At 37.4% G+C, this 72,089-nt stretch overlaps 3 protein-coding genes and 2 long non-coding RNA genes across 5 annotated transcripts in view; 3 read left to right on the top strand and 2 right to left on the bottom strand.

The window, feature by feature from the left end:
• Window positions 1–10,535, top strand: part of ldb3b (LIM domain binding 3b) — a 21,629-nt gene extending 11,094 nt beyond the window's left edge. Inside the window, exons 5-8 of the mRNA XM_059324038.1 lie at window positions 2,652–2,849; window positions 6,792–6,961; window positions 7,054–7,090; window positions 9,865–10,535. Of these exons, the coding sequence (XP_059180021.1) occupies window positions 2,652–2,849; window positions 6,792–6,961; window positions 7,054–7,090; window positions 9,865–9,961 (502 nt within the window). The 3' untranslated portion in view covers window positions 9,962–10,535. The remainder of the gene's footprint in view (window positions 1–2,651; window positions 2,850–6,791; window positions 6,962–7,053; window positions 7,091–9,864) is intronic.
• A 20,091-nt stretch (window positions 10,536–30,626) lies between these two features.
• Window positions 30,627–43,743, top strand: sncgb (synuclein, gamma b (breast cancer-specific protein 1)). Its single transcript, XM_059324048.1, has 5 exons — window positions 30,627–31,052; window positions 34,852–34,893; window positions 36,672–36,799; window positions 39,758–39,799; window positions 41,575–43,743. The coding sequence occupies exons 1-5, from the start codon at window positions 30,932–30,934 to the stop codon at window positions 41,581–41,583; spliced, it is 342 nt and encodes a 113-aa protein (XP_059180031.1). The 5' UTR covers window positions 30,627–30,931; the 3' UTR covers window positions 41,584–43,743.
• LOC131958970 (uncharacterized) lies at window positions 32,624–38,057 on the bottom strand. Its single transcript, XR_009389367.1, has 3 exons — window positions 36,655–38,057; window positions 34,306–34,336; window positions 32,624–33,665 (listed from the first exon to the last, which is right to left on the bottom strand). It is a non-coding gene; the product is annotated as an uncharacterized LOC131958970 (long non-coding RNA).
• A 2,122-nt stretch (window positions 43,744–45,865) lies between the features above and the next one.
• On the bottom strand, window positions 45,866–67,575 carry glud1b (glutamate dehydrogenase 1b). The gene is made up of 13 exons (XM_059324047.1): window positions 67,030–67,575; window positions 63,205–63,285; window positions 62,292–62,347; window positions 61,502–61,565; window positions 59,667–59,761; window positions 57,837–58,016; window positions 54,742–54,879; window positions 53,360–53,497; window positions 53,187–53,267; window positions 52,192–52,315; window positions 48,809–48,900; window positions 47,675–47,737; window positions 45,866–46,902 (listed from the first exon to the last, which is right to left on the bottom strand). The coding sequence occupies exons 1-13, from the start codon at window positions 67,424–67,426 to the stop codon at window positions 46,783–46,785; spliced, it is 1,629 nt and encodes a 542-aa protein (XP_059180030.1). The 5' UTR covers window positions 67,427–67,575; the 3' UTR covers window positions 45,866–46,782.
• Window positions 48,915–52,557, top strand: LOC131958971 (uncharacterized). The gene is made up of 3 exons (XR_009389368.1): window positions 48,915–49,223; window positions 49,715–49,790; window positions 49,891–52,557. It is a non-coding gene; the product is annotated as an uncharacterized LOC131958971 (long non-coding RNA).
• Window positions 67,576–72,089: the final 4,514 nt, after the last annotated feature.

Here is a 72,089-nt window from a genome sequence, read left to right as displayed (position 1 = left end):
AACATGTTATTAATAACAGCATCCAGTTCCCTGAAGTGGAAAGTATAAAAGTAGATCTACTCAAAAACTGAACTTCAACACACTTTGAAGTTACTTTACTTGAGTTAGACTTTCTACTTTTGCTTTCACTGCTGCTTCCTTCCCACTTTACTTATTTTACAGCTGTAGTAATTTACAGATAAATAATTTAGCGAAACGTTCATGAAGAGTTTGTAAATAATGCAATGTCCAGCTCAGCTAAATGATACTTTAACTTACTTCGACATATTTTAAAAACAAAACAAAATGAGAACTTAATTTAAAAAAAAAAGTTTCAAATGTATTGTTGAACATATTCTCTACTAAGATATCTATAGGTGCAATGGTATGCCAGAAAAAAACATAGTATGCATAGTATGCTAAATGTAGTAGTATCTCCTGCTGCATCTGGTCACGTTTTGCAGTGAGCCACAATCCTCTGAGCAGCAAAAACCACAGGGTCAGAATTCAAGGCGTCATGTTATGATGAAGTAGTATGTCTAAATGTAAGGGCAGCTGCAGTACGTACTAAAAGTAAATGATTTGTAATGCAGCATGTGTTTTCACCTCTGCTGGTCCTCTGTAGCTTTACTATAGAAATGCATTCTATAAATGCACGTGCTTTGGTGTTTTTGTGCCCGTTATACATCTGTGTTTGGCTGCAGTGTCGGTGAATCATCATCTGCAGTGTGTGCAATCCTCCTTGTCAGTTGAAATATGCAGATAATGATCAGTTTGGTTGTGCTACAAAAGCATGTTTGGGTTGTTTTTGGACGTGGGCCTGTTCCATAAGGCAAATTTACCACTTAAACCAGGCTTATTTCGGTTAGTCTGACTCATTTTCAGATGATTTACATAAAGCAAATTCAACATAAGTTCTCTAAGCAGCTGAGCTTGACTTTAAGCAGAATTTGCAAATAAGCCTGGCTTATTTAGTAAACTAGCTGTAGAACAGGGCTCTGGTGTGTCAGCTTTGTTTTCTTTTTTTTTTCAGAGTCAAAATTTGTATTTTGTCATTAGTGACACACGGTGGTTGTTTATCTGCAAGTTGTGATGAATGTTTCTGTCCCAGTTCCTCACTGCACACTGTATGTAGTAAGTAATATCCTGATTCAGATTAAACTCATTTTAGGTTGTACAAGACAAGACTGCAATTTTGCAATTTATGATACTCCTAATTAAACTTAAAGCCACCATGTGAGAATTTTTCATATGTGAAAGCATAACTTTTCCATTTTCCATAACTTACATTTTGGTTTGTAGAAATATAAGAAAATCCACATGGAAGCTGCTGCAGACCATTCAAGTTAAAATCTTTCCATCCACTAGGGTGTGCAAAGAAACAGAAAGCAAAATGATTTTGTAAATTAGTTTTACTGGATGTAATTCACTATTCTCTTTATGGATTGCACTATGTGACAACAAATGCTTAAAATCAAGCAAATCAATGTGCTTTTGTGATTTTTATTTAGTAGGCAAGATTATTTCTGTTGCTTGTATTAGTTTTTTTAACCCCCTTTAACCCAAGAATTCATTTTATGGATGTACTTTTTTTTCTTCTTCCATTTAAACCATTTTAAAGAAGCCTCTTATGAAGAATATAATATACTCTTTACACTGAGCCCAAGCCCTTCCAAATCATGTGTATTATACTTTAAAATTATTTACAGGTGCATCTCAATAAATTAGAATATTATGGAGAAGTCAATTTCCAGTAGTTCAAGTCAAATAGCCCCAACCAAGTATGAGTGGACATACTTTTCAGAGGCCAACATTTCCATATTAAACATACTTTTTAAAATTGTTTTTTTTTTAATATTAAAACATTTTTGAGACACTGAATTTTAGGTCTTTATTAAATGTAAGCCATAATCATTATAATTAAAAGAAATTAATTAAATTAAGACATGAAATATTTCATTCTGTGTGTAATGGATCTATATCATGTTTTATTTCCATTTTTTGAAATTAATCACTGATATTCACATTTTTTGAGATGCATCTGTATTTAATTGAATATATATAGGCTACTAAACAAAATATAGTCTTGGTCAAAAAATTTACTTTCATAGCTCAAAAATTCAAAAAAAAGTTTTTTCTCTGTAAAATCTGCTTTCACCCTCTTCCAGCCTTGATAATCACCATGTGTGATCAGGGAGGAAGTGGGTAAATACTGAAATCATCATATGACTCCTATTTTATCCCTGATTGGTGGAATTGGTGGTGTTACAACTCTTCCCCCTACACAAAGTATCTATTTTCCCACAAAATAATGTTGCAGTGATACAGTTCAGAGGCAGCTGGGATATGTAGTTTTGGTCTACATTCAGTCAGGAAACTTAAAAGGCTTAAATGTTGATGTAGCATGGAACTGGGACACAGCTACAGTAAAGAGTGGTGTGTGCTTGGTTTGTGTACTTCAGTGTACATACATGAGGTCTATTCTGAAGTTAATAAAGTGGTAAACAGCCCCACCTGTCTGTCGGCTCTATAACTACACGCCTTTCCTCTCAAATTCCCTCCTCCTCTTCCTCCTCCTCCTCCTCCTCCTCTGTCTGTTAACCTCTCATGTTCACCTCTGCACCTGAAACCTCCCCCTCCTCCTCCTCCTCACTGACCTCTGACCCCCCCAGTGTGGAGTACACTCCCAGCTTCAACCCCATTGCCCTGAAAGACTCTGCCCTGTCCACCCACAAGCCCATCGAGGTGAGGGGCCCGGGTGGAAAGGCCACCATCGTTCACGCCCAGTACAACACACCAATCAGCATGTACTCACAGGACGCCATCATGGACGCCATCGCAGGGCAGTCGCAGGCCAAGGGACACGACAGGTGAGCTCACACTGATCCCCTCTCCACTCACACACTGCACTTCTTACCATCCAACGCCTTGAGAATTTAAAGGATCAGTTCATCCAAATTACAAAAAAACATTCTTTCTCACTTGCTGCTAGTTGTATCCAGTCATGCAGAAAGTTGCAATGAAAGTAAAAGGAGTTTTATTTTTTCGTTACAAATTAAAAAAACAGAAATGGTGTCCTGAAGAATCTATAAAACAGGCATTTATATTTAAAACTACTTTCAATCAAAGATATAATCTCTATAAAATTCCTATTAAAATTCCTAATTCCTATAAAAATCCTTTATAGTATGTTTTCAGGGTGTTTTGGGCCTTTAATAGACTCAGGCAAAGTAACAAATGCATAGATAATAATAATAATAACAATTAAAAAGATAAAATGATAAAAAAAAAAAATATTATTTGCAAACAAACAAATAATACATTTAGGTCTCTATGGGCCTTTTCTCAGATAGATAGAATAAAAAGCACAATGGAAAAATATCCATAACCTGCAAACTGCACTTCAAACTGCCCCACGCCTTGAGAATTTAAAGGATCAGTTCATACAAATCACACAAAAAACAGAATCTATAAAACAGACAATTTTATTGAAAACCTCTTTCATTCAAAGATATAGTCCATATGAAAATGTTTACTCCTTTATAGAGCCGCAAAGTGGAAGTCAAAGTGTTTTTTTTTTTTCTTATGTGTTTGGGGTATTTTTATTTGCGTTTCCCTCAAAAAAATGAATGCTGGTCCTCATGTAAAGTATGTTCCCTTAATAGACTCAGGCATAATAGCAAATAAATAAATAAATATTATTACACTAGCCTAGGTTTGTTTTATGGCACATAAACACAAGTTTCTTAAGCTTTAACCTTACATAATGTTTGATGACATGTAGTCCTAAAACGCTTTAATCACATTTTAATTATGGTGTGCTGCTGCGTTTGTGACATTCAAATAACTTCCATTCACTATAGGCCTTTTCTCAGATAAAATAAATGGAAAAATATCCATAACCTATTCCTGGCGCATATAATTGAACTTTTTATGTTTTTTCTCTCACAGCAGTGAAGCATACAGCTTAGAGCAAATCGATTAGAGCTTTTTGACTGCACATCATGAACAGAGAGACTTAAATATGTTGCACTTCAAAAGTTTCTAGGCAAAAAAACAACAGCAGTTAACAGAATATGGAAACCCTTGTGTCTAGTTCCCAAGATTTTTGCCATTCAGTATTTATAAATGACAGAAGTAACATTAAGATTTCCTTTATTATTCCCACAGTGAGAGGTATTAGAAAAAAGACAAGTAAAAAAATAAATAAACTATTAACAATTTACAATACAAACAAGTAGAAATATAAAAAGTATTAACAATTGAAACATAAATAAAATAAAAACGTTAGGAACATGATATACAATGTAGACAGAATGGTAATTGTCTTTTGTTAAAAATTAAGTGTAAATAATTCAAACTGATGGCCGTCACGTGAACTTGTACTATTCATAAATAATTTGTTTCTTCAATCAGTGAAAGAAAAGCTGGATATTTGTAGCAGAAAGTGAAAATGTTTTTCTCGTCTGGTTGAATCAGCCCTTTAAGACACTTTATCTGAAGCAGCTTTTGGAGCCTTTAAGCCCGTAGATGCTGCTGCAGCTCGGACGTCTACTCTACTGTATGCCCGGGCTTTTCCATGTTGTCTGTGTCACGTACTCCTCCGTGCTTTTCACCCACTTTCCTCTGCTCATTCCATCCACAACCAAAAAAAACCCCCAAAAATCCCTCCACCTGTGCTGCCCTCCACCCATCCCTCCCCATCCTTCCCTCTTGGTTGTGACCTCAGTGAGGAGGCCGGCTCCCCCTTGGCGTAAGTACAGCAGCGCTCCTTTTCTCTACCGCCTCTCCTCCTCCTTTGTCTTATGATTGAACAGCTTGTGCATTGCTCCCCATGTCTCATGAACTAATCCTTGGAATATTACAATATTAACATTATAAGGAGTAAAATCCTGAAGATATTTATAACTTCTACAGCATTTCTTTTTGTCAATTTCAATGTGTTTTTTCTGTGTTTCTGAGGTACATGGTGGTTAAACTCACTAACCAAGAGGTCATTTTATGTGTTTCTGGAAGTACTTAGAGGTACTTTGTTCAAAGTGTGAGAGTGTAAGTTGTGTTCAGGGTTTTCTTTTTGAAGTCGGGATCATCACAGCCTGGATGGAGACTGGTGGGATTTCACAGCATGGGAATGTTCCGAGTATTTAATCTCAATTTTTTTAAACAACTACTGCTCGATCAGCATTGACTTTCACTTTCCTAACACTGAATTAAATGCTAAAAAAATACTGCTGAGTCATGTTGCTGTGGAAACTCACTCAGCGTCAGTGTGGAACTATAAAACAACACAAATACAGTATAATAGCAGTATGTATAAAAAGAATAACTGTGTGTAAAGCCAGATCTTGCAATCATTGATCTTAATGTATCAAATGCCCATCATACAAATCAGCAATAAATCAATGCAGGATGTCTCATTCTCAGCAGTAACAAACGATGAAGTGACTTTATGTGATTTGTCATCAGTTAACAAATCCTATGCTAAATTAACTAGATTCAGGTTACATAAAAGTTTATTTCAGACTGACACACATGTCCCTGAATGCAGCACAGTACCTTTATAGAAATATTAAACTTTATTTTTTTCTCCAGTCCACTCCATTCGTCTCTAATTTGTCAACTGACACCTGTCGTTAATTTGGTCACATATCAATTAAAAGAGTAACTATGAATTAAGATTTCCTTGATTGATGTATTCAATTTGAACTAATCACATGAAGTCATATTGATAATTTCATCATTTGTTTATGGTGAGCGACAGGAATTCATGACACATCCTGCATTACTTCACACATTGAATCATCATTAGTTAAGTTCTGCATTAGTTAAATAATAGTGAACTATATGATTTATATGATAGAATTTCAAACATAATAGGAAACAAAACAGCATTTTTAACTTTTCGCGAGTACTAGTCATGTAACATTAAAGCCATTATGTTTATTGAAGATCTCAGTCTTTCAGAGCCAGAAAGGTCACTGTGAACAGCAAAGCACCACGAGCCTGCCCTCTGATTGAAGGGTTGAGTTTGTCTCATTTCTACCAGCAAAAACTATCAGTATAACTTGAATAACGCTATATTCCCAATCATAATCCATTTTGCCTTTTTTCCACACCTTGGAGACAAAGTTTTCTCGATTCAGCATATAGAAATTAAACAATCATACTTCTATTTTATTGTTTGTAGAGCAAAAAATTATTGATTAACCCTTTAAACTCTGCCCTACAGGCCAAGAGGACTCAACTGTTTTCTATTTTATCTTAATCTTGGGGCAATCTGTAGTTTTAAGCCTTTAAACAAGCAATTAAGAATAAAGGCTAAAAACGTTATCAATTTTCACAAAATTTTACAAGCGAGAGAACAATTTTTCAGCCACTATATGCAGACTCTTGTTGAAATGTCAGTAAATACACTATTATAATTACTACTAGTTTATTACTAAAATAGTATTATAACAACTGATCATTTCCAATGAACTGCGGCAGGTAACTAACATTATTTGGACCCCATTAGAGGAACAACAAATTGTGTGTTTCAGGCCTTTTTTTTACTACTTCAACATTTTTTTAAAGTTAAAACTGACAGAAAAAGTAACAATTTTACATCCATTACTTGGCTCTAAATGTAAGCTATTCACTCAAATTAAAACACAAACAATAATGCAAAAAAACAAAAACACACACCAAAAAAACTGTCGTGATATCAACACATCAGGGGCGTTTGGTGCATTATGATCATTGATTGCATTTGTGGGCTTGAAGTTCTCCACCCACCACACACTCTGAGCTCTGACAGCCTTCTCTCCCTGCAGTGGAGCTCTGCCCATCAAGGACCCTGTGGTGGACTGTGCGTCTCCGGTTTACCAGGCAGTGATCAGGCCAGGAGAGCCAAACCAGAACATGTCTGAATGGGCTCGTCGTGCCGCCAACCTGCAGTCCAAAAGCTTCAGGATGCTGGCCCATATCACTGGCACTGAATATCGTCAGTACAATGCATACCTTACACTTTGATAATTCTCTCTACGTCTTGGTTTCCCCTTACCAAATTTCTCCTGTTTGTTTCCACCCATGCAGTGCAAGACCCAGATGAGGAAGCCCTGCAGAAGTCGAGGTAAGAGCAACAGGCAGAAAGTTACTGGCAAGAAAAAATCTAAGCCTGTAAGACCACAATGTGTCATTTTTACATTTAATATGTTAACCCTCCTGTTATGTTGCAGGTCAAAATGACCCATTTAAAAAAAATCATTAAAAAACATTGTTTAAAGTATTTTTCATAAAAAGAAAAAAAATTAAAATGTAAAATAAAATTTTAATAAAAATAAACAACAGGTAAAACCATTGTATTTCATATGTAGGTCTTCCAATGTACATGAAAAAAGTTTTAACAAGCATTTTTTTTATTATGAATTATCCTCAATGAACCATGATTTGTGAGAGGTAAAGAACACCATTGCACCAAATATTAATTGAAATGGTTCGTAATGGAGTTATTAATAAAATATAAACAATTTTTATTGGGATTTTTTAGTTTCTGACACTTTTGGATAATTAAGCGTGCCCCGGGTCAAATTGACCTACAAGCATTATTGCTGGTCCTGAGAAACGAACATAACAGGAGGGTTAAATATATTTTTATACCTGGACCCCATTTTCCCATGTTTTTGTGTCTAAGTGACCACAATTTTTTAAATTGGTTCAGTACTGAGCGAGAGCGCTGCAGCTGGCAGCCGTGAAATTGGCTGCAAAGTAATCCTCATATCAGTCATGAATCAGTTGATAATTTGCACCTACTTCTGGCTAACTGAGTGATAGAGTGACTGAGGGGTTTTGCTGGTCAGCACAGTAACTTCAGATAATAACATTACCTCTGCTGTATCTGCAGCAGGTCTTTCCTCTCTAAGAGCAGCATCTTTCTTCAGGAAAAAGTGCTTTAGTGTTTGATTTCTTCTCTTAAAACTGCAGGCCAGATGGTCTGAAAGCTGCAGTGTTTGGACTGTATCCATTTGTAGCACAACTAGCCAAAACTTAAGATAAGATAAACCTTTATCAGCAGCAAGTGGATAGCAAAGAACAATAATAACACTAAAAACTTCAGTCTGTATTCAACAAACGAAGGCTCTGCAGAGTGCTGCTTGACATTCTGTTGGCACAATTTGGAAATACGTAAACTTGAACCATTCTTTTTATGTATCACTTAGATTTTATTTTGATTTTAACAACAGCAAGAAATACAAACACACAGTCAAACAAGTATCTCTGCCTGACATCCAGAGTTGTCAAGTCAGGAAATACAAAGCATATTATCTTACAATTATGAAACACAAGTTGTTGTTTTTTTAAACCCCAAAGTAAAGGTAAAATGAGGAGGCAAATCCACCAACCACGTCCTTTATTCCTTCCAGTATGATGTCCATTTTGAACTATTCTTTTTATTGAAAATGTTAAATACACACAAAACTACACAACACAGTCTTCCCAGCACTCCCATCTTCAACTCTCACTCAGGTTTCCATCGTTGTCTTCCTGCAACAAGTCACCTCTCAAAAGATTTCATATTTCTCCATCCTTCCATAATGTTGTCACACACTTAAAATAATAATCTGAGCAAAACAAGCACTTTTATTAGACGTAGATTAATATTGCAGCTCATTTTGCATCTGCTTGCTGCAGCTCTCGCTCAATACTGGACCAATTATACAAATGATTGTCCTCATTAATCACTCGACCCAAGCACATAGGAAATTAAGGTCAAGGTATAAAAATAAATAATAAAAGAGCTTTAGAGGTGCTGGTAGTCAGATTTTAGACAGAGCTAGGTTAGCTGCAGCCCAGTCGCCAGGAAACAAATTTTTACGTTTCTGCAATGGGTTCATTTGAATTTTTCTCGGGTGAGGAAGCAATGTGATGTTATGTAGGTCCAACATTAGCCATGCAGGAGGGACAACCAATCCAAACCGGTGTTCATGTCTCATTATAGAAAGTTTTGTCCAGAAGTAATGTTTTTAAGCCTTATTTTACCGATTAAATGTGTTAAAAGCAGCGGCCACTTGTCACAATGAGAACAGGCTGCAGCAGTTTAGAAACATTTACATTCAGCATATTTGTGGGTCATTAATGTTAGTGGTGGGAAGTAACTGAGTACATTTACTCAAGTACTGTACTTAAGTACAATTTTAAGGTACTTCACTTAAGTATTTCTATTTTATGTAACATTATACTTCTACTCCACGGCATTTAGAGGCAAATATTGTACTTTTTACTATTTAGCTGACAGTTTTAGTTACTTTTCTGGTTGAGTTTTAACATGAAAAACATGATAAATTTAAAGTGATTAGACATTTTTTATTTAAATCTAACCACTTAACAGTTTATTAAGAAGTTAAAATGACCTTTACAAAAATAAGATGCTGCATCAATACAAATAATCTAATAATATATTTTATTTATATGTAGAAAACAGTCCGAGTGGGTCCATTCTGTCTAAAGAGTACTTTTACTTATGATACTTTCAGTACATTTTGATGCTGAAACTTTTGTACTTTTACTTAATTAAGTTTTGAATGCAGAACTTTTACTTGTAGTGGAGTAATGCAGTGTGGTATTAGTACTTTTACTTAAGTAAGGGACCTGAATACTTCTTCCACCACTGGTTAATGTTGAGATTCAATCTGTGGTTTGTAAAACATTTATTCTGGCGTCTGGGTTGGTCAGCTGTTTCCCTCTGTTACCAGACTTAAAGCTGAGCTAAGCTAAACCGATGATCCTTATTACTGTACATATAAATCATAAGAGTGTTATCAATCTTCTCATCCAGCTAAATGTTGAACTATGCCTTCTAAAATTGTGACTAAATGTGTAAATATGACCTGCCTTCCACGCCCTCAGAGAGAGGTTTGAGTCGGAGGTGAAAGGGCCCCGCTTCGCCAAGCTGAAGAACTGGCACCAAGGACTGTCCTCACAGATCCTCAACATCCAGAATTAAAGAGGAGAAGTAAAAGAGAAGAAGGACATGTAAAGGAAGACATGGACAAAAGCACAGGAGTTAACAGGAAGAAGGGATAAATTATGGAGGGGTAAAGAAAAAAGGAACAGGACGAGGAGAAAAAAAACTCCTCAGGAATGTGAGATAGTGTTGTAGCCTAGATTAGTATGTGAGATACTAACTGTTAGTGTGAGAATGCTATGTGTTAATAAGCTCAATATTACCTGTCAAATGTTTCTGTCCGCTGCTAAGACCTGATCTCGCATTTGGGTTTTTCTTTTTTTTCTTTCTTTCTTTCCTGTTTGTTTGGGTTCTGTCTCTTTTAAATGAAAAGGGGAAATTGTACAAAAAATAGGTATTCAAATGAAAATGCAGGACTGATTATTTTTGTTTTAGTACATGAACGGCGAACACGAACACGAACATAGCAATTGTAACACGAAGCATGCTTATGAGAAGGCACACGAGGACAAATGCACACATAGAGATTTACCTACATGCACAAATACAGTATGTAAAAAATGCACTCAAAAATGTACTTATATCAATGTGAATAAATGTTTTCTTAAAACCATACGGCTGAGTCAACTGTTGTAAACTCACAGATTAAAGGAATGTTTCACTCTCCGCTTTGGGACTCAAAAACTGGAGGCATGTTGCCGTGTCATTATTGATGAGGACATTCCTCAATCAGTGATAACCTTTCCTGTCACTTCTAGAGCTGTTAGTGTGACAGAGGGGGGAGTTTGACTTTGAAAAGACAACATCATCGACAAACAGCACCTAATAGGTTTTGACAGAATGATACAACATTTTATTTGCTGCTGGCGACAAAAACAATGATACAACTATGACAGCAGGGTTGAAGAGAGCTGAATATTACTGCTACTTGCTTTCTCAAAGTTTAGTTTTTATTTAATTAATATCTGACATACAAAAGAGACTGGACATTACTTCTGAGAGAGATGTGTTGCTATTCATAAATAGTTCATATTCTTTAGGTCAACAATTATAAGTTAGATTTGGATTCATTGAGATAAAGCAATCAGAGCTGTAGACGTGAGGCTTTATTTATTTAATTTATTTATTTTTATGGCAGATTTATACATAACATCAACATATTTAGCTATAAATATATATAGATGTATATTTATAATGTGTATATATATATATATGTGTGTGTATTTATAATGTGTGTATATATATATATACATTTTCGCATATTTGCATAACAATATACATATGAGAGGAAATGAAAGATAACATTTCACTTCCTAAATTAATACAAATGAATATAATATTAATTTAGGAATTTGTATTTTGGTGCATAACAACAAACATATGAGGGGGGGAAAAACAATAAAAAGCAAATAATTATATCTTTTTTTATTATTATATTTACTTTCATTACTAAGCTGTTTTTCGTCATTTTAGGTAATTAAGTTCTTTGTTGAATCATAATCAAAGTAGGTTTGCACATACAAGGAATTTGTGGGACAACAACAGAGAAAGGGGGCAAAGGGTAAGGCAACAGTTATAAAAACTAAAGAAACAACCAGAAACTATAGAAAATAATTTTTAAAATTTGAAAAAAATATTAAAATAAGCTATTTAAAATGAAAGAGCTGTGCAGTGTTGTGCAAAATATTAAGCAAGGCTTGTGCAAAGGCTTGTTCACAGTATGAAGTATAAAGAATAAGAGTTGTACAGATATGATAGTCTAAATGATATGTTAATGTATCACATTGTGAAAGACAGACAAAACTAGGACTGCAATCAGTACTGAACGGGCCCTCGCAGTACACGCCTGTCGGGGCATGCTGCCGTCGGGGTGTGTGCGTTACAGGGGCCAGTCTATACCGCCCCTATGAATTTCATTGCCTTAAGTGTTATAGTGTGGCCACGGTACCAAATATGAAATTAGACTGCCACCACAGTGCCACCTAGGGGCCGATCAATAAAACCTTAAAGGGTTATCCTCAGGAGGGCATTGACAATAATTGTACCAAGTTTTGTATAATAATGCACAAACTATCCCTTTAATCCTCATACAGTGTCTGAAGGAGGGCTCTTAACTGATATGTATAAGTTAGAAGAGGCAGGTAGCAATGGTGGAAAGTAACTATGTACATTTACTCAAGTACTGGACTTAAAGTACAATTTTGAGGTACTTTTATGTACATTTTATGTAACTTTATACTTCTACTCCACTACATTCTGAGGCACATATTGTACTTTTTACTCCTCTACATTTAGCTGACAGCTTTAATTACTTTTCAGGTCAAGATTTAAAATGAAAAACATGATACATTTAAAATTATTACCCATTTTTATAAATTAAACCACTTAAAAGTTTATTAGGTAGTTAAAATGAGCGGAGTGGAGTCATTTCACAGTGTGGTATTAGTACTTTTTACTGAAGTAAATGATCTGAATACTTTTTCCACCACTGTCCTTTTTACTTCTTTACTTTTTAATTTTTAATTTTATTTATTTATTTTTATTTTTTTATAATTTTTTTTTAATATTTTTTCTTAAATATTTTTTTTATTTTAATTTTATTTTTTTTATTTATTTTTTCATTTAATTTTTTCCCTGCACTTCTGCGCATGCGCGGCCCCGGTGCGCTACTGCGCATGTGCGGCCCTGGTGCGCTACTGCGCATGTGCGGCCCCGGTGCGCTACTGCGCATGTGCGGGCTTGGTGCGCTACTGCGCATGTGCGGGCCCGGTGCGCTACTGCGCATGTGCGGCCCTGGTGCGCTACTGCGCATGTGCGGCCCCGGTGTGCTACTGCGCATGTGCGGCTCCGGTGCGCTACTGCGCATGCGTGGCTTTCGCACATGCGCAGAAGCGAACCAAGGCCGCGCATGCGCAGAGGTGCACTAAGGCCGCGCATGCGCAGAAGCGAAGAAAAAATAATAATTAAAAAAAAATTTAAAATAATAAAATAAAAAAATACAAAATAATTGTAAAAAATTTAAAAAAAATTTAAAAAAAATAAATTATTATTATTTTTTTTTACAAAAAATTAAAAAATAAAATAAAAAACAATAAAAAAAGGGGTCACGTGATGACGGCCTAGGAGACGGTCGGTTTTGCGGGAGCTCCGCCAACACCCTTCATATATTTTGCATTCTCTCTTAAACCACGTTATCTTTTTATAATGCCAATGTAGTAGTATGACTCTCGAACAGTTCTGGGAAAAACACCACCAAACAATGCCACGGGGAAAGAGTAAATCGCGAAAGCCAACTGACAACACGGCTATGGAGCTAGCCCACCATAGCGGCGAGCATGATGAAGACGATGAGGAGGCAGGACTTGAACCCGGACTTGCTAAAGCGCTGGAGTTGATGACCAACAAACTAATGATGGCTATTAACGACAAACTCGAGCCCTTGGCTCAAACAGTCCTCTCTCATACTACCGAGCTAAAAAGAGCTAATGACCGCTTGGATGAAGCAGAGGCTCGGATGCTACAGCTTGAGACCGCTAACGAGCCGCCAGCTGATCGTATAGTAGCCTTGGAAAGAAAAGTCGACTCCCTCCACGACCATATAGACGATCTGGAAAACAGAGGGCGGCGGACAAATATCCGCATCCTCAACTTGCCTGAGAATATGGAGGGGAGAAATGCTTTGGACTTTTTTGGACACTGGCTACCGGATTTTCTCGGCATGGATGCTAAAGGGGGCCGAGTCAAGCTAGAACGGGCTCACCGCTCTCTAATGCCCAAGCCCGGGTCTGACCAGCGACCGCGTCCGGTCATCATCCGGTTCCACGCGTTCCCGGACAAGCAGAGAGTGATGGCAGCAGTGAGGCTGAAAGCGGCAGACGGGGATATTACTCTGGAGGGAAGGAAAATATCCTTCTACCACGACCTGTCCGCTGCAGTACTTCGCAAACGGAAGGAGTTTAATGAAGCCAAACAACGTCTCAGACAAATCGGCGCTGATTACTCCATGCTCTTCCCTGCAAAGCTACAAGTGTCACTGAATGGCACCAAGAAAACCTTCCTCTCCCCGGCGGAGCCTCTGACCTTCGTCAGGAATGACGGACCCTCCGACCATATGAGAGCTAAGTTTGGACACTCGGTCATGTATACTGGTGACTATACCTTGTTATGGTACATCCTACATTCGTGTGAACGATTACTCATTATCATAATATGTATTAAGGTGTCCCCCTTTGTTTAATTATACACCAGTACTCATTCACTGGAAGTCCAGCTGGTTTGAGAGTAGATGACGATTCACATTTAAAGGCTTATAAGCTGAAAACTTTTGTTTATCATAAAATTGGGTGCTGCTGTGAGCCCGGTCAACTGGGTTATGTCACTTGCTTTGTTTTTGTTTTTCTCCCTTTGTTTATATGGTGTGAGAAACACATTCGGCCCTAGTGGAGGTGCCTTACAAAACAGCAACCCCCTCGCAACCTGGGGAAGGACCCCCATTATCCATTTTTATTTTATTTTTTTTATAATTTTTTATTTTTGTTTTATTTTTGAACATGCACAATTTCTTATTGTTATGGTTCCTGTTCTGCTTCTTTGTTACTTGTAGTTCATGCTCAGTACTGGTCTCCCATATTCAGTGTATCATCTCGATATATTTCGATAAACTGCCTAAATTATGTTTGTTAATAGTGCGGTGCCACCTTATAAGTTAAAACTCTGTTCATGGAATATAAGGGGTTTAAGGGGTAATGTGAAGCGAAGAAAGGTTTACTCTTTGTTGAAGAGGGAGGGGGTCGATGTGGCTCTATTACAGGAGTCCCACTTAGAGGACAATGAGCATCTTAAACTTAAATACGGCTGGGTTGGTCAGGTGTACTTTTCCTCTTTTACCACCAGTAGCAGAGGGGTTGTTATATTGATACACAAGAATTTACCATTTCAATTAAAAAAGTGTATAAAAGACAAATACGGAAGATTTGTGATTATAAGTGGTGTCTTAAATGGCAAAGAAATTACTATTATGAATCTTTATTGCCCCCCTAACTATTCTCCTGATTTATTAACTAAAGCGTTTTCAGACTTTGCAGAAATATCTTCGCCATTAGCCTTGGTGGGAGGTGACTTTAATTGTTTACTTAATCCTCGACTTGATAGACATCCCCCACGAAATACTCCTCTGTCAAACCAGGCTAGAGCCCTCTTATCGACTTGTGGGGAAATCAACCTGATTGATATATGGCGAATATTGCATCAGTCTGATAAAGAATTTACCTTTTACTCCCCTCCTCATAAGTGCCACACACGGATTGATTATTTTTTCGTACCCCAGTCTGTGACGCAATTTGTGTCTTCCTGCTCAATAGGCAATATTGTGGTTAGTGATCATGCAATTCTGCTCCTTGAGTTATCTCTTGACATAGAACTTGCGAAAAGTAAGCGCTGGAGATTTGACACGCGTCTCCTGAAAGATGACAAATTCATCTCTTATCTGAAAAGCGAATTTAAGATATTCTTGTCTATTAATTCACAATCTACTAGCAACTCATCCTTACTGTGGGAAACTGCCAAAGCATATATCAGGGGTTTAATTATAAGCTATTCAGCCTCGAAAAAGAGAAAACAATTAGAACAATAACTAAAACTTGAAAAAGAACTGGCAGAAATTAAAAGTGCACTTTGTTTATCATCAGACCCATTACTGTTGCAGAGGAAATGCGCAACACAGGCCTCTCTGGACACTTTACTAACCCAGCAGGCTAAGAGTGCTGTCCTCTTTTCAAAGCAAAGGCTATATGAGTATGGGGATAAGCCCAGTAAGTATTTATCCCATTTGACCAAGATTAAAAGAGACCCTCAAGTGATTCCTTCAATTTTAGATGAGAATGGCACCCGCCACTTTGACAATAAAAACATTAATAATACTTTCAGGAAATTTTACGCTAGGTTGTATGAATCGGATCAGCCACAGGGAGTCTCAGATAGGATGGAATCGTTTTTGGGGAGATTAACCCTCCCAACCATCTCTGATTCCCAAAAATGTGAATTAAATGCTCCCATCTCCAGGGAAGAGGCCTTGTTAGCACTTAAAGGCCTGCAGTCAGGCAAGGCACCAGGGCCTGATGGCCTGAGCAGTGAACTTTATCGAGAATTTCAAGATGTGCTTATAGACCCCTTTTTGGAAATGTTGGAACATTCTTTTATCACTGGTAGCCTCCCCCATTCATTAAGAGAAGCCGATATCACCTTAATTTTAAAAAAAGGAAAGTCCACTGAGGACTGCGCAGGATATAGGCCTATTGCTCTTTTGAATCAGGACATTAAAATACTATCCAAAACATTGGCATTACGTCTCGAGAAAGTTCTACCTTCTCTCATCAGAGAGGATCAGACAGGCTTTATCAAGGGTAGAAATTCTAGCTACAATGTCAGAAGGCTTCTGCATATTATCAATATTTGTCAAACGCAGGAAATTGATAGCATGGTTATTTCATTAGATGCAGAAAAGGCATTCGACCGTGTCGAATGGTCATATCTGTTTAATGTCTTACATAAATTTAATCTGGGAGACAATTTTATTAGATGGGTCAAATTATTATATAAAAATCCCATGGCCGCAGTCATCACCAATGGCTATAGATCTGACAACTTCCCACTTCATCGCTCAACGCGTCAGGGCTGCCCTCTCAGTCCTGCGCTTTTTGCCCTCGCAATAGAGCCTCTCGCTGAGGCCATAAGGCAAGACCCTGAAATAATTGGCATAAAAGTGGGTGGGATCCAACATAAAATTTCTCTTTACGCGGGTGACGTATTGCTTTATGTGCTGGAGCCTGAAACTTCTGTTTCACGTCTTGTTGATGTAATCACTTTGTTTGGATGCTTTTCGGGCTACAAAATAAATTTCTCAAAATCTTTAGCTATGCCAATGGGAAGCCTTAGGGAAAGAACTTATACACTACCCTCATTCCCATTTAAATGGTCCATAACAGGCTTTGTCTACCTGGGCATTCACATCACACCTTTGTTTCATGAAATGTTTAAGGCCAATTTTAACCCCCTCCTAGACTCCATAAAGACAAGTATAATCTCCCTAGGCATGACTTTTTTAAATACCTGCAGATTCGAGACTTTATAAACAGGAGAACTACTCTCAATAGTGATGCCACTGTATCTGCAGTTGAACAATTACTCCTCCTTGGCCCAGCTAAGAAATCTATTACTCGCTTTTACAATGTCTTAAGCCAGACTGATGTGATAAATGTACAGGATGTAATGCAGACGTGGCAAGGTGAACTTGGTATAGATATTGATGGGGATAAATGGACTAAGATATGGGCTCAAACAAAGAAAATATCTGTGTGTAACCGTGCCAGATTGCTGCAATTTAAGATTGTGCACCGTTTACAAATCTCCCCTAACAAAAGACATAAAATGAACTCTCAACTCTCACCTGCATGTTTAAAATGTAAAATCTCAGTGGGCACCTACACTCACTGTGTCTGGTCTTGTCCTAAAATTCAGGCATACTGGATGGATGTTCTGCAAGATCTTGAAAATATATTTGGTGTTGTGTTGTACATGGACCCTCTTTCTTTAATCCTGGGTTACCCCAGTCAAGATAATATTGTGGATGCTAACTCTGCCAGATTGTATAATATCCTCACATATGCAGCAAGGAAGAACATCTTTTTGTCCTGGATAAGTGACAAACCCCCCACTAAATCAAACTGGCATAAGATAATTATGGAATGTTTTCCCCTTGAATACCTGACCTGTCTGCTTCACTCTTCAGAGGGACACTTCATGGACATTTGGACTCCATATCTTCACTTTTCTGACTCTACTGTGGCTTCAGTGCTCTCAAGTGTTGCCCTTGGCTAGCCTCTAGCTCTCCGCCTGTATCACGTTGTCGGGTGTATGCGAGATGTAAATGTGTATCGATTGTCTAGACCAATGTTGTACTGAGTGTTATTGTTGTCTTGTTGTTGTTATGTTATTGTATAAAAAGCTCAATAAACACATTTGACAAAAAAACAAAACAATAAAAAAATAAAAATGAAATTCATTATCATTATCATGTTTTTTTTAATCTTTTTATCTATGTTATTTACTTTATTTGTACCCAGAGGTAGATTTTGTTTGCAGTATAGAGTCCTCATACACACACACAAAAGAGGCACATATCACACATCATTCAACTTAAGACAGTGGGAGTTAAGAAATGGCAAGTTAAATAAAATTTAAAAAAAATTAAAATAAAAAATTATTAAAAGTTCTTACAGGTCCAGACTATACTTAGATATTGATGTGAACTAAAATACGAATAGCAATAAAAAAAGAAGACAGAAAAATAAACAAAATAAAACAGCAAAATAAAATGAAACTTGTTTAGGCTGTAAAAACGTAGATAAAGGTTAAAATGTATATATAGAAATAGTAAATACATACATAAAAGCAACAATAAATAAACACCTGTGCAAAGCACAGCAGGGACAAAACTGTTTTTGTGTCTGTTTGTTCTAAACCTAGGGATTGTAAACCTACGCCCAGAGGGGAGGAGCTGAAACTCTGTGTGCAATGGATGGGAACTGTCATTTAAAATTGAACCAGTAATGCGCTGTAATTGTTTTGTGTACAAGGTCTCCACGTTGAGCTGTGGCTCACCAATCAGTCTGCTAGACCACTTTACTATTTGGTTGACTGAGTTTTTATTTTTCAATGAGAGGTTGCCGTCAGGGTGTGTGCGTTACAGGGGCCAGTCTACACCACCCCTATGAATTTCATTGCCTTAAGTGTTATAGTGTGGTCACGGTACCAAATATGAAATTAGACTGCCACCACAGTGCCACCTCGGCCCGATCAATAAAACCTTAAAGGGTTATCCTCAGGAGGACATTGACAATAATTGTACCAAGTGTTAGAAAAATTGCATGAGGAAACCCTGAAAATTGAATAATCTGATTCCAACAACAAAAAATCCTCACCAATTATTTCTGCGCAGTCGTTGATGGGGAATGATGACCAGCAGACGTCCAAGTTCTCAGTTTTACAAAAGTTTATTACAATACGTCAAGAATTGTGAAGTTACAGAGCTCTGGGTTCACTTTTTAACTGTCCCTGATACACACAGACTGGTTACAGGTCATGAAGTCTGAACCAGGTCTCTTCCCCTGGAAAAAAAAACAACCCAGTTCCAAAACTAACAATGTTTATTATATAATGAAGGTAGATTTCTTCCAGGAAGTGCCGCCTTCTTCATCCGCTGATTCGCCAGTCTTAATCAATACAGGGACACGTCAAGCCACCGGGCAACAATATGGCTGCCTGGAACAAGGCCGTGCCCTGACCTGCTAGCAAACTTGTTATGACAAACATTCTGCCTTGTTATGTTCTACAGAGATATAACAGGAGCCAAAAGATTCTTCAATGTCTACTTGTTATTTTAAAGTCTAAAAAATATAAAACAGACGATAATATTATTTGTGATTATAGAATCTTAATCAGTTTAAGCAAATGGAAATTATGTAATTAAAGTAATCACAGTTTCTAAATCAACATTAACACACAAACATAATCATTGTATCAAAATCATATCGCCTGATTAATATAAATGAATAGAGATAGATATTATCAAGGTTTAGTGAATTACGCATGCATAGTGACCTTTGATGACCGTGGAGACAAACAGCAAATGCAAAAAGAGAGACACAGTAATCATTTCATTTTAAACAACGTAGAATATTCAAATTATTCTAACACAAGTTTTGTATAATAATGCACAAACTATCCCTTTAATCCTCATACAGTGTCTGAAGGAGGACTCTTAACTGATATGTATAAGTTAGAAGAGGCAGGTAGCAATGGTGGAAAGTAACTATGTACATTTACTCAAGTACTGGACTTAAAGTACAATTTTGAGGTACTTTTATGTACATTTTATGTAACTTTATACTTCCACTCCACTACATTTTGAGGCACATATTGTACTTTTTACTCCTCTACATTTAGCTGACAGCTTTAATTACTTTTCAGGTCAAGATTTAAAATGAAAAACATGATACATTTAAAATTATTACCCATTTTTATAAATTAAGCCACTTAAAAGTTTATTTATTTTTATTTTTTTTAAACTTTATTGCACACTACTATAATTACAAGATCAATCAAGAATCTCCCATTCCCCCAAAAAATACAAAGAACAAAAACAAATACAACATTCTGCAAGGCAAAGAGTTAAATAAACAACAAAACTATCATCTCAGTAGGTCAAGTGGACATAGATACAAACTCCAATAGAGATATAAAAGTATAAAAATAAACTATGACATTAGAAAATAAGATAAATAATAAGTACAGGCAACAATACAGACAGATCCTCTTCATCGCTGAGACAACCCCTCTCACCACACCACTCACATTCTGACCCCATGAAAAGGTGCCCAAAAATACATCATCACGTCATTTAAGACCTTGACACTTCATCCAGCCAATCATCAAAAAACTTTGATAAATCATTGCAAAGTTTTTTTATTGGTCCATATTTTTTAGCTAAAACTAATAAAGAGGAGTAAAATATTTTAAGTTCGTTTTTGAAACATATTAGTGAAGGTCTTTGATTTCTCCATTTACATGTATGAATATGATATTTTCCCATAATCATGATGACATTAATCATGTCAGATGTTTCTTTAGCGATATCTTCCTTGTACACTAGGATTTGGTTCATATTGAAAGGTGTAATATTATCCATTGTAGTACTTAACCAATTATGCAGGTTCTGCCAAAAATGACTTGTGACTCTACATGAATTAAATAGATGTCCAATAGTTTCGGGTTCCTCAAGACAGAAAACGCAAGCTTCAACCTCAAAACCAAATCTTTTCTTGAGAGTTTCAGCTGTAGGGTAATAACTGTTAATAATTTTATACTGTACTTCTTTTGCTTTTGGTGGAATTGGCCATTTTAGATATTTGAAGTATTTATCTGTGTTGCATAATTCATTGTTTATTCTGATTTTTGCAGTTCTAGTATAATCATGAAAAGTTTTACATTTGAACACTTTCCCAATAAATTGGTTGTTACATTTTCTATCACTGATATGCAATTTATCAATTTTTAATTCTGGCATGGCCGCTTGTAATCTTGAATGAGAAAGTGTGTTTTGTATTAATTGTGCCAGAGCAAGAGGTATTGCTTTGCATATTCTGCTAAATTCTCTATAAGAACATTGAACATCATATTTTTCTTTAAAGGTATTAAAATGTATGAAATTTCCTTGGTCATCCATCAGATCTAAAACAAAAATCACCTTTTTTTCAAACCAATCCTGTTTGAAGACAGTTTTCCTATTTATCGTAATTGCTCTGTTATTCCACAATGTGGAGCCATGTGGAGTAAAATTATGGGAAAATATCATCTTCCAATAGTACAATACTTGTTTATGAAATTCAGATAGCTTCACAGGCAGTTTTGTAGTTTCAAAATCACATTTTAACAGAAAATCCAACCCTCCCATTTTCTTAAAAATATTTCTGGGGATGTGAAACCAGATTGAATTTGTCTGTGATATAAAAGCTTTTATCCAGTTTATTTTAAAGACTCCTACCATTGACTCAAAGTCCAGTGTTTTCAAACCTCCTTTCTTATAATCTTTAACCAGTTGTGATTTTTTAACATAATGCGTTTTGTTTCTCCATATGAAGTTATATATTATGGAGTTTGCCTTTTTGATGTTTTTAGGAGCCACGTACATCGAGTAACATAGATAAATCAATTTTGATATCCCCTCAGACTTGGATAATAGGTTACGACCAAAAATGGATAAATCTCTCTTTAGCCAATGATTTAAGGTTTTTTCATATTTTCTAATTTTTCATTCATATTCTTTTCCTCCCTTTTTTTAATCTCTTTTATTAATTTAATGCCTAAATATTTAACTTCGGATTTAACAGGGATGGACATTATTTGTGTATCTTTACAAGGATATAATGGTAGTATTTCGCTTTTCTTTAAATTTATAGTCAGACCAGATGCTTTGGAAAAAAGAGAGATAATGCTCAATGCTTTACCGACAACTGATTTGTCCTTTAAGAAGAAATCCGTATCATCCGCGAATTGACTAATGCGAAATTCATAAGCAAAGATATTAATCCCTTTAAAATCCTGGTTATTTACTATCAGATACGCCAACATCTGTGTGCAAAGAATGAAGAGTTTCGGTGATATGGGAGAGCCTTGTCTGATCCCGCGAGAGATATTTATTCTAGGGGTCATTCCTGGATTAAGAGAAACATAGCTGATTATTTCTTTATAAAACATTCCGATCACTTTACAAAACTTTTCACCAAATCCAAATTTTTTTAGTGTCTGAATCAGAAAAGATGTGAAAAAAAGTGTTCTACAGAGTCAAAGGCTTTGAAAAATTCTATGAAAAGTATGAGACTTTCTGAATCAATAAGCGATTGATAGTCTAACATATCCAATATTAATCTCACATTGTTGTGTATATGTCTACCTTTAATGAAGGCTGACTGAAACTCATCGACCAGATTGACCAATACATTTTTAAGACGATTTGCATATACAAGCGCTACTAATTTGTAGTCGTTACAAAGAAGAGTTATAGGTCTCCAGTTGTCTAGGTTCAGTAAGTCTTTATTAGGTTTGGGTAATAGTGTTATCAAACCAGTTTTCATTGTGGGGGATAAGCATCCTTTTTCTATACACTCCAAAAAGGCTTTATGTAATAGATCTTTAATGTCAATCCAAAAGTGTTTATAAAATTCTGATGTTATACCATCTATTCCTGGTGACTTTCCATTCTTCATCTGTTTTAGTGCACTTTCCAGTTCTGATGTCGTTAAATTCTCGTCTAATATTTTTTTATCTTCTTCATTTAACATTTTTATGTTGTCTTTGACTGTTTCAAATAGTATGTCACAGTCTTCTTTTTGGAAATTGGATTTGTATAAATTGTTATAAAAAAGCCATATTTCGTCATTTACCTGTTTTTGGTCATCAGTAATAGTGTCATCTTTCTTAAGTTTATTTATTCTCTTTTTACTCTGTCTGTGTTTTTCTAATCCATAGAAGTATGACGTATTTTTTTCTCCTAGTTCTATCCATCTGGCTCTTGATCTTATAAACGCCCCATTAGCTTTTTCCCTGTACATATCGTCTAGTTTGACTTGAAGGGCATTCAATTCAGCCTTTTCCTCTGGTGTTGTTTCAGTTTTTTCACATATTTTATTTATTTTTAGAATTAATTCTTTTTGTTTGTGTTTTCTTGTTTGTGAAATTCTTTTTCCTGTCACAATTGCTAACTGTTTAAGCTCGAATTTGAACCATTCCCATTTATTCATGTGACATGTCAAGTTTATTCACACTTTGAAAAAGGATTTTAACTTGTTTACAGAATCCCTCGTTTAGTAATAAACTATTATTAAATTTCCAAGTATTTTCTGATGATTTGGGATGCTGGATTATTTTTAATGATAATTCAATCATGCAGTGATCTGTTAGGGGCGATATTGAAATTTCACATTTTAGAACATCTTTCCATATTGTCTGAGATATTAACCAATAGTCTAATCTTGACCGTTGATTACTATCTGCAGAATTAGTCCAAGTGTATTTTATTGAGGTGGGATTTGATAATCTCCAGTAATCAATTGTATTTGTTGACGTACATATATTAGTTAAAATATCATCATATTCAGGTTGCTGTCCTCTATGGGGTTTACGATCAAGCCATGAATCGGGAGCTATGTTGAAGTCACCTCCCATTACCACTTTCTCTGTTATAAAAGTAGCTTTCCAATTGTTTATGAGCGACCCTACACTTGTCATCATGACCCTATTATTTGTTCTGTTATTATAACCATACACACAAAGTAAAATATACCTGTGATCATGCATCTCTACTACCATTATAAGCCAGTGTCCACCTGTATCAATTTTGTGTTCAATTACCTTTCCTGGAAATTTGTTGAAAAGCACCATCACTCCGGCAGAGTGAGAAGTTCCATGAGAGAAAAGGATTTCATCTCCCCATTGCGGTTTCCAAAATTTTTCGTCTGCTGTCCCTGAGTGTGTTTCTTGTAAAAAAAAAAACAATTTGCCTGTTGTTCCTTACAAAATAAAAAAATAGCCTTGCGTTTGACAATATTTTTTAAACCTCTTACATTTATAGAAACAAAAGATACTGACATTTATAACTCCAAAAACTCCTGTTAGAACGCGCCTTTAAACCCTACTAGACGCAGGAATGTTTATGTAGTCCTATATTGCAAATATTCATTAAACCAACCCCCAAAAGTGCTTTAAATCAACTTCTTCTACAGTTAAAGTTAAAGTATATCCTTTTTGAAAAATTAATAAACCAAAAAGAGCTGTGATAACCTTTGTTATTCTTTTTTCTCCTTAATGCAACTTAACTAACATTTTTTGTTATTTGAGTCTAATATTTTGCTTGAACATAAAAATATATCAACTTTCAAAACTATTTCTCCACTGAAAACAACTTTTCAACAAAAAAACAACATTTTTCTGATTTCTGAACTTATCTAATATAAATTTAGATTATACTGTAAAACATCAGATCTGTTGTTGTCACTCCAGGTTACCTGAGATTAAGACATTTGTCTTTTTGTCCATTTATTAGAGCTCAACTCTTATTCCATCGATGACAGCATATCCCTCTTTCAGGAAAGCCTTTCTGCCGTTACGCCTGGCCTCTTCCACTCTCGGCCACAACTTGGCTCTGGCCTCTCGATCCTCTTTAGAAAAGTCCTCCCTGAAGTGAATGTTCAGTTCTTTGCATACTCTTGCATCTTTGGACTTCTTCCAGATGTCGTTCCTGGCCGTCCGCGTTGCAAACTGAATGATGATGGGCCTAGGCATTTTGTTGTGCGCTGCATCATTTTTCTTGCCCAGGCGATGAACCGTGTCTACCAACTCTCGGATTTTGTCCACTGCCACTGGAATCACCCTGGTCAGGATCCCGATTACAACCTCTTTAAATCCTCGTTGTCTTTCTCCGGCAAGCCCAGTAGCCTCAGATCCCATCTCCTCTTGTATCTGGCATTTTCTCTGCACATTTCTGTCAAATTGCTGTTTTCTTTCTTCAGAGAGGTTATTTGTTTTTGCATTTTTTTCAATTTCCTCCTTGTTTTCCTTAACCGCTTGTGTGTTAGCCTCTATGCGAAGTTCAAAGCTCTTGAGACGCTCGTCCTGTGTGTCAAATCTCTGCAGGACTTTTTGAATAGCTTCGTAGATGCTGTCGTTACTCACGTTAGCTTCTCTTTCTCTCTCTCTCGTTTTCATGTCTCTCTTCTTCAGTCTTTTAGGATCAGGACTGGGAAGCGGTGTGTGTTCATTCAAAAGAATGACCGTGCCCTCTTCCATGTCTTCCATCTCTTGGATGTCTTCATCATCACACGCCTCTTTGAGTACTGCCAAGTTATAGTCATGGTCCCGTACGCTAGCTTGTCGTGTAGCCTTATCCATATCGTCAGTCAGATTAACGTCTTCTTTTTCACAGCTGAAGTCTTCAAACTTTCTTTATAGTGTTGTTATTTTCTGAATGTTACTTTCGGTTAGTTGTTTGATCTAGAATGACGCTTTTTAGGACGAAATTAAATTTTTCTTTCAGACCCTGCTAAAAACGCAGCTGTTCATTCCGCCATCTTGATTCTCCCTCTTAAAAGTTTATTAGGTAGTTAAAATGAGCGGAGTGGAGTCATTTCACAGTGTGGTATTAGTACTTTTTACTGAAGTAAATGATCTGAAAACTTTTTCCACCACTGCCCTTTTTACTTCTTTACTTTTTAATTTTTAATTTTATTTATTTATTTTTATTTTTTCATTTAATTTTTTTCTTGCACTTCTGCGCATTTTTTTAATAATTTTTTTAAAATATTTTTTTTATTTTAATTTTATTTATTTTTTTCATTTAATTTTTTTCCTACACTTCTGCGCATGTGCGGCCCCGGTGCGCTACTGCGCATGTGCGGGCCCGGTGTGCTACTGCGCATGTGCGGCCTTGGTGTGCTACTGCGCATGTGCGGCCCCGGTGCCCTACTGCGCATGTGCGGCCTTGGTGCGCTACTGCGCATGTGCGGCCCCGGTGCCCTACTGCGCATGTGCGGCTCCGGTGCGCTACTGCGCATGCGTGGCTTTCGCACATGCGCAGAAGCGAACCAAGGCCGCGCATGCGCAGAGGTGCACTGGGGCCGCGCATGCGCAGAAGCGAAGAAAAAATAATAATTAAAAAAATAATTAAAAATAATAAAATAAAAAAATATAAAATAATTTTTAAAAATTAAAAAAAAATTTAAAAAATTAAAAAAATATTTTTTTTACAAAAAATTAAAAAAATTAAAAAATAAAATAAAAAACAATAAAAAAATAAAAATGAAATTCATTATCATTATCATGTTTTTTTTAAAATCTTTTTATCTATGTTATTTACTTTATTTGTACCCATAGGTAGATTTTGTTTGCAGTATAGAGTCCTCATACACACACACAAAAGAGGCACATATCACACATCATTCAACTTAAGACAGTGGGAGTTAAGAAATGACAAGTTAAATAAAATTTAAAAAAAATTAAAATAAAAAATTATTAAAAGTTCTTACAGGTCCAGACTATACTTAGATATTGATGTGAACTAAAATACGAATAGCAATAAAAAAAGAAGACAGAAAAATAAACAAAATAAAACAGCAAAATAAAATGAAAAAATAAAATGAAACTTGTTTAGGCTGTAAAAACGTAGATAAAGGTTAAAATGTATATATAGAAATAGTAAATACATACATAAAAGCAACAATAAATAAACACCTGTGCAAAGCACAGCAGGGACAAAACTGTTTTTGTGTCTATTTGTTCTAAACCTAGGGATTGTAAACCTACGCCCAGAGGGGAGGAGCTGAAACTCTGTGTGCAATGGATGGGAACTGTCATTTAAAATTGAACCAGTAATGCGCTGTAATTGTTTTGTGTACAAGGTCTCCACGTTGAGCTGTGGCTCACCAACCAGTCTGCTAGACCACTTTACTATTTGGTTGACTGAGTTTTTATTTTTCAATGAGAGGTTGCCGTCGGGGTGTGTGCGTTACAGGGGCCAGTCTACACCACCCCTATGAATTTCATTGCCTTAAGTGTTATAGTGTGGTCACGGTACCAAATATGAAATTAGACTGCCACCATAGTGCCACCTCGGCCCGATCAATAAAACCTTAAAGGGTTATCCTTAGGAGGACATTGACAATAATTGTACCAAGTGTTAGAAAAATTGCATGAGGAAACCCTGAAAATTGAATAATCTGATTCCAACAACAAAAAATCCTCACCAATTATTTCTGCGCAGTCGTTGATGGGGAATGATGAGCAGGAGACGTCCAAGTTCTCAGTTTAACAAAAGTTTATTACAATACGTCAAGAAATGTGAAGTTACAGAGCTCTGGGTTCACTTTTTAACTGTCCCTGATACACACAGACTGGTTACAGGTCATGAAGTCTGAACCAGGTCTCTTCCCCTGGAAAAAAAAAACCTAGTTCCAAAACTAACAATGTTTATTATATAATGAAGGTAGATTTCTTCCAGGAAGTGCCGCCTTCTTCATCCGCTGATTCGCCAGTCTTAATCAATACAGGGACACGTCAAGCCACCGGGCAACAATCTTGCTGCCTGGAACAAGGCCGTGCCTGGACCTGCTAGCAAACTTGTTATGACAAACATTCTGCCTTGTTATGTTCAACAGAGATATAACAGGAGCCAAAAGATTCTTCAATGTCTACTTGTTATTTTAAAGTCTAAAAAATATAAAACAGACGATAATATTATTTGTGATTATAGAATCTTAATCAGTTTAAGCAAATGGAATATATGTAATTAAAGTAATCACAGTTTCTAAATCAACATTAACACACAAACATAATCATTGTATCAAAATCATATCGCCTGATTAATATAAATGCATAGAGATAGATATTATCAAGGTTTAGTGAATTACGCATGCATAGTGACCTTTGATGACCGTGGAGACAAACAGCAAATGCAAAAAGAGAGACACAGTAATCATTTCATTTTAAACAACGTAGAATATTCAAATTATTCTAACACGAGTTTTGTATAATAATGCACAAACTATCCCTTTAATCCTCATACAGTGTCTGAAGGAGGACTCTTAACTGATATGTATAAGTTAGAAGAGGCAGGTAGCAATGGTGGAAAGTAACTATGTACATTTACTCAAGTACTGGACTTAAAGTACAATTTTGAGGTACTTTTATGTACATTTTATGTAACTTTATACTTCTACTCCACTACATTTTGAGGCACATATTGTACTTTTTACTCCTCTACATTTAGCTGACAGCTTTAATTACTTTTCAGGTCAAGATTTAAAATGAAAAACATGATACATTTAAAATTATTACCCATTTTCATAAATTAAACCACTTAAAAGTTTATTAGGTAGTTAAAATGAGCGGAGTGGAGTCATTTCACAGTGTGGTATTAGTACTTTTTTTTTTAACCTTCTTTTTTAAACTTTTTTTTTTTAAACTTTTTTTTTAAACTTTTTTTTTCTTATGTACATAGTTACTTTCCACCATTGCTACCTGCCTCTTCTAACTTATACATATCAGTTAAGAGTCCTCCTTCAGACACTGTATGAGGATTAAAGGGATAGTCTGTGCATTATTATACAAAACTTTGGGTCCATAGATGCTGTGTGCAAAGTTTGGTGCAAAACGATGAAATTGCCTTGGAGGAGTTCGAAAAACCGCAGGTACTTTGTATGTACTGTAAGACTTTGTGACTAACAGTATGTTAACAAGTAATGGCAATATACTCATTTACTCAGTCATTTAGGGTCAATCAGTCTTTTTACTTTTTATTCACTGTGGCCTTATTTTTCACAGCACTCTATAAGTCCTGCAGCTCTATGGAATTGGCACAATCATGGCTAGAGGTGGGAACAACTGAAAAATGTATTTCGTGCAGAATAACATAGTTATGAAATAAATCATAAAAGAAAGTCGAATTACTCTGTTAAATTATTTTTTTATTGTGAACAATATGCAATGTATAATTACAACTAATTTTGGAGTGCCCACAAGTGCCATGAAAATAGGGAGGAAAAAATTGGCTTTCCACATGCTATACATGAACTTTTACAACATTTACTTGCAACCTCTCCTGTCCTCTCCTCTCAGCTCTGTGTAAACAGATTTTCAGTGAATATTTGTTATTTGACCGTTCATCTCAGCAGAATCAATCATGGCTTTAGTGTCGCTGAGGAGCAGAATTGAATGTTTTAAACAGGATCTGGTTATTACAAATGGTTTTAAGTGATGTTTTAAATGACACATGTAGAATAAAGTGATTTGGCAGAAATATCACAATTTCAACCTTCAATATGGTTACTTTTTCTAACAGAAACGTTCATAACTTCTGATCCATTCAAGGAGAGATAGTTAAAATCCGTCAATAATGGCTGTTTTTACATTTTCTATGATAAACCGTGTATAGCTTGGCCAATGCAAAAATAATAATAAAATATACTAATATATAAACAATTATTAAACAATCCACATATTTCTCGTTTAATGAAACCATAGCAATGTTCACCACTTCCAAAAAACTCAGTTCATTGTGGCTTCCTTATCCCAAGTCACTTCTGTCATTCTACCCTTTTAATATAAATTAAAAAATCACTTTGATACTGGCCTCCTTACATACTTGATTTAAGACTTTAAACCTTGAAATTTGTCCAATAAATGCTTTAATATTCCTTTACATGTCTAACGAGAACTGTCAGGCAGCCATACTGCTGCGTCATGATGTTGTATGTGTTTAGGCCACCAGAGGGCAGTGTCATTCTGTAAAACTAGACTGTAAATACCAGACTTCCTCCTCTCTGCAAATAGCACTGTTCCAAATATATCACATCGCTCCTCTCACCTTTATTTTATCAGGTATATGGACCAATGCAAATTAAAAAAAAGAAAAGGGAAAAAAAGAGTTCCAGCATTGTATTCTTCATTGTGTTCCATATTATATATCTCTGCTTGCTTTGCCATTTTTGAATTAAACAAAAAGATATTCGTGGTCAGATTTAGCCACGAAATTGCTGTGCTGCTGAGTTGGCACGTCTGGGCGAAATGGGATGATGTCGGGGGAGGGGGAGGAGGGTCGTGACTCATTCAGGTGGAGATGACGAAGCATTTTTCTCTCCTCCTCACATGAATACTAATGGCTGCAGGTGCTCTCTTTTTCTCTCGTTATTCAGTTCCAAATAAATACACACAAAACATGCAGTGCAATAACATCCAGGAATACTATCAGAAAAAGAAGGAGGAGTTATTGTTGGGACTAGCTTTGTGATTATAGATTACATGATAATATCTCACAAGGCATATGATGTGAAAAATCCTCTTTGCTTCCAACACCGAGGCGCTGCTGGTTATGTAACAGTGATCACAAGCTCGGCATATAGAAAGGTGTGTCCGGAACAATCTGCCAATCAAAATATGTAAAAAAGCAAGCTGGAGGCTGCATGGAGCATGAGTGAGAGTCATCAGGAGAAAGATGGATGACAGGTGGAGGTGTGGCTGAGGCGCGGGGGTTGCAGCATGACTTGAAAATGCTGCAGCATCCGGCCGTCTCTCCTCCTCCTCCTCCTCCTTCTCCTCCTCCTCCTCTTCCTCCTCCTCCTCCTCCTCCTCCTCGCTCCATCTTGTGCATACAGGCTGTTTCCTCCCCCCTCTGTCTCTCAGTCTGCGTGCTGTAGCCCTGCTGTGCAGTCCTCTCAGCCCTCTGCTGTATCACCGAAGAGAGGAGGAGCCACTGGCACACACGCTTACTCACACAGACACACACACACACACTCTCACATCTCACATCATCTCTTCTTGCACGCTCACTGTAAGCACCAGCCAGCCAGCCAACCAGCCAGCCAGGCCCGTTTGGAGCAGGGGAGCCCAGCCGTCTCGTCGCCCAAGATGGATGTACTGATGAAGGGGTTCTCTATGGCCAAGGAGGGGGTGGTGGCCGCCGCAGAGAAGACCAAAGCTGGCATGGAGGAGGCAGCAGCCAAGACCAAGGAAGGGGTGATGTATGTAGGTATGTAACACATCTGGTCTGTGGACCTGCACCGAGTTGAATTAAAAAAGGAAAAACTGGTAAGTTTGAGGGGCGATACGCTCATCTTTCGGTGTGGTTGCATCATGTGTTTTTGCACCGTTTGGGGTTGGGGTCCCATGGGTGTCCATGTCTGGGACACTTGTGAGAAGCGACAGGAACAGAGGAGAGGGAGGAGGAGGAGAAGGAGAGGAAGAAAGGAGGCGATGGAGAGAGCACTGGCAGGATACTGCTGCAGGACTGGTGCAGGGCAGAGGGTGGGGGTCTGAAAGAGTGAAGGATTGACAGCGTGAGGAGGGGGACTCTCATGGAGAAAGTTGTAATTGGGTAGCAGGACAGTAGCTGGTGGTGGGCTGGTCTGTCTGTCAGGGAGAAAAAGAATAGAAGGGGAGAGGAACGAGGGATTCTGCAGGATCTCGTGATGCTCAAGCTCAAGTCGTATTTTATTCATTGACTGGTTTGTGGAGCAGCTTGCAGAGGGACGTCCGGTGATGGACTCAGTGCAGCGATGAAGTCCCCAGAGACTCAGTTTATCTGCCTTTTTTAATTTACAGAGTAGAGTTGACCTATATTTAATAGTCTACCGTGCATGTTTGGGTATATTCCCTGATGTTTTACTATAAATGTACAGATTTGCAACAGAAGTACGTGAGGACAGACAGAGATTTTAAATGTTAATTACGCTGTAGATGCTTTTTCTGTCACACTGTGGTTCCCTTGTACTGTTATATTGGCTTAAGCAGCAAATGCGTCACATCTCAAGGTTACCTCGAGCACCAGGCTTTTAGGCCGCCTGAAAGGGGAGGGGTGTAAAAAGTAGGAGGGTGGGTGAGGAGTTAGCGGAGTGGAAGTCTTTGTCGTCGTCTGCAGTCCGTCCCTTTCTGCACACCGACTGACCGTCACACACCAGCTTTATAATCTTAATCACGATGGTGGAAAATGGAAAAAAATAATATAACGGCATGCGTGCAAGAGTCAATGACCTGAGCTGAAAGCACGGGGAGGGAGGTGAGGAAGACAGGGCAAGGATCACTTGAGCACTGCAGCAATTTGCTCTCCCATCACCCCCCTCCATCCTCACCCCATCCCCGTGTTGGTGCACGAACGTGTGTGTGCACGTTTGTGGCGTTGCAGCAGCAGGATTTGCCTGCCAGTGTGTGCTGCTTTGATGACTAACCACCTTCCTCCCCCCGCAGCTCTTAAAACAACCCCTCTCTCACCGCCACCACCAACCTATCCCGGGGAAAAGATGGAGGGATGGAGAGAGAGAGAGAAAAGAGGGAGAGAGAAGGGAGGGGTGTTATGTCAGAAAAAGCTTTGAGCTTCTGGTCTCGTGGCTCCTGTATGAACAGATGGAGGGGCAGAAAGAGAGTTGACATGGAGGGATGATGGAGGTGGAGGGAGGACACTCACTGGAAAATGAAACCTGGTTGTTCCAGAGAGTACAGGTTAAGGAGAGGGTGCAGGGAGGGGGACTGACTGAGAGATGGAGAGAAAAGTAAGAGAAAAGGGGCATGCAGATCACGCGGAGGAACAGAAGAGGGAGAAGGGATGTGATCGCTGAAGTGAGGAGGGTCGATGGCGACGATAAAGCACTGTATCTGCCTGCAGCAGAGTGCATACGTCAGCATGTGAATGTGGGTACACAGTAACAAGGTCCGCACAGCTGCTCATACACAGGCCAGACCTGGACAGACAGCTGGACGTGCTCTGTGATTTAATAAAGAAATCATACCAGTCAGTGAACACAAACAGCTCCAAACTCATTTTATGTAAATTCTATTCAAGTGTTATATTATATTACATTTTTTAAATTAGTAATATCTTAAAATCTCCCCAAAATCAGATTTTTCTTCTCTTAACTCATCAATAATACGTAAGAAAAGGGTCCTAGTGGCAGATTTTCTCCATTGATATTACAGTATTGCCTAAGGCAGTTTTGCAGATAATGAGATGGTGCTTAAGCAGCTATTTAATTAAAAAAAAGATCTATCCGCAATGATGCATTTTCTTTATGCATTTTAATAATTCTTTGAGTTTACGGAAGAGATCTTAACACATCAGCATGTTCTCTCTTCTGCACATGTACATGTGTGGGTGTGTAGTAAGTTTACTCTATGCATGTTAATGTCTCAGTACATATATATATTAGATATATTTCACATTGATGAAAAAGCATAAAAACTGCCACCATTGATGGGGTTTTTCATTCAATCTGGGACATGTCTGAGCTTATCTCATCAGGACTGCTAAAGCACAAATCCTCCTCTGGAAAAACCCAACTAAAGCCATATATTTGCACATTATTTCATAAAAGGAAAAAGCATTCACACGCTCTAATCCCTGCAATCTTCATTTATTGAGGCAAGCTTTCGATCTGGATTGACATTTACTATCAGGATTATTTTCAAAATGGCTTTCTTGTCCTGTGCATCACCTGCAGAACTGCATCTGCTTCTGCCCGCATCTTGTTTGATGATTTAAGTGACACTTTCACATTCAGGTACAGTCTGTTCTTTAGGCTGGTGACAGACAGATCACCACAGGCTCAGATACAGATATTCACAGTGACACTCAGGTGGCTCCCTCTGTTGACTGGGAGAAAGAAGCTGTGTCATTGCAGTGTGTGTGTATGTGTGTGTGTTGGGCTGTGCTGCAGTACTGCTCAGTACTCAGGCACGTGGCTCATGTAGCACACGGAGCGTGCAGAGAGATGAAGGGAAGCAGAGGATGGGTGGATGCAGAATAATGGTAGCATCTGTGTGATAGAGGGAACAGTCAGTGTGCACAAAATCATGTTATTCCGCAGGTTTATTCTTCCTTTCCTTCCTTAGTTTCTACCTTACTCCTATTCTTCCCTTTGATCTCTTAGAGCAGAGATTTCCCTCCTTCCTATCCCTCACTCTGGCAGATTATATAACCACAATTTAATCTGCTTGGGATCATACTATAATGAGCACAGTGCTGCTGAGCAGAGGGGGAGATGCACAGAAGTGGTGCAGTTCACAGTATGTTTTCCAACAAATATATTCACATAAAACACCAAATTATCTTTATAGAGACAACACAGGAGTTCTCAGGGTTTAAAGGGAAAGATAACAGAAAAATAAACAATCCAAGCAGATGAAAAAAAAGACCATGTTGACTTTTAAAAAACAGGGAAATGCTTCAGTCACACTGAAAGGACACTGAGCCTTTAAATGTATTTTTAGAAAGAGCAATGGATTCTGCTGACCTGAAAGACCGCAGGAGGGATATACCACAGTCTGTGGAGGCAACAACAGCGAAAAAATGTTTCAAAATGGAAGGATAAATATGCAACATAGCAATTTTGATATTTCACAGCTTTGTGGCAATTAAATTGTATGAAATGTGTACTTTTAAAGCAAAGTGAAATTTGAAATATGGCATTTTACTTCTTTTTTTTACAAGATAAACTATTATGTCCAATATTAATTACATTTAATTAAATATTAAGTTTATTCTCTTATCACTACAACATGAATTTTTCATCAGTTCAGTGTAAGATTCATTTTGATTTATTGATTAATAATAATAAAAAATGTCTTGTTGCATCCTAATCATTATACTGATTATAAGACAAAAAAAATCCTCAGAAAATACAAAATAAATCAATAAAAAAATGCAAATTTGATTATGAAATGACTATTCAACAAAAGCTACAAAAATCAGGAATTGTAAATTCCTTTTTATTATTATTAAAGCAGGATTCAGTGAGTTATGCTCATGAATTTGATTGTAATCTCTCTTTGATCCTCAGGCAGTAAGACAAAGGAGGGAGTTGTTTCATCAGTAAACACAGGTAAGTAGAGAACCTGCTTCTCTGCGCTCAAGACACATAATCTTCTTAGAGTAAAATTTAAGACAAGACATTATTTTTTACCTGTTATCCAGCAGTGGTTGTCATCTTCCGGTGCATTTTTGTGATCTCACAGGTGTCTGAATCCAAATCATGGGTTTCCATTCCAACAAATCAGTTAGCGTTTTTTTTTTCATGTAAAACTAAAAAAAGCTGTTTGAAATAATTTCAGATACATTATAAATGTCATATTTCTGTCACTTGTTGACGTTTGTTTTCGGGACGTGCTGTGGGCTCATTGTTGCCCCCTGTGGCTGTTTTCACCAAGTGTTTTCTGTCCTCTGGTGTCAGGGGGCAGTAACGAGCTTATTACGGCTCATAATGAGGCAAAAAGACACTGCACTAAAGAACACAAGACAAACTAAATCTAAAAAAACAGATTGGAGAACTATTTCCTGTCTAAGGTGATTCAGAAACAACTTCTGGATGATTTGACATCTGGTTAACCAGTCAGTTCCCGACTTGTCACATAAGAAACCATGGTCAGGAAGTCCTTTGGGGTCACTTTTTTAAAGCACTGGAAAGCCCATGTATCAAAACTATGATGCTCCACTAGGGTTGCAGTTTTAAAACTCCTTAATTCAAACAAAACTGCATGGTTAGGTTTGGGAAAAGATCATGGTTTAAGCGAAAATAACAACATTTGTCACTAAAAATGACAGACTTAAGTAAAGTAGTAAATGCAATTAAGTCATCCACCCTATGCAAACTTTGTTGCTCTTTATACTATGTCACCTGAGTTTCGGAGCACTCCAGAGTTAGTATAAAGCTTGGTGTGCCTCCTTCAGATGCTTAAGGGTTCATGCTCGTCACTAATGGTATGTATCGTATGCCGTGCAACAGCGAGGGACAACCTGAGAACGCCACCGTCTTGCTTAACCTTCCCACTCCCGTTATAGAGTATAAGGTTGGGAAGTCATGACCCACCTTACTCTGCCTCCAATTGGATCGTATTTGTCGGAGCCCGACTGATATGGGGTGTTTGAGACCGATGCCAAAACTGATTTTACAGGGGAAAATTCACCAATAACCGATATAGTCATTTTTTTAGCTGGAATTAAAATAGACATTTTTTAATATGGATTGTGCACCAATTTTCCCCACTCTGAGAAAGTAGCTCTCTGGGTAAATTTGCAAGCGTAAAACTGTATTAAATAATATTTAACATTGTTATACATTATACAAACAATGTATTACATTGTTTGTATAATAATATTTATAATTATTATTATTATTAATATTATTAATATTATTATTATTATTATTATTATTATTATTATTATTATTATTATTAATAATAATACTATTTGAATAAATAGGAATAAAATAAATGGCTAAATAAACGTCATTACTGTTTATAAATCATGCCAAGCAACATTTTCTTCATGATATATTCTGTAAAAAAAGTTTTGATGCCAGCACATATCAGACAGCATATACATAGATACTGATATAGGCCGATACAATCTGTCAACAGATATATCTGTAATATTTGTTGCCTTTGTGTATTTGGTTTGTTGAGGCGTGAGAGTGGTTCGAGTATTAGAGTCACATCTTGGAATATCTAAAAGGCAGCAGAGCTCAGTGAGACCCTGAAAATCAGTCTCAGTCAGGACAATATACAGTGTCAGTGTGTGTGTGTGTGCGTGTGTGTGTGTGTGAATGTGTGTTGTTGTGTGTGTGTTTCTGTCTCACTAACTGTACCGTACTGTGCGGTTCAGTGGCCAACAGGACCGTGGATCAGACCAACATCGTTGGAGACACAGTGGTCGCCGGAGCCAACGAGGTGTCACAGGCGGGCGTGGAGGGGGTGGAGAACGTTGCCGCATCGACCGGGCTGGTCAACCAGGTCAGTTACCATGGTTACTACAACAGTGTGCAGCAACATGACCTTTTGACAGACTTATTCAAGTTAAATTCTGCTTGAAAACTAATATTGAATGATATAAATGCTTTTATAGATACCTGGTTCATGTTTAGCCACCAGATAGAGCTGTTTAACCATATTAACACATCAGGGAGCTGCAGAATGTCAAAGAAATGTTATTTTTACTTTCCTTCTTTAACAAAATGATAACTCAAAGCAATTTTTAAATGTAAATTAACACACAATTCCTTGATGGTTATGCTTTATTTCATGACAAGACATCCTTTTTTTTTTACCGTTATTATTAATGGGTCACTTACAAGCTCATAGAAACATATTTCAGCTGTTAGTTTTCTCTGATGATTTTTGAAGATTTTTGCAAAGTTTGCAATGATATAAAACCAAGACAATAACCAAAAACTCGAGTTTAAGAAGCTAAAATCAGGAAAAATTGGCCATTTACATGTGTCCCCTGACCCATAGTGGATTATCTTTGAGATATTAATATTTTCAGATGGAGTTGATCTAATATATTGGTTGATATTTAAAAAATAAAAATGTAAAAATATATATTTTGAAACAATCTCGATTCTGATTGTTAGATTTGTCCTTTTTTTACATCTGTAATGGAGTTTCTTGTTACCAACTTGGCCGATTTATCACTCTAGCTCTACTTAAATTATTAATTGATCACCAGCATTGTTTATATTGATTTATCCATTAATCCTTGCAGCACTAAAGGCAAGGCAGCTTAATTTATAGAGCACATTTCATTACAAACACTAACTTAATTAAACAAAAAGCACAACAATAAAACGTCAAGCACATGCAACTCAATGGTAATACTAAACAATTGCACAAAAAAAAGTTTTAAGGTACAGTTTTCAGTACAAATAAAGCTCAAATGTACTGCATAGTTACATTGTACAGTTACTGAAACATTTTACCTGAGATATGTTTAATTTGTGACACAGATGGCCCTCCTCCTGCTCTTGTGTTTCAAACCTTTTTGTCGGACGTTAGATGGCCGTTCATCTAACTTCTTTGTCTTTGGTGCATGTCTTTCTCAAAGTTTTTCTGTGTCTTGTACGTCGCTTCTTTTGTTGTAATTCTGTGGTGATGCTTCTGTAATGTGTGTTGTTGTTTTTGTTGTTGTTGTTGTTGTGCGCCGCTGTTGTTTTCACCTTTTGTTATTTATGCTTTCTGTGTGTGTCTCGTGTCTGTTTCCCTGATAGGAGGAGCCTGTATACGAGGTGTCTATTGGACAGAGCAGTGTGGGGTCATAGGTCATACTGGGGTGGGCGGGGTCAAGAAGAGACAGGAGGGATACTCTGCATGCTACATGCACCAAGTTACCAGTTTATTTTGTACGCCTGTAATGATAGAGCCCGACTGATATGAAGATATGTGATCTTTGATGGAGATACAGATGGAGAACAGTGTTTTAAATTATCAACCAATTCTAGAAATGAATACTGAGAAAAATAGATACAAAATAAATTAAATGGCTAAATATCAGTACTGTATGCTCATCATCAGTTCATTTCTGAAAATGTTAAAATAAAAATGAATTAAATGCATAAAGGATCATCAGTACTGTATGTTCAGTATCAATACATTTCTGACCAAAATAAATTAAATGGAATAAAAAATGAGCATCAGTGTATCTATCAGTCAGTTGCTTACCTTTAAAAATAAATAATAGATACAAATAAATAAATAGTTATATAACACCAGTCTTATGCATCATATGTTCTGTTAAAAAAGCAACGTAGATTTTTGTCAAAAATGGTCAAATTTGAAAATGCCTAAAATGCTAAAAATCACTTAATTATAATGTGTTTATACATATTAGTTGTATAGTTTGTCCATAAATGACAGAAAAACACCAAATTATGGGATGGGATGGGATGTCAAATTTTAAAATGCCTACAACTGCTAAAATGACTTTATTATAGTCTGTTGATTCATATTAGGACATTGCTTGTCCAGAAATGACAGAAAAATAACATATTATGTGATGTCAAAAAAAAAAAAAAAAAAAAAGTCATACTATAGTGTGTTGATCTTTTGCCAAAAATGGTCAAATTTTAAAATGCCTAAAAATAACTTTATTATGGTCTGTTGGTACATATTAGTTGTATAGTTTGTCCATAAATGACAGAAAATTATGTACAAAAATTGGACAAAGAAAAAAAAAGTCATACTATAGCATGTCGTTATAATAATTATACATTCACCTAAATGGCACAAGCGTAATTAATAAACTGGTAACTCTGTGTATATAATGGCTGACAGCCAGCAACAGATGAAGTGAGCGTCAAGAGGGGAAAGAGGAACTGCAGCTGCTGTGACACGCACTCCTGCAGTATTTTAATAAATTCCTCTATTGACTGTTTAACAGCATGTGTTGTATTTTGCAAGTAATTCACAATTTCCTACTCAAACACTTTCCTCTGACCTCTCAGATGTTCACTTATTTGTGTGATATAGACATTAATGACACTCAAACTCTTCATTTCTAACCATGTAGCTCCCCTGTGTAGCGCTAAGTGACATACAAGCCCTCAGCCACATCTCCAGCACGCCAGATAAGCCAGTGAATATATTCATGGCATGCACCAGAATAACTTCATGCACTGCTCAGGCTGAACAAGACCTGTGCACCTGGAGTCCCCCCTTATGCGCTATAGAGCTCTAATCAACTAGCTGAACCCCCTGGGAAGTCTTAAGCATGATAATACAGGTTGAGTCAAACCTACAGCATGGTCTTAACTGCTTTATTATATCAGAGCTGCAGGAAAACGAAAGCTACAGTAGATGGCTATTGGTGCTTGAGGCCCTCCACCCTAACATCACATCATTAGTTCATCCTTCTCTAATCCACTCTCTGGTTTTTTCAGTCTAACTTGTTCTAACTGTTCCTGTTTCCTCTTGCAGGGAGAATATGGGGGAATGGAGCAGGGTGGGGAAGGAGGAGAGGTAAGAAACAAGTTCAACTTTTAAACACAAATGTGCCTTGAAAAAATCCTAAAAAAACATTTTGAAGTGTGTGTGTGTGTGTTGGGGGGGGGGGGGGGGGGGGGGGGGGGGATTGAAGAAACCTCAGGGAGAGCAACATAAATTAATTCAGTTAAATTATTGAAAGTGCATGAGTCTTTCTCAAGGGAGGAAAGTAACTAAGTACATTTACTTACTTAAATCAAGTTTTTAATCCTGTGAGACTCTTTCTTCCACTACTTTATAGATTTTACTACTTCTAATCTGTCTGATGGCTGCTGAAGCTGGTTACTTTGCAGATTTTTTAATGCAAAATTACGATGAGCTCATAAAAGCATTACATTTCTACAGATGAAATAGTAAAAACTCTAGTTTAGGCTTGAAAGAGAACTCCATCACTGGACTTTGTTTGACTCACAGAAGAAAGTCTGATCAGAAAACAAAAACAACATTTTTGGTGTTTATCAGTTTCATCGAGACAAATGTTTAACGTGAAAAAGTCAACTGGACAAAAACTACAGACTGAAAAGGAGGGTTTTCATTTTTGATATTACAAGCACATAGTTTCATGAAGTACAGTTGCTGGTGTACCACTGCTTACAAAACAGATTTTATACTATTTAATTTACTAATTAAGATAACGTTTTTACATACAACATATGATCTCCGTATCAAGTCATGTGATCTATGATTGAGTCCTATCCTTCTCATTCCTCTGAAAAAAAATTTCTTTAGGTTTAACACATTTCTGTATTTTATAAGCAAAACAAATATTTAACTTCTTAATTCGGAGAAGTGACAATTAACTTCAGCTGTCTGATGAAAGTATTGCAGCAAAAAGAACAATATATCCAATAATCAACTTTCTTTAATTCATCTTGATGGTTTTGTGAGTTTGCTGCTCTGAACTTATTGGATATATTTGGTTTCGAAACATTCCTATGCCGTAGTGATGCATGAGTCTTTTCACCACACCTGGTCGGGCAGGTTTGGGTTAGGTAACAGGTATATAACAGGTTTCTGTGGGTTGGGCGTTGCGGATTGTATCTTGTTATACCCAGTAGGGCTGGGCGATATGGACCAAAAGTCATATCCCAAAATATTTAGGCTGAATATAGATATACGATATATATCCTGATATTTTTATCGCAAAGTGAGAGCAAATGTTCAGTCAAAGTCAGGTATGACATGACACAAGTATTTTTATTGAACCGTTTATTTAAGTGAATATAAATACTGTATAACAGCAAGAGTACCTTTTTTTTTTAATCAAAGCTCTATAAACACATTGCACATTTAGATAAAAAAAATATCTTAAATAAAAATAGCCTATGACATAAAAAAGGGCAATCTTTTTTTCTGAAATAAATATATTTATATGAGAAAAGAGTAACGAACATTACAAAATAACTAAATATGACAAATCCTAGTAAGGGCAGCATTTATATATAATGAAAGAAAAAAAATTGAACTATATCGATATATGTGATATGATCTAATTCAATATCATATTTAAAAATAAATCGTTATCTTTTTTATATCGATAAGCCTTAATACCCAGTACTCCTGGGTATACCATCCACTAACCACTGGATACAGTCCTATACTTGAGTAAATGTACTTAGTTACTTTCCATCACTGCTTATCAATCATGTAACATCTGTGGAGTGTCCCTTTCACTTGTAATGTAACTTTAACTCAAGTAAAGCATCTGAATTTCCGTTCCATCACCGACATGTATCCTTCCTTTCTTCCAGGGGTATTAGTCGTCTTCACGACCTCCCTTCCCGTGCTCTCCAGTGGCCCCTTGCTCCCCTCGCCTCGCTGTACCAGACTCCAGATGTTCAACATATTTTTTTGTGACTTTACAGTACCAAAATCAACTAAAACAGACTCTTCCGGATGCCGCACCTCAGCCTCCTATCTCCCCCTCTGCCTCGTCACTCCGTGATGCCTCCCCCACCCCGAGCAGCCACCTGTCCTCACCCCGTCTCCTCCCCTCTGGTTTTCTGCAGCCTGTAGCTTTTTCCTCCACTGCCCGCCTTACCCACGCCTCACCTGTGTGTTAGTGTCGTCCTGATATGAACCCTGGTGTTGTCACAGCCCCCCCACGCCTACCAACCTATAAAGAAACCTCTCACACAAACACACACTTACACACAATCAAAAAAAAAACCAACACACACCTTAATTCCACACATACAGTACATACCGCAAATGCCAGCACTGGCACACACACTGGGCAAACGTGTTAACTGTAGGTATTTTTGGTGTGTAAATGCAGTTACGCCTCACAACAATAACAATAACTCACTGAGTGACTGAGGCGGGGTATGAGAGGGTGTGTGATCTGCTGTTTGTGTGCCTGTGTGTCCATGTTAGCTTATATATGTGTGTGTGCATGTGTAGCTGCTGGTGTATAAAATAAACCTCCAGAGGCTTGTGCAGGGAATCGTGCATTGAGGACAGATATTATTCTGTTTTGTGTGCAGTAGTTAGTTAGTTAGCTACAGTAGACTGCATGAACAGATGTGTAGAATGACTTGTTCAGTGTTGTGACTATAGAGTAGCAGCTGTTCTGTGTAGCTTTGTATGGCTTAGTGTGTGTTTGGCCTCGTCATTTAGAAACAGGGTTATTAACCAGGAAGCAATACACAATGCTCTTCTTTTTTTCTTTTTCTTTTTGACGTTAGAGCGGAAACTTGAACGTGATGCATGAGAAGTTGTTCCACAAGTCGTTAAAGTTGGCTAAAATTGAATCCGATTTTGATTCGTAAATTCTGATTGGTTCATGGATTTTCCTGACATCCCTTTTCCCCCCAGTGTTGCTCAAACTCTGGCAGAAAATAATATGTTCATGCATGCAGGACCCCATCATTTATACTTTAGAAGCTGAAAATGCTGCACAATTACAATTAGAATAATTCAGTTTTATTAGCCATAAAAAAACATCTACAATATTTCCCTCAATGTTAACCTCAAATATGTTCGTTTAAGATTTCAGACTAGCTGAAAGGGACAGAAATGTCAGACGATTTTGTTCAAATTTAGTTTGCTACTGACGGGGAAATTAAAAGTGAAGTTTAGTTTTTAGTTACTGAATTAGAGGAGGAAATATAAGCAGCTGATACTGGTCACCTCTTGTTATCGTGTAGTTGCTTTTTAGTCTTTGTGAAACTGCTTTGCATGCCATCAGGAGAGCAGCGTGGACATTATCTGTTTCTGTGACGAAAAAACTTTGATTCAGTGATGGAATCAGTGGCGAAGAGGGCAGAACAAAGGTATGGGTTTAATTATGGATCAGCTTTATGTGTTGTTCTGTGTACAGCTTGAATTCTGGGATGTGTAGTTGTTTTCAGGGTAATTTTTATTTCACACTAACTAGTCTGGCTGTTCTGAAGCTCCCGCCCATCAACTGTCTCAGCCAATCAGAGGAGTCCCTTCTCCTCTCAGGCAGTGTGATGCCACCTTTCACAGCTCTTCCGCCCAGCATCAGTGTGTGTGTCTCTATGCACTGTATGTGTGTAAATATATATATATATATATATATATATATATATATATATATGCGTGTGTGTGTGTGTGTGTTAACATAGAACCGGTTCAGCCAGCAAAGTGTGTGTGTGTGTGTTTGTGTCTGGAGCAGGTTTGTGTGTTTTTACTTTGAGGCCAATGGAAACTGATGACTGCATGTTGCCTTATGAAGCAATCTGACATTCACACACACACACACATAGACCAAACACAACACTACACTTGTACCAACACACACACACACACACACACAGCACACTCTAGAAAAACACACAATCACAAATCACACCAACACAAATCACACACCATGTTTAAGTTGGCATCAAAGCAGACTCGCTGATTTTATAAACAGTACCAGTGAAATTAAAAAGGTTTTGTTGAAATCCAGCAAATGTGTCAAGAATTTATTTGAAGCGGCGGAAGGCTTGGGGTTGAGTGTTGATTATGATCCCATAGTTGGGGACAGAATTATCCACTAAGGGGTCACAGGGAATGATTGAGCTCCGGACGCCTGCTGAATTTGTGTAATTGCTTTCTTACTGACAGTAAAAGCAACCATATGGACATTTTTACATTGTCATTAGGGCCCAAGCAGGCAACGATTTGCGAGGTCCCTATTGTATTTCGAATGATTCTTTATTTTTATTCTTTGTTCCAAATTATCGCATTTTTCACTGCCTGAACATACCCCAAAACTCATGAAACTTTAAATATAAGTCACACCTGGCAAATTTTTTTATAATCAATTGTCATCCTGAATTTTCACCACTAGGTTGCGCTATAATAAAGGAAAGTGCGTTTTGGCTATTAACTCCCACATACTTCATCGAACATTCAAAAATCTTATATCCACGCGTTCACTGAGTTTTGCACCAAACTTTGCACACAGCATCTATGGACCCTCATGACAAAAAGTTATTAAAAGAATTTTGATAACCCAAAGAATACTCAAGTTATTAAATAACAACTTCCTGCAGGTGGCGCTATTTTCAACACAAAACACAAAGTGTTGCATATCTCCACATTGGTGTGTCTGAATGACATGAAACTCAGGTTACTACTTCCCATGTGAACTAAAATATGAATAGCAAAAAAAAAAAGACTGCTTGCAGTCCTAGTGTTGAAATTGTGATTGTAAAAAAAAAATGGTTATAGTGTAGTTTTTCCAAAATTGAAAAAAAAGCGCTGTTGTAGCACACTGATCGTGGTTACAGTATAGTTTGTCTAAAAGTATTAGTAAAACACACTATTGTAGTATGTCCAAAACTTTTCCCAAAAAAAAGTAAAAAAATTGTCATAATTATGTTTGTCCAAAAATGTCAACAACAAAAAAACCCTGTAGAATAGCACGTTGATCATGGTTACAGTGTAGTTTGTCCAAGAATATTGAAGAAAACACAATGTTTAGGGAGCCTGAGGTTGGGGATTTAAATCACCAACAGCTGCAGGGAAGCAGTTATTGTGCACATGACAATGAACTTGAACTTTTTTGTCAGTGTTTGTTAAGACAGCCCAGATACAGGAGTCAAGGCAGCAAGAAGACATCCCCAACAAAAACAAACTTTTTTTTAGAAGGTAATGGCTTATCTTGACAGTTTCACAGCTGTATGTTGTATGATAATAGCAGAAATTGCAAACCGCCTGCAGATGAAAAATATAATACTACACCCATAAAACAACCCAATATATCATTAGACGTCCACTGGAGAATTCTTGAAGAAAACGTTTTTCTCACAAGCCTCCACAGTGAAAGGCGAATCAGAAAATGGATAAAATCCTTGATGAATTTAATCAAATGGGGGCTACATAATGGTCATAGTATAGTTTGTCCAAAATATCCCCAAAACAACATTTAATAGTATGTCAAAACTTGTGAAAACATTATGAGTACTGAGCCGAAGATACTCCCTTTCTCAATCAGCATTTGATGGAGAAGGTGAGAGCCGCTGATAAGGATGCTGACCAACTTGGGAGGCACGCTTTTTTCCACTTCATTGAAACATATCAGTTGTATAGTTTGTTCAGAAATGGCAGAAAAAGACCATATCATGGGATGTCCAAAAATTTGACAAAAAAGTCATACTATAGCATGTAATTTTTTGTCAAAAGTGGTGAAATTTTAAAATCCCTAAAAATGCTAAAAATGACGTTATTATAGTCTGTTGATACATATTAGTTGTATAGTTTTTGGGATGTCCAAAAATTGGACAAAAAAGTCATACTATAGCATGTCATTTTTGTGAAAAATTGTCAATTTTTAAAATGCCAAGAAATGCTAAAAATGACTTTATTATAGTCTGTTGATTCATATTAGTTGTAGTTTTTTACAGAAATGACAGAAAAACACCAATTATGGGATGTCCAAAAATTGGACAAAAAGAATCATACTATAGCATGTCATTTTTGTCAAAAATGGTGCAATTTTAAAATGCCTAAAAATGTTATAAAAACAAAAAGACATGTGATATGACTTTTTTTTTTAAAACAGTCTAGTATGAAAAATAAACTGATGCAACACTTTTTCTGAACATTTTATTGGTTTCCAAAAATTGAATAAAATAAAAATAAAAAGTAATTTCCTCTAAAATAATTTCAATGTTGACGAACTGGACGATTAAAACAGAGGAAAATTCATAAGGGGGACGGGCGGTCACGGTGGCACCTCGCGCCCTCCCTGCTCCCCTTTCTTGGCCAGCGGAGGAGTCGGAGAGAAGCAGCTTCTAATATACGAGATAAAGTGACGGGAAAGCAGGAAAAAAGAAGGGGAGGAGCGTATATTGAATCTTGAACAGTAAAAACAATGAAAAAAAAAAAATCTTGTTGGGAAATCTTGGCAACTTCACTAATAACCTAAAGAGTGTGGACAAACCCAAGAGTAATAAAATTTCTATTCTTTTATTCACATGAAGTTAAATCTAAACCCCTTTTATTAAAGTTAAATTTAAGTGGCCATCTCCCTATTTTAGAGCAGACCTCTTTCTGAAATAAGGCATCTGTAGTGCTGTCAACTGAAACAATCGCAGCAGGAGGGTCACAGCGATCACAGAAATGGGCGATCTGAACATGGCTGCCATACAACAATATCATGAACGTTTACATGAGGGCTACGGGAGAGACGGGATGTTACGCTCTCCCTGGTTTTTTCTTAATATAACCTCAGGCAGAAACAAGAACAGGGCAACATTTAAACAGATACAGCATAAATGGCAGCACAGAGATCACAGGATAAATATCATGCTAGCTGACGTCTCGCTGTGTGTGTGTGTGTGTGTGTGTGTGTGTGTGTGTGTAGAAGAGCCAAAGAGCAGCGGTAAACAGTGATATGTTCTGAAGGCTGTTTTAGAAGATGGAAGAAGGCAGGAGAGGGCGATCAATAGCAGGAGGGTGAGTGGGGGAGAGGGGTAGAGGAAATGTTGGTCGTCATTGGCCGTTTATGTGAAGGTAAGCCCTGCCTCGTTGTAGACTTTGAAGACCTTCTCGATGGCGTTGACGTAGGCAGCGGTCCGAAGGTCCAGACCCAGGTTGTACTTGCTTGCTGTGCGCATGATTTGCTAGAAAAGGCAGAAGAGAATACAGTTGGAATATAATCGCAAAAAATCATGACAAATCGTGCAGAACGTGGTTTCTGCAGTGTTCACCAAATGACACTTATTTTCAAATACAGCATAGAATACAATGGCATACCCTTTTAAAGGAAATGCAGAGACAATGAGGCCTATAATTATTTTTCAAAATACATACATTTCAGTCAGTACTTCCCAGCTGAATATAATAATTCTTAGCAAAGTTATTAAATCATTAAAAACAATTTGGACATATACGTGGCAGATATTGTTTGGATATTTTTAAGTGGGGTTGTATAAGGTACAAGGCAGGAATTCTAAAAAATATCAATGTGTATAGTTTTTAATTTGTAGGTCTTTTTTTTGATGATGATATAGGTATTTATTTATATAAATTTTATTAATAGGTTTTATTTAACCCTTGTATTTTAACTCTGCACCATTTCATGTCTTAGATTCCAATTTTTACAAGAGTGAATTCTCTATTCAATAAGCTTTTTTTTTTTTTTTTTACGATTTTTTTTGCCATTTTTGGGCTTTATTGATAGGACAGTGTGAATGGGGAGACAGAGGGGAAGACATGCGGGAAAGGGCTCCGAGTCAGATTTGAACCCGGGCCGCCTGCTTACGAGGACAATGCCTCCATGGTACGCGCTCTACCAGGTGTGCCACCGGGAACGCCCCTTCAATAAGCTTTAATAATGATTTAATGAGCATTTCCAAACAGTTTGTGTGTGTGATGACTAATACAAACACTTACCCTGGCAGATCGCTCCATGGTGTAGGCCAACCCAGAGTGAACAATATCCTTCTCAGAGGCACCCTTTAAAGGAAGATAAATGTTTACCACACAGTCAAGGTGAAGACAGAAACTTTATAAACAGTATGTACGCAAGTTATCCTGAATAATGACACATGTTCTCTTTATTGCCCGATTTATTAACAATAACAAACATTGCTCCTTTGCGAGCCTTCACCATTGAAAATTTGGTGCTTTTTGCCTTTTCTTTTAAATTGAATACTTTTTTTTGAGATGTTAGTGATGTGTTTGAGTTTTACCCATAGATATTGACTTTTCTTGTCACACAGTGACAATTTCAGAGTGCATGTTGTATCATGATAGTAGCAGAAATGAGAAAACTCCAGTAGTTTTTTTCCTTTTTTAACCCTTTGATGCACAACATGGGTCTAAAGTGACCCAACTAAGTTTTTATATTCTATATATTTGCATTAAATTAATTTAATCTTTCAGTGTTGCAGGTTTTCCACAAACTTGTTTTTGATCATCATACATCCTCATTTTTTGTTTTTATTTCTTACTTTTTGAATAAAAAACATTTTTTAAATCACTACGCTTCTAATGCACAAGGTCATTTTTGACCCATGTTGTCAGCAATTCACCAATCACCAATTTAAAACCTGACAAAGAAGACACAAATATTAACTATTCTATTTTGTTAAATTGGTGTTTTTCCAATGGAAATTATTATTTGGTGGCTCTAATGAGTCTCAAATGTTAAAATATGTGATTTTACAATGTAGTCTGGTGCTTCGAACAACTCTTTTAAAGTTAAACCTTAAAAATAAGACAAACAAAGTTACACATAAACTCAAATTGTTAATGTAGTGTATCACTTTTTGTATCACTACGTTTCTAATGCACAAGGTCGTTTTTGACCCATGTTTGTAAGCTTGATGTAATAATACTAAAAACTATTTTTCTTCATAAAGTATAAAAGGAAAATGGATAGAATGATCTGTTGTAATAAATAAAAAAATATTCAAACACACAGCCAGCATGAAATAACATGGGAAATGAATGCGGGTCATTTTTGACCCATGTTGTGCATTAAAGGGTTAACCACAACTATGTGTGAGTCAGCAGATTACTAACCGCCACTCTGGCCTGGAAGTCAGCAGTCGGAACAACAGGAATGGGTCCTCCCTGCTTTCCAAACTTCCTCTCTAAACTTTCTTGCACAGACACTAGAAGGGAAAACAGAGAAAAGGGAGAAATTAAAAGAGAATTAAACACATCCTTTGTTTCTGATTCAATGAAAATATATATATAAGTGATGACACATGCCGATAGTTCAAGCAGGGTAACGGTTAGTCCTTAGTTATCTCATATGACCATATTTAGTGTACTAGGGTCGTGTCATTTCATTAATGGCTGAATTTTAAGAAGGAGGAGCGTATAAAAATAGGGGAAAGGTTTTCTGGGAGTGGATTTTCTTACAGATTTCACAACAACTGAAACCACTTTACACAGCAACATCACAGAAGCGGCCCGATCCTCCACAGATTCAGTAAGAATACATCTATTTACATCTGTAAAGTGTTTTTGACTGAATTGATATCTTCCAATGAAAAACCTGTTTTCATTTGACCTCTAGACTTTAAATGGATTTGTTTATTCATAGTCTAAAATGCTCTGTTTTAGTGTCTGGGCTTTTTCAACAGGGGCACTTAATGAAACGGTCTGTAACAGTACTGTAGCAGCACTGTCTGCTCTAAGTTGTGACATCTCCACATTTCAGGAGTTACGACAGCTCATTTAAAGAGACAGTTGGTCATAGAATCTGTGTATTTGTCAGTGGATTGAGTGTTTTCATAGTATTTATATAGCTCCTAATCCTGCTTTCTAAACAAGACAATGTAAAAACATGCAAAAGCTTATTTCAGCAACCACTGCATGTACTGAAACAACTTGAATCACCTTCTGCACTAAAGGTTCTGATACAGGATACAATGCCTATAACTTATTCAAATCCTTATTATGCTTGTCTTGTGGCTTCAGGAAGCAGCTGTAAAATCGGAGAATCATCTAACCCGCATAGAAATCCAGAGCATCACAACGCCAAGAGAAGAACAAGGTATAACACCACAGCATGACTGAGCACTGGATGTGCCGTACAAATTATAGGTAGCATGTTAATTACAAAAAATAATGATTCTTTTTTTGTTTTAATATAGATGGCAGCTGGTGGCATTGCTCGTCCTTTTGTATACCCTGCAAGAGCAACCCGTCCCCGAAGGGAGGAGATCAGAGAGCACACACTGCGTGTCAATAAAGACACTCTGTTCTGTGAAAGAAATAATGACGGTGAAAGAAGCAGCCTCATGTTGTTCAGCACACATTTAAGTTTAGGATGGCAGGGTGCAATCAGACAACAATATCCTAAACTTAGAGAAGAACGACAGGGTGACAGAATCATCCTCACGTCCAGAGAAGGTACAGTAACGTTACATCCTAGTGTAAAGATTCTGGTATATGGCCAAGAGCTAATGGAGAGGTTTGAGGGGGATTTTCAACAAATGAAACAAACGATCCTGCCAGACTCAGAAAATGGAGAATTGAACACAAATGCTCGTCATTTTCAATACCCCAGAGGACACAGTACGGGACGTCGAAGGAAAAGGCACAGAGAAAACACACTGCGTGAGAATAAAGACATTCTCTACTGTGATGAAAAGGGTCGTGATCAACAGTGTAACTTCATTTTCATGAGCACATTTGTAAGAGAATGGCAGGATGCAATGATTGCCGAGTATGATGAACTTACACAAACTCAACAGGACGATCTAATCAAACTCCAGGCCGCGCCCGGGGAAGGTACCATATCTTTATATCCGAACTTAAAGGTTACTGTAGAAGGCACGCGACTAATAGAGAGGTTTGAGCATAATTTCCTACAAATGAGACAAAAAGTCCATTTCCCACAATTGTTGGACATTGAGGAATAACATCCTGATGAACCCGAGCCCTCTACTACGAAGCTAGATGTGAGGTTAGCGACGTGCAACTCTCTGTAAAATAACACATTAATACTATATTATTAATCAGTGTGCTTCCATTAATACTTCACTATATTATTAATCAGTGTGTTAACATTAATTCTTCACTATATCATTAATCAGTGTGTTTACATTAATAGTTCACTATATCATTAATCAGTGTGTTTACATTAACACTTCATTATATCATTAATCAGTGTGTTTACATTAATAGTTCACTATATTATTAATCAGTGTGTTTACATTAACACTTCATTATATCATTAATCAGTGTGTTTACATTAATAGTTCACTATATTATTAATCAGTATGACATTTACTTGCATAGGAAATGCTGTACAGTTTTCCTTCAAACCACATTATGTTTTATGCTTTATAATGATTTGCTGGTGTCCGTTATAAACTGCAGGTATTACAGCTAATACTAATACTGAATGGAAAATGTCTATTTTTAGCCTATTTATCCAAGATAATAGGCCTTAAAATACTTTTTTTTTTAAGTGGGCAAAACAAAATATATATTGGATGTATTCTTCACTATGGGAAAGTTTCGGATCTAAACCCAGTTCATGAGTATGTTAAAATGTCAGTTTACAGTGTGACTGTAAGTGTGCTGTGTGTGCAGCTGTCAGCTTAGAAGTCAACAGTATTCACAGAGAGCATAGAGCGGTTAAATAACTTGTGAATTCACACTTGTTATTTTCTGCCAGAATTCATCATGTGCCTTATTTAGAGCAACAGTATTGCTTTTAGCCGTATTAATGATTAATATTCTTCATAGAAGTGGGTGGAACGTAATTGGTTTTTTTTTCGGTAGTTGGGTCAAATTATGCTCCCATCGCCCCCTTTTATGTGAACTTGCACAGAGCCTGAAGAGGAAAGCCTGGGTTAACTAAGAAAGTTGATAACCACATTTGTGATACCACTTATCCCAGATTGCAGTGGTTAGGCTTAGTGAACTTAGTGAAAAACTATATCTTGGGTATGTTTAACATGCTTCGTAGTACAGGGCTCAGAGGGGAAACACACTCTCCCTACCCAAACCAAAGAAAACTGAAACTGATGAGAAATAGATTTTTCTGATAAATGAACAAGGGGAGAAAAAAACAAATGTACAGTACCATTATAAATAAGTAATTTTTGAAGCTTTATCCTACTTTTTTTTTTATTTCATAAATGGGAATGTAAAATCAATTCAATATTTTGTTCTGTTTTTAAACACGTTTGTAACGTATTGTTTGTCTGTACAATTTCTGGTTCTGGTTACTGCACATTTGAAGAAATATCTAAATATCCAATTGCAATATTAATTCACTTAAGATGGTACTTTGACACACATTTTGTCTTACATTGCACCTCCTGCGATTTGACAATTGCAGTGGGTAATAATGCCATGTCAATAAAATGTCTCAATCGTTCATCTCTAAATAGTAATAGTAAATGTACTATCCAAAGTTTTTTTTTTTAAAAAGAACTCACTGAGCAGGTGGTAGTTTGAGTCTCTCTCATATTTGAAGGTCAGTCTTCCGTAGCTGACATGGTTGAGATTCTTCAGCCACTCAAAATAGGACACAGTCACACCGCCGGCGTTCAGGTACATGTCCTGTGGATTGAAACATCAAACTCATCAGGCACCTGTCTGTTAGCTTTTTACTTTTCTGTGTGTGAATTTTTTGGATTACATTTCCTTTGTGCTGTTTTTAAGTTTGGTTTTGGAAGAAAATTATTTCTCTGTAAAATAAAAGCTACTGGAAGAAAATGTTAATGAAATACTTTTGTGAGGAAACTTGTAAATTCAAGCAAAAATATGTTGCTTACACAATAAATGGATTATAGTTAACATGACTCCTGCTTCCCGTTTTCATAATTATTTACTTTCACCTTCTTGATTAAGATATTATATTTACATGTACTACATTATGTGGGGGTTTTTCTGCCGTTACATTCAATATACTTGCCCAAATAAGTAAAAATTATCTATCATATTTAAGATAAGGAAAAAAATACCCTTTTAGAATTTAACTCAACAACAATCTGTTAATCTGCTTCATGAAAACAGATGTTGTTTGATTAGATTAAATTGACAGTGATGGAAACAAAAGCTCTAAAAACTGTCATCATATTTTGATTGAAATGTTTCTAAATCCTAATTGGTGGTCAGATGTATGTGGCATTACACTTCAATCCAGCGATAAGAGCTCAGACAAAAACAAAATACAGATATCTTTAATGTGAAACAATTAAAATGGGTCAAACTGGTCAACAAAAATATGTATTTAATATCTGAACCTATCACTCATAGTCTTCAGCTGAATTTCATTTGTCTTGTAAAAATGTGAGTAGTTTCAACAAGAGATCGGTTTATTTACTTGAACTGAGCTGAAGAAATCAAGAGCATTACAAAAGCTTACTTTAATTCAGCTTCATATATGACTGTAAAAATGTTTCTGATGTTTGTATGTGTGAGTGCTTACAGGAATAACCATGACGTTGTTCTCAAGGAAGATCTTGTCAGCATCTGGGGTGGTGGGGCCGTTGGCACCCTCAGCAATGATCTGAAACAGACAAAACACAAAGTATTACTCACATGGAGTTTAAAGACCACCTGAAGTAAAGCACCTTTGGTAAATCAAAGCGAGGGTTTTACCTTGGCCTTGATCCTGGGGGCATTGTGACGTGTGAGCTGCTTTTCTCCGGCGGCAGGGATCAGGATGTGGCAGTCTGCTTCCAAGATGTTTCCGTCGTAGGGTTTGGCTCCCGGGAAGCCCACAATGGTGCCGTGTTGCTACAGAAAGTGCAGAGACACCCACAAAATGTATTTTAATAATTCAGAGGGGCCAAATAGTAGATCTGGGAAAAACTAATTTCTACATTTTCAACAAAATAGTAATTACAGGAGCTCCTTTCAGACTGCCGTTTAAAGCGACGATATTTACACCTCAATCTTAACGTCTCAGAGGTTTAATGGGGGGGGGGGACCAGGCTCTGTAGCGCCTTTGGAGGTAGTAACGGAGGCGTTACATTGGCGAGCAGGACCGGTTCTAGGCAGGTATATATGAAGGGGGCAGTCAGAAATGTGAAGGGGCATCTATGTGTCCAACCCCAACCTGGAGAAGTGGATTGCACTTTGTCAGGCCTCTACCTTCAGACCTTTCCAGGTGTCCTACCTGAAGACTAAGCTCCTGCTGGTTTAGCTTTTAAGGTCACTGAGGCACGCAAACCCCCTGACCACAATAAGGTGGCAACCCCTCAGGGGGGGAAACTGGAAAATACAAATAAAATAAATGAATAAAATAAAACATCCTTCATCCAGATTTCAACCAACAATCATGTATCTTGTGTCCCTTTTTCCGCTGATTTTTCCGCTACTGCAGATAATTGTCAAATTGTAATGTATATTAATTTTGTGAGTATATTAAAATGTGCTTTCACAACTTCTAAAATTTTGAATTGAGGGGGCAAGACATTTATTTAAGGGGGCTCGGCCCCCTCTTGCCCCAGCGTAGAGCTGGCCTTTTTTGGCGAGACTGTTCGAGGCGGAATCAATGTGAACCAGCTGAGCCGGCAAGACGGAAAATATGTGACATGCGTTATTTGTGCAACCAACAATCAGGTAAATAGGAAAGGAGGAGCACATCTTCAGAAAGACGGCTCTCACTTCAGTCTGACAGCAATTGAATCATGTAAAACAAAATGCAGAGCAACTTTACTTGAGACTGTAGAATCGCTACAGTCAGAAACAGCACAACGTGCAGTTTTTCCACTGTTTTGAATGCAGCTGTCACTTATTGTGCACATTCTGCTGCTGCTCTGTTACACAGCACTACCGTCTCCTCCCACTTCGTTCTGTGATGCCAATATTACGGCACTTTTGTAGGAATGCGGTATGAAAAGGGCTAGTGAGAATGAATCAGTAAGATAACATTTTTAAAAATGTGTGTTTCGGAATGAGAAAAGAGGAAACGGAACAACTTTGGGTGAAAAAATGTGACAGGAAGGAGACAGAAGTGAGGGGAAGGCAGCTAGTACCAGTTTGTAGTCCTCCAGCTGTTTGGGGTCGATGCCCTCTGGGTTGTAGATGGCTCCATCAATCTCACCAATGCCCACACACTTGGCCCCAAACCTGTGCAGGTACCTCATAGAGTGGAGACCCACATTACCAAAGCCCTGTGAAAAGACAAAGTTTATACTCGCAAAAATCCAACATCACTATGATTATCATATTTTAGTCAGTAAATAAAATCAGTAGTAAACATTTTTATGTGTAATACTCAGCCATGAAGTGTGATTGAGCGCTACGCAACAACATACTCTGGCGCCACCATGTGGCCGTTTTACGTTACAGCATCATTATTAATGTCTCATGACCTGAAATTGGACCTCAGACAGGTGCCGCATGTTTGATCTAAATATTTTGTGTCAATGTGGGAGAGAAATGGAGACACAAACAGAAAACAAATAAAACAGACACAGATGGACAGTAGAGATGCTGTTTAAAGCAAATTACTCTGTTGCCTGGTTACAATCTAAAATGTAAATACATAAAAGAGAAAATAAATCAAGATACTAAATTACTGATGTTCATAAATAGCTAAAAACAAAATGTGACTAATACTGTCCTTAACTACAATTTTATTTTCTTTCTATTTTATACTGCTTTAGAATTTGACTCCATTTCAATTTTGAGTTAAATATTGTACTTTGTAACAGGTTAAATTACTTTGCAGATTAAGATTATTCAATTAAAAACAACTAACAAGTTATTATATATTTCTCTGCCTTAGCCAGCTGCAAAATTAAAGTATCAATAATTACAATACAGTAACAATAATTATTCTGAGTACTTACTTACTTACTTTTGGTACTTTGGACTGGATCAATGCAGGAGTATTTCTACACAATGGCAATACTATTATTATTTAAGTAAAATGTAGTACTTCTTGTGCCACTACCGACAACGATCTAATACCACCAGAGAGATTAAAGGAAAGCAACCTCTGTATTAATTAAGTGATCTCTTAAATCTCTACTGGTAACAACTTTCTACAGCAGGGCTGAGCTCAGCCTGTTGCCTTTTTTATTTTTTTGTGTGACAGAGAAGTAAAAACATGCCCCTGTTTTGATCTTGACACCACACTAGAGATCTGCTCTCTCCACTCTCATGAATAAATCTCTAAGAAAATCTAATCTCAGTACAAGATAATCCTCACACACATACGCACAGAGGGATTAGTTTTTTTAAACATCCACGTCATGATTCAGCTGCTATCACCACTTCTTCACCTCCTCAATGAAGCCCTTATCATCCCTCTTACCAATAACCCCTCCACAAATGTCATCCTCTTTTAAGATCTAATTGTTTTCTTTATTGTTGTGCAATACAAACAGGACAAATCTCCATAAAAGCAAATGAAAGGATATTTGAAATGTGTGATATGAACCCTATAAGAGCAGATCCTCTTACGTGTCTGAATGTTACACATACAAGGTTGTTCATCAAGTATATCAGATTACAGTGTTGTCATGGAAAACTGGTAAATATAGAAAGTTTTCCAAGAAAGCCGTGGAGACCCGTGCCTTAGGGTTTCCTACCAATGTGTCATTGTTGGCATGTATGTGTGTGTGCGTGTGTGTCACGTGAGGAGCTGCCATGTGACAAATGGAAGTGAAACTGTTAGGGGGAATACTCTGCTCAGTAGCATTTCCCTCCCTACAGTTGCACTTCTCTTATTACAGATTTACAGTTTGAATCAGAGGTATCCTCATATATGAATCTGGCAATAGCTTTGTGTGCTCCAACATCAAGCGGTGCTGCTGTATTGACAATGACAATGTATTGACAATGAACTTGACTTGAGTGTTTGTCATCAATTATTCAAGTTTTTCCATGCGAACAAAACACAGATGGATATGTATTTAAAATTGATTAAAGCCAATTTAAAAGATTTTACAAGGACACCTAAGACACCTAAAACCATGACACATTTGGCTGAAAGAGTCACCAGTTAACATGATTAGGCCTGTCATGATAAAACATTTTTTAGGACGATATATTTTCCCAGAAACTATCACGATAAACGATAGTATCGTTGTATCGATGTTGTTTTAGTTTTATAACGATATTAGAGCATAATCCTTTTCCACAGCAATGAATTTTTAAATCTCGAGAATATTAAACATTGCAATTGAAATGTGGAAAATAAATATTAAAACATCCTAGATAAATAAAACATATATAAATAAAACTACAACCAAAATAAATAAAATAGACTGTCAGGCTCTGTTAACAAAACATTGCAATGGGATAATCATTATGTATTATATTATTTTAATATTAAAATAACCTATAAAACAGCTGGAGTGACTGCTTCGGAAATATAGTTTTTTTTGGCAATTCGTACTGCATGTCAAACATGTGCAGCATTATTTAAACAACACAAAAAAAGCACAAAAAGTCACGCATGTACACGAAAATATATTGAGTGCTGAAAAATAAAGCCAATGCAATTCCTCAACTGCCCACTTGAGGATGACTCCTAAAGCGAGTCAATCTCCATAGACCCCCCCCCCCCCCCCCCGTAGCCTGTTTGAAAAAAAATTCTGGTCTCTATAAATGGTTTCCGTTCATGACAACTAAAACATTTTCCATGATTTTAAATCAAAATGTTCCCCAACATCTATATTCTTTACTCGGTTCCATTCCATCATCTCTTTATTAAAGACTTTTAAGACTTTCTTGAAATTAATTTCCATTAGAAAAAACAAAACACAGACTTCAATAACCCGAAATAATTGACTTACAAAATTAGACATACACATATCAGAGCAGCTGAGAACTTTCTACCAAAAGACTATTAATTGGTCCCACTGTCTCATTTCTCATAAACAAAGAAACTAACCTCCTTCAGTTCCCTGCTGTCTGCTTTGTGAGGAGATCAGGGCCGGGCTAAAACAGATGGCATGGCTCTGATTGAGACTCTAAAACCCCTCATCATGATTTCAAATGAAAACTTAAACCCTGTGAGTTTCTGTAAGCAAATATCTGATCTGCATTTAGGGTCTCATCTCCGCTCGAGTGAACTGTTTCTACTGTGATCACACATGTGTGACGGTGTACGGCGTACCTGGATGACGAAGGTCTTGTCCTGGAAGCCAGGTGTCAGGCCCAGCATGCTCATGTAGGACGCCTCATTGATGAAATTCTCAATTCCGTGGAAAACTCCACGACCGGTGGCAGAGATGCGTCCGTGGATTCCTCCCTGGCTGATGGGCTTTCCTGTCACACACGCGTGGGCGTTGATGTCCTGCACACACATACGGAGAAGATCAGGCCACATAGACTTCAGACTGAAGAAGATTATATACGCAGCGCTGGTTATAATGCCCACAAGAGATTTTTGAAGCCTCAATTTGGGTTAATGAGAGAGCAGGCAGCAACCCCCATGGCTGAGTGGGATTGGCTGAGAAAACAAGCTTACCCCAAAAACGTAGCCTTAAGTCTTAAAGGGATATTTTAGGGGTTGAATGAGGTTCTTTTCCATAGTCAGTGTATTAGCTACAGTAGATGGCATTTGGCATTCCCCAGTTTAGAGAAGCAGGCAGGAGTACTGGTATGGAAATTAATCAATGTATTGCTTTGGACAGGGGCAGCAGTAAAACATATTTTTGCCACCTAAAAAATCATTATGCATTTTGTTATATTTTGAATATTCAATTCAACGCTTTACCTTGCCCTCAGAAAGCCCTGTTCAAGTTTATGTGGGGGTTAGAGTCAGTCACACAATAACACAAACAAACTAACCAATCACTGCAGCAGTAGACCATTAACTATCATATTTTGCGACGTAAAATAACAGGTTTTGTCAAAGGAGTCTGGTGGCTTAAAGAGAGCATAGATAACAGCTTCAGTTCTCCATTCGAAAGGCGTGATTGACAGCAAGGTAAAGTGGTGAAAATATTCTAAAACTAGCACATACCTAAACAGATATTGATTTGTTTTGGGGAGCCAAAAAATGTTTGCTGATGCAGAACATAGCTTTACTTTCATGCTGGTACTCCTGCCTGCTTCTCCAAACTGGGGGCATGCCGACCACCATCTACTGTTAAGTTATACACTTACTACAGATGAGAACCTCATACAACCAAACTGCAAAAAATCCAGTATCGCTAATGTTTCCAATGAGCCTTAAAATTGTAACCACGACACCCAGCTTTCTGCCGTTAACTGCTTGACATGCACACAGTTAGTGGTTGTGTTGTGCCACTGCAGCAGCTGACTGAACGTCAGTACTCCCTACCCACAATCCTCTGCTGTCAGATACCCCGAGCAGGAATGTGTCACCCACTCCAAAGTCCTGCCCGGGGTATCTGGAACAGAGGGCGCATGACTAGCTAAGATGAGAGGAGAAGAGCTTTAAAAGAAAAGTAAAAGTCCTTAAAAGTAACTGCAGGTTAAATGTGTTTGTTGTAGTAAAATTAAGATTTATGCAGCACAATGGATTACAATGTTTGCAATCATTGGTGTATATTGATTCTCCATGCATCACAACAAGCTCTAAGTAATTGTGAGCTAAAGAAGCTTCAGCAAAACACTCATAGAAGAAAAATGTAAGGATGTATTTTTACTATTCAGATCAAACATAACAGCTGTGATATACATACGTATAGACACACACTTATGGGTAAATATTTTCCATCATTAGTCAAATAAATCCTGTTTGACAGGCTTTGATACCAGAATGGTTAACTGATAACACAAACACACACAGGCCTCAGTTTGTAAAGCTGCCTTTAAGAGGGTTGGAGTGTCTCAGTGGTTGGGAAGGGAGAGGCAGGAAACCAGGGCTCATGCTTTCCATGTGACTCATTTGTTGCTTTTACTCTGGCCTATTTTAAAATTTGTACCAAAAACCAGCCAAGTCATACAGTTTGGTTGTGTTTGCCTGAGAACTCACAGTGTGTGCAATAGTGTTGGCGTATGTGTCGGCGATCCAGGACATTTCCCTCTCTCCTGTGCTCATGTCTGGGGCCGGGACATCGATGCCAGGTCCTGGTTAAGGAAAACAAGCAGGAGAGGGAGAGTTAATCAAGGACGCCAGTCCCAGTGAAGGAATGCACATGAGTACACACTTCACATACTGGCCAGTTAACTTACCACACAAACCAGTCTTGAAAACGTTAAATTCAAGCACTTTTCCAAGCATATTCAACATGAATTTTCAAGCTTTTCCAGCACCTTACAGCTGTAGTAAACTGCATATTTAAATATAGTACACACTGTATATACAGTGTAGTCATTATTTCACTTCTTCATTATATTACTATACAATAAACAACCAAAGCTATGTTTCTGACGGCATTCTAAGTAAGGGTGACAAATTAAAGTCAAAATGTGTTTGCAAGCAGACTCGTCCAATACAACCAAATTAATTATAGACTTTCTATAAAACCTAATTATTTGACATACTATAAGCAACAGACAGCATCATATCTCTCTTAGCTGTGTTTGAACTAAACACATTATAAACATGAACATGCATCCCATCAGCACTGACCAAACAGGCATTATATAGGGGCTGTTAACCTGCTGAACCAGTGTTTCTGTGGCTTTGGTCAACATAGTACTATGAAAACAAAAGAATCGAGGTAAAGCTATTATTGTGCTGCATTCGTAATGTTGTTCTCATTTTGACTTGTGTTATAAATCCAGAGCACAGCTTTCCTTTACAGTGGTGCTCTTTTGGAAAGTTTTTTGCTTTAGTTACTGAGAATATGTTGAATATGGTTTACAAAAATATTAGGAGCTTTTAGCAACATATTTCATCTTATTTATTATAGTCTAATTTATTTTTATTGGTAAGCTTTATATATGAAATATAACTTTTTTTAGTAGTAGTTTAATAGTGCTTCACATACATTTTTTATTTTTTTATTCTTAGATATTTTTTTCAATGTACACATATAACCTTAAATCCATAAACGTAATTTAAACAGAATGCAATAATTTACTAATCCTTTGTCATTTAAAAAAAAAGAAAGTGTGTCTGTAGTTTTCAACTGAACATATCACAATTTTTGTTTTTTGTAAATATGAACTATGAATTCTGAATTTGATGCATTATGGGTTTTTTTTAGAGTCAGTGTTGTATAAATGTAATTTATTTTATTTATATATCCAATTTTTTCTTTTTTTAAATTTTAATTATATTTAATGTTCAAGAAAATAACCTATTCATTGGACACTTTTTTCAATACATGCATGATGTGTCAAAAGTCAATGAGTTATTGTGTGAAATAATCTTGATCTCAACATTTATTAATATTTTTGCCTTTATCTAGTGGCCCTTACTAATACAATAGCTTTATCCAGAAACATATTTCCTTAATATTATTATGTCTGCCAGGCATTCGCCAAGGAAACCAAAAGACTGCAGGTTGCCTTGTTTTTATCTTTAATTAAATCAGTGATTACTTATATTCTCAACTTCCTGCTTCTTTTTCATAATAATAATTGTCTTCCTTTGCAGACACACCCTGAGCTACCCCATCCTGAATAAACAGTGTATTAGATGACAGGAAATGTTCACTCCTCTGGTCTGGAAACATTCACATCTCACCACCACCACCACAGCTATTTCTAACCCAGTGAAATACAGACAAGAACACAGTCACACAACAAATGCTAAGCAGTTAAAAAAAATAATACTCCCACAAGTTATGAATTACTACATTTTTTGTAAATGATTTTTACAGTTTGATTCAAATAACTGTTAAAATTCATAAAACTCACCAATGAAACCCTTCTTGGCCAGCTCAATAGTGAATCTCCTGGTAATCTTCTCCAGCTCATTATCCTGGGACAGACAGACACAGTATAGAGCTTAAGAAAAACATGTTGCTTGGTTACAGTGTTCTAAAAGATTCAAGGCAGGGAAGTTATTCAACAAAAAACAGGCTACAAAAAAGATGAAGACAGCAAACTATGTCTTGTCCATATAAAGCAACAGTTTCAAACAAATATTTGGAAAGATGCGTCAGGCTTTTTTGACAAACTGTGAGGTTTTTGTTTAGGGATTTCCTTTCAGCTCACTCTGAGGCAAGAGCCACTGACCTTTAGGTTTGTTCTTTCACAGTGTGCATCAATAGACAATTTACAGAATCAAATACAAGACAGGAAAGAAAATGTGAAAAGCTTTAAAACTAAGATTTAATCCAAGAAAGATACAAAGACATATTTGATTATCTGCTTTAGCAGCTGAATGTAAACAAGCTTCTAACCCTTCTCCAGCTCACTCTCTTTACCATCTTCAGCTCCCTCTTTAATTATTCTGTCTTCTCGTTTATCAAAAAGTACAAAATTAAAGGATAACAACCTAGCAGCCCTGCCTTTTGCATTCCAGTGTGAGTGAATCATTGTGTGTGTTTGTTAGGATGAGAAAGATATAGAGAAAAACACTGAACACTGATACTGACTTATCTGAGGCTTTGTTTCTTTCCTTTATAGCACACAGTTAAACATTTCTGTGTGTCTCTACATGTGCATGTATGTGGGGGAGGAGGATTGACATTAGAAGGCTTACAGTGTAATTCCTGGGATTGATCTTGACTCCAGCTTTGGCTCCCCCAAATGGCACATCTGGAGAAGAAAAATGCAGCTTAAAAACCACAGAAACATTCACACACTTTTTCAAACACACATGACATTTAGACAAACATGTAGATTCAAATTTGTTAAAGAGACATGTCTGTGTTCATTAACCTGTAGCTTGTTTCCCCATGTTTTTGTGACTAAGTGACTAAGGGAGGATCATTTTTGTCCAGGTTTGATTGAAAGCGCTGCAGCTACAAAACAGGATGCAATGTAGTGATTCCAGCCAATTCCATTCTGTACATCCACTATAACTGCTTATTTTTGCCACTTACAGGCTCAGATTGATATTATAATTGTCTGACAGCATTCTGTAAAGGACCCTACACAAAAATAAAATATTTCTCAAGGTGATGTCTTGCTCTGAAATCTTGTATGGCATCTTCCACATTGTAACAATCTGATAAATATTCAGCCATGACATTGAAATCTTTAAGATAAAATAAAAGCTATGCTTCGTACTCCAATGAAACAAACTCTTCCCCTTCTCTCCAACTTACGTTTCCAATGCTGTCTTCTAGCAGCAAGTCACGTCTTGTGAGATTTTAAAACGAGACATCTCTTTGAGTGAGACTTTGTTAGACACAGTGACAGACCCCTCTCGCACAATACTGAACCAATTTCTCTGTTTGATTGTGGTCTACATTTGTCAAATAGACACAAAAACATGGTATATGTGGACAAAGTAGTAAAGTAAAAGAGTTAGAACTCTTTTCTGGCATTGGTGCATGACATCCTGGCAAATGTAGTAGTGCAGTGTTCTGACAGGTTTTCAATATGAATGTGGAGATCAAGGGATAACCATCAGGAGGCTTTGTGGAAGGCTAAGACTTTAATTTACTCACCGACAACAGCACACTTGTAGGTCATCAGAGAGGCCAGGGCTTTGACTTCATCCACGGACACATCTGTACTGTAACGGATACCTGAAGGAAACACACACAAATACAGGGGGGAGTTTATAACTTGGTCACCAATTAAAGAAAATGTTAACCAAAAGCTACTGTTTTCTAATGATAAAACACACATTTTATGTGTGTGTGTGTGTGTGTGTGTGTGTGTGTGTGTACTGTACGTGTATGCTAGTTTATGAGTTCCAGAGTCTTGTATAATGATTAAGTGTTCAGGCTGTAACATGAGGAAATCATCAGCCTCCACTTAAACCATCTCCATTACATGTTTTGCTCGACAACAGAAAACGGGAAACAGCAGAAATGCAGCACTGTGAAAGACTGGACTGGGCCGATAATCACAGTATGCTCTTAACAATCACACAAGACCATATGAAGACGTCAGAGGTCACGGAGATCATGCCTGGCAGTCACGGTTGCAGTGATGGGCGGGTGGAGACCACAAGAACCAATCCCAGCCCTCCATTCTGACCACCGCCCTAAGCGAGTACAGTCATTCCTTCCTGTGTTCTGCCGTTTACTACAACACCATGGTAACATGTGTGAAGCGTTACATGAGACGATACAGGCATGCTGCCCAAGTAGCCCTACCTCTTCTTATTGCTGATTGCTGTGTGTATGTGCGTATATATTTGTGATACTGTCCAGCAGTACCAAATATAGCTCATCCAGAGTTAGCTTCCACAAGGAAACCCAAGGGCAAACAGCACAAAGAGGGGACGGCAGCCTGCTTTATGGGGACAAAAGTGAGCGTGTTTGACTGGAAGCACAAGTAAAAAGCCCACCCACTATGATGTCATTTCTAAGTGCCGCTTAATCACCTACTTCCATTTGTGTTATTGCTATCAGAGGGAAAAATCAAAGCCCCCACCACAAAGCTCTATCTGTAAGTTTTCTGCTGTGGTTCTCTGCTTATATCCGTTTTTCCCATTCATCTAAAGATCAGCTGAGAATCCACAAGACAATCTGGAGCTCACTGATCAAATTAAAAGAAAAAAGAAAAAAGCTGGTACAAAAGCTCCCTCACCCTTCCCCCATCAAACCATCGGCTCACCATAGCAACCAGATTCAAAACATATCTGTAAACACATTCCTCTAAAACAGAGGACAGAGTTTTGGAAATTAACTGAGCCCACACCGATATTCAGAGTCCCTGCAGTCAGGATATTTTATTTCACCAGTCAGGCCTGAAGGCTTCACACAGTGGAGTTTTCTGCTTCAGCACCTCTGAAACCTAAAGCAACCTGCCAAATAGCTAGACTCATTTTGAAAAACACTGTTTTGTGTGTGTATGGTGTTTGGTTTAACTTGGTGGGGGTTTTTTTTACATCGTATTTGCTCTATTGTCAGATTTTTTCCTGTGTTAGTAGTGGTTTCTTCTTCTTACGATGCCAAGGAGGTCATTTTTTTTGTTTGTCTGTTTGCAGGATTATGGAAAAACCACTAGCCTGATTTCCATGAAACTTGATGGAAGGTTGTAGCATGGGCAGAGGAAGAACCCATTACATTTTGAAGCTAATCCCATTAAATTTTGAAGCTAATCTCCATCACATGGCAGATTCTACTGTAATGGTGCTGAGGTCTCTCAAACAACAGAACAGTGAATCTCTCAAATAAAGCTGATGTACATGATAAAGTAATAATATAGATATTAATGTTTTAACTTATGAAACCTATGCAACTTTGCTGCTGCACTTGTGGTTACCATTTCTGCACAAAAAGAAGGAAGTTGATAATTTAGCAGGCTAAAGAGAACCTTGAGTGATTCAAACTACTTAAAAATAGGACAACTTTCCACAAACTATCTTCTAGGGGTGTGCGAACACGAATGCACACACACATACACACACACAGACACAACATGATATCCCAGAGTTTAGCGCTCATTCAGTAGTCAGTAGAGAGTTGTGTGATCTAAGCCCAGCAGCTGTCACTCTGTGTGGCTCTGAAAAGGGGGTGTATGAGCAACACAAGCACACACAAAACAGCCTTTGCACTTTGCAGTTTGATCTGAACAAAGTCAAGGGTCCATGCACTATATCAATGATTAAACCTACTGAAAAATAACTGCTTTTACTCCTTTACTCCTATCTCAACCCTACTATCGAGGAATTTGGCACAAAGGAACAATCAGACTTATTTTATGGCCCGCTACATTAAACACATTGGCAATTTTCCCCTCTTGTTTTGCATCACTAAATCAAAATTAATTAAAAGTTAACACTTGCTGTGATTTGTGAACATTGGCTAATTGTACCTTGGACATGGATTAGGCAACATGAGAGCAGTGGAGATAATTAGTAACTCTGTAGAGAACTGTTAATGCCAAACTAGATTTTGGTTTAGTTTTGAATCGAGGTGGTGCTTTGCTGTCCTCTGGTTTTAATGAGATGGATAGATAGTAATGGCTCTTTTTGAATGTCATTGATTTTACATGTACAGTGTGGATTCTCTGAGTGATATCTCACTGATAACTGGACAGCCTGGAGATTCATACATAGATGAACTGCTCCATTACTGTTAAGTGGTTTGAGGGATAAATCTGTAATAGAGACTTTATCTTGGTGCTGATGCACTCTGACTCAGCATGTAAGAGAGTTTACTAATCTTTTTTTTTTAAATGCAATTAATGAGTATTGTGCACAGTGCCTACTGTCTTCAGCAGAAATATGCCTCACCAGAATAGGTCTACATTTACTACTTCAAACAGGAACAATGATAGGGTGTAATAGTGTTAACACTAGGCCAATGTCTGCCACACACCATTCAAACATGCCCTTTGACTGAATGGTATGTCTCTTTCTACTGAGAAAGCCTCCTCTCCACAGCACCCTCCCCCACCTGTCACGCCACTGACAAATAGGAGTGCCTGGAAACACAACCACCCCCTCCCCAGCTCTCGGACCTCCTGCCTTTCTATACATCATATACCCCTTTTCACAAGTTACCCACAGTGCACTGCAGCAGTAGCCCATAATGCCTCTGCTTTGAACCTTGAACTTTGAACCAAAAAGCATATGTAGCTCTATATGTCACACGGTGCCCAAGGTTGACTCAATGCACATATAGCCTGTTTAAACAGTGAATTTCAGCATTTGTCCATAGAATAACCCAGGACCACAGGGTGTGTACATGCCCTGCCTTTAACTCTTTACCCATGTGTGTGAATCACCTCACAGAACGGTGCAATTTGTGCATTAACAATAGGTATTCAATGGTCAACCATGTTTTTTATGCAGCACATGTGCAAAGGCCTGATGCTCAATGACATAACACCTGATGCCTTCAGGGCTGCCCTCTCCATCACCACATCAGGAGTGAAATTTTGCAGTTCTGATCCTAAAACTGGCATAATTATTGTACATGGAAAACAATGTTTAGGCTCAGCACTGCCCACAAAGTATGGGGAGTGAAGGCTAGCTTGCTGCAGGCTACCAAACAACTGTAACATTAAACCTTCAGGTGAGAAGGAAGGTCACTTCAAACTGCACTAAAAGTCTCATGCCAGCAGTTGTGAATAACAGGAAACAAACCTAACAAATCATTGTAAGAACGCGGATGTGGTTAAGTGAATGGTTGGCAACGGATTAAACAATAATGCCGTGTATAACGGTAAACAGTAACGTTAGCAGCTGTTGACAGCAGCTGCCGTTTGTTGTCTGCCTTTAACTAGCTAACGGTGTGGCTAACTGAGGCTAAGTAGCTGGCTAACGCTAGCTGGCATAGGGGCCAGCTGGGGCGGTCAGGCTCAATTCTTACCCCCTTTGCAGGGCGTCCTGTGCTGGCTGTGCTGGGCGCGGTAGCCCTCCACCACCTCCCACTCTCCGTTATCCCTCCTGATGGGGAAAGACACGCTCAGGACGTGATTACAGGGCTTGATGATGCGCAGGATCCCCCGCACACGGTTCCTCTTCTGCTCGGGGGTCTCCCTGGTCTTCAGATCCTCCACCAGCTTGTCCTCCACGATGCTCACGCCGCGGTCGAAGAAGCCCTCGACCATCTTGAAGAAGTTGGGGTCGTCGGGCTTGTCTGCTGCGTCGGCATAGCGACGGACCCGCATCAGGGACGAGGACGCCGGGAGAGCGGAGTCAACGCACCCCGAGGCCAGGGCACTGCCCGCAGAGCGGCTCAACAGCTCCCCGAAATAGCGATACATGACTGAAACTAGCTAACCGAGAAAACAAAGTAATAGAAAAGGCAACTGAACAACAAGGACAATGGGGGTGACGACAGGAAAGGGGGGTAGAATGAGCGACACAGCAGCTCCTCACCGTGTCCCGTCCTCTGGCCGAGTGGAGAACGGAATACAGTGTCGGTTTGCTTTAAAAGGCAGCGCGAGCCAAGGAGGGCACAGGGGCTCCTCGGGACGCACGCGGAAGAGGAGGACCAACGGGGGCGCGCGCCCTAGCAAATTGACAGCGCGCGTTCACGAGATTGCAGCATTGAAAGACCTATTTATACAGTCTATGTGAAAGACACGAGATGGAATTGTATTGGGCTGTATATAACACTGGGATAGCTGTTTATGTCGTCACCCTGTTAAAATAATCGCCTAAATCATTTTTTCAAGTTTTGCAGGAAACATAAAAAAACTTTACCAAAAGTGTAACATATGACATTTATTGATCATTTCACTCAAAAAGGATGTAACAAAGGATGGCTATTGGCATAGTAATAACACTGTGTAAAGTATGTAACTTAAGAGGAATAAATGACTTAGGCAATTTTTCGAACATGCCTTTGTGACTTAAGCAAGATATGGTAACACTTTATTTTGAAGGTGTCTACATAAGAGTCACACAAGCCTGTCAGAAACATGACATGACAAGTATCATGAGCATTAATGTTACTTCAAAGTGTCATTAATGTTCATGACACATCCCATGTCATGTTTATGACACGCTCATGTCACTCTTATGTAGACACCTTCAAAGTAAAGTGTTACCATATCTTGCTTAAGTCACAAAGGCATGTTAAAAAAATTGTCTAAGTCACATTTTATTTTGACTTAGGCATAATAAATCCGCTTAAGTCACACACTTGACATAGGCCATTATCTTAAAGGGGTAAAATCACATAATCTGATCAACTGAGAATGTAGACGATTTTACCATAGATGGCCGGCGTCATGAGGACATGATTTAGGCAAAAAAACAATTTTGACAAAAAATGACTTAGGTGATTATTTTAATAGTGTGACGATATAGCACTGGATTAGCTGTTTATGTTGTGGTGGGTTGTACAGTCATGGAAAAAATTATTAGACCACCCTTGTTTTCTTCACTTTATTGTTCATTTTAATGCCTGGTACAACTAAAGGTACATTTGTTCTGAGAAATATAAGGATAACAACAAAAATTGGTGATAAGAGTTTAATTTAAGAGCTGATATCCAGCCATTTTCCATGGTTTTCTTGATTTCTGGAATTTTGGTTATTAACAAGGAAACCATGGAAAATGGCGAGATATCAACTCTTAAATTAAACTCTTATCACCTATTTTTGTTGTTATTATTACCTTTGTCCAAACAAATGTACATTTAGTTGTACCAGGCATTAAAATGAACAAGACATTGAAGAAAAAGGGTGGCCAAATAATTTTTTCCATGACTGTATATAAAACTGTGATAGGTGCAGTGGTGGTAAAGGTATTCTGATCCCTTACTTAATACCAAGTACTAACACCACACTGTGAAATGACTCCACTACAAGTAAAGTCCTGCATTCAAAACTTGCTTAAGTAAAACTACAAAAGTATCAGCATCAAAGTGTACTTAAAGTATTAAAAGTAAAAGTACTTGTTATGCAGAATTGCCCCGCTCAGATTGTTATATATATTCTTGATACATTATTAGATTATTCTATTATTGACGCTATCGATATTTATGTAAGCAGCGTTTTAATTTTCTCAAGGGAGGGCTCATTTTAATTACTTAACATACTGTTATGAGGTTTAATTTAAAAAGTCTAACCATTTTAAATTGATCTTGTTTTTTATGTTAAATCTCAAACTGTAAAGTAACTAAAGTTGGCAGCTAAGTGTAGTGGAGTAAAAAGTGCAATATTTGCCTCAAAATCTAGGGGTAGGAATAAATAACTTCTTCCTACTCCTGTTTGAACATGAACTATTTAGGTTTAAGTGCCTGGAGAATTTGCTTATTGAGACTAACATCAAAGTTTCCAACAGGCTTTCCTTTTTTCCCCCTTTATTATGTTCATTACATCATTACACTGAGTCGTAAGGCCTGTTTGCTTTTGTTTTTAAACATGTTTGAAATAAAAATACTTCTTTCATTCATTCAAAGGAGAAAAAAGAAAAGTCAAATGATATAAATAATCTTTCTTTTAATAGGCAGCAATGTTTGGATTGTAATACTATTTCCATTTGTGCATAAGAAAGTAGATTTGAAAGAAAGGTAAAGAAAAATACACATACGTATGCAGATACACACAAATGTACTTGTATAAAAAAGGTTGATTATGGGCCTGAACATAATAACAATGATCAACTTATATTCAAGTAAAATAGAGATGACTTGAGGTGATTAATGAAGAATTAGGCAAGTATCCATGACTAATATTTGATTGTTGTTTACAGGATAGGCACACTTTAAATTAAAAGTTTGAGCTTAAAAGCTTCATTGCTTAACAATGAAGCAAAGTATATAATGAGAGGATCAATACTACTCTCTCATGTCGGTATGGTAATTAAGAAGCTACATACAGCAGGCAATTAGCTTAACTTAGCATAAAGACTGGAAACAGAAGGCCACATGAAAACAATAATATCTGGTTTCATTTCAATAATTTGGGGTGAATGAAATGCACTTAAAAATGAATGTTTTTTAAAAATATATCAAAATTTCATTAAGTTTGTAGGAACATAAGCTGGCAGATATTTGAAGAGCATCAGCCTGGTCATTCATTAGCTTTTGTACAGTGACCACAGTGTAACAGTTGTACTTTGTGGTTTGTTCAAAGGATCTCTGCGAGGTCTGCTGTCATCAGCAGTTCTGGAGCGAGTGAGAGAAATGCATTGTGTTTGCACCAGTCATTAAGCACCCTCATGGGCAGCAACAATTAATGAGGGAGTTGAAATTGTGATGCACAGTTTGTGATTATCAGCGCAAAATAGCCCAATTTACCCTTTCTATTGAAAAGTATCAATTTTGGTCTATGTTCGAAAAATAAGCAGAAATAGAGGCTTTGTGAGGCTGCACAAGCTGAATGCTAACAAAAGCATGCTAACATGGATGCAATGATAATGGTAGCATTTTCTAATAAGTGCGGCTGAGTTTGATGGCTTTAGTTTTGCATTTGCTCATAAACCAAAGTACTGGACAAGCTGAAACTTTGATCTGATTATGGCACTAGATAAAAAAATGAAGGGATCATCAAAGTCATTACAATCCATCCTGATGGGGGACATGAATGTCTTAACCAAGTTTCATAGCAATCCATCAAATAGTTGTTGAAACGCAAACAAAACTAGGACTGCAACAGTACTGAACGGGCCCTCGCAGTACACGTGTGTCGGGGCATGCTGCCGTCAGGGTGTGTGCGTTACAGGGGCCAGTCTACACCACCCCTATGAATTTCATTGCCTTAAGTGTTATAGTGTGGTCACGGTACCAAATATGAAATTAGACTGCCACCACAGTGCCACCTCGGCCCGATCAATAAAACCTTGAAGGGTTATCCTCAGGAGGACATTGACAATAATTGTACCAAGTGTTAGAAAAATTGCATGAGGAAACCCTGAAAATTGAATAATCTGATTCCAACAACAAAAAATCCTCACCAATTATTTCTGCGCAGTCGTTGATGGGGAATGATGACCAGCAGACGTCCAAGTTCTCAGTTTAACAAAAGTTTATTACAATACGTCAAGAATTGTGAAGTTACAGAGCTCTGGGTTCACTTTTTAACTGTCCCTGATACACACAGACTGGTTACAGGTCATGAAGTCTGAACCAGGTCTCTTCCCCTGGAAAAAAAAAACCCAGTTCCAAAACTAACAATTTTTATTATATAATGAAGGTAGATTTCTTCCAGGAAGTGCCGCCTTCTTCATCCGCTGATTCGCCAGTCTTAATCAATACAGGGACACGTCAAGCCACCGGGCAACAATATGGCTGCCTGGAACAAGGCCGTGCCCTGACCTGCTAGCAAACTTGTTATGATGAACATTTTGCCTTGTTATGTTCAACAGAGATATAACAGGAGCCAAAAGATTCTTCAATGTCTACTTGTTATTTTAAAGTCTAAAAAATATAAAACAGACGATAATATTATTTGTGATTATAGAATCTTAATCAGTTTAAGCAAATGGAAATTATGTAATTAAAGTAATCACAGTTTCTAAATCAACATTAACACACAAACATAATCATTGTATCAAAATCATATCGCCTGATTAATATAAATGCATAGAGATAGATATTATCAAGGTTTAGTGAATTACGCATGCATAGTGACCTTTGATGACCGTGGAGACAAACAGCAAATACAAAAAGAGAGACACAGTAATCATTTCATTTTAAACAACGTAGAATATTCAAATTATTCTAACACAAGTTTTGTATAATAATGCACAAACTATCCCTTTAATCCTCATACAGTGTCTGAAGGAGGACTCTTAACTGATATGTATAAGTTAGAAGAGGCAGGTAGCAATGGTGGAAAGTAACTATGTACATTTACTCAAGTACTGGACTTAAAGTACAATTTTGAGGTACTTTTATGTACATTTTATGTAACTTTATACTTCTACTCCACTACATTTTGAGGCAAATATTGTACTTTTTACTCCTCTTCATTT

The sequence above is a fragment of the Centropristis striata genome, chromosome 21, assembly GCF_030273125.1.
Source record: "Centropristis striata isolate RG_2023a ecotype Rhode Island chromosome 21, C.striata_1.0, whole genome shotgun sequence".
Taxonomy (NCBI): domain Eukaryota; kingdom Metazoa; phylum Chordata; class Actinopteri; order Perciformes; family Serranidae; genus Centropristis; species Centropristis striata.
The sequence above is the reverse complement of the archived record's forward strand: the minus strand, read 5'-3'. Positions and strand labels throughout refer to the sequence as shown.

Excerpts from the sequence above, each read along its gene's own strand:
- glud1b (XM_059324047.1), bottom strand. The coding sequence starts at position 67,426 with ATGTATCGCTATTTCGGGGAGCTGTTGAGCCGCTCTGCGGGCAGTGCC. Across the intron at positions 62,348-63,204 it reads CTACAAGTGTGCTGTTGTCG|ATGTGCCATTTGGGGGAGCC; the intron begins GTGAGTAAATTA and ends TTTCTTCTCCAG. Across the intron at positions 61,566-62,291 it reads TCAATCCCAGGAATTACACT|GATAATGAGCTGGAGAAGAT; the intron begins GTAAGCCTTCTA and ends TGTCTGTCCCAG.
- sncgb (XM_059324048.1), top strand. The coding sequence starts at position 30,932 with ATGGATGTACTGATGAAGGGGTTCTCTATGGCCAAGGAGGGGGTGGTG. Across the intron at positions 31,053-34,851 it reads GGAAGGGGTGATGTATGTAG|GCAGTAAGACAAAGGAGGGA; the intron begins GTATGTAACACA and ends TTTGATCCTCAG. Across the intron at positions 36,800-39,757 it reads CGACCGGGCTGGTCAACCAG|GGAGAATATGGGGGAATGGA; the intron begins GTCAGTTACCAT and ends TTCCTCTTGCAG.